The sequence below is a fragment of the Mytilus trossulus genome, chromosome 1 (assembly GCF_036588685.1).
Source record: "Mytilus trossulus isolate FHL-02 chromosome 1, PNRI_Mtr1.1.1.hap1, whole genome shotgun sequence".
NCBI classification, from domain to species: domain Eukaryota; kingdom Metazoa; phylum Mollusca; class Bivalvia; order Mytilida; family Mytilidae; genus Mytilus; species Mytilus trossulus.
In genome coordinates this window covers 89,398,556-89,466,842 of record NC_086373.1, presented here as the reverse complement: position 1 = coordinate 89,466,842, position 68,287 = coordinate 89,398,556, and the positions used below count along the sequence as shown (strand labels likewise).

Genomic DNA, 68,287 nt, shown 5'->3' with positions numbered 1-68,287 from the left:
GTCTATTTCTGTAATTTGTTCTTACATACTTTTGATTTTTTTTAACTCTGTATGCTTACATTGCCTATGTAAATTTTAAAACTGTTTGTATGAACATTGAACGACAAATTTATGTGACGTATAATTAGACAATATACGTATAGTGTCTTGAAATATGAAATTTATTTGTATGAGGCTTAGAAACGGGAAAATGCGAGGTTCTACCGACCATTTTCCCGTTTCGTGCCGAATACAAATAAATTTCATATTTCAAGACACTATACGTATATTGTTTTTATACTGAAATCGAAAAAAAAAAATGAAAAATGAAAAAAACATGTAACATAAATTGTTAAAAAATGTGTTTGGAATTTCCCTCTTGAGGTACCATTTTGGGGTATTTCCCTATGAGCGTAGTCCAGGTGGTAAGACATTGGCGTATTAAGGAATTAGAAAGGGAAAATGAACTTAATTAATAACATTTGATAAACATGATATATAAATAACCAATTTGAAGACATAAAAGTTTAAATTGAAAAAAGTTTGACCATTGTTACTTTACGTTGTCATGGTCGTGACGTGATGTTGTTGATGAAATACAATAAGGAGGCGGGGCTTATATGTCAGTTGGGGTCATTGACGTATAAAGCTAACGTTTATACGTATAGCTTTATCTGTACAGTAAACTAGCTGATTGCAGTATAAAAATTTTATGACGTCAGACACTCAAGTCAATCCATGTGTTCGTAGATAGATGTTTTTGTGTTCTTTTAAATTGTCCCTTTTAAAATTGTTATGCGATAATGACTGATGTACCCATATTTTGACTATTTTATTAATTGTGACTGTTTATTAAACGCATCATGTAAATATAACGGAATTTGATGAGACTGTTATTAAAGAGAGAGGGTTAGCGCTATAGAACCAGGTTTAATCCACCATTTTCTACATTTGAAAATGCCTGTACCAAGTCAGGAATATGACAGTTCTTGTCTATTCGTTTTTTATGCGTTTTGTTATTTGATTTTGCCATGTGATTATGGACTTTCCGTATTGATTTTCCTCTGAGTTCAGTATTTTTGTGATTTTACATTTTACTAAAAAAGTTCTAAAAGATAATTTAAAATCAGAGTAAACATATTAACTTGCTTATATACAGTCTAATTTGTCTATAGGTTACACAGAGCTGGTTCTTAAAACGTTTGTATCAGAAAACATTTTTATTTGACTTTTAAAATATGTAGGGGAAACGGATTTCCTAACCATTCACATATAATATTCCGTATTTCTGATTTTTTGTTCGATAACGTAAATTATACGACTTTTTTTATGACTACGTGAACTTGTGCCATTTATTTTTGCTGGTCTTTAATAAGACAATTTACAATTTTGCAGTGAACAGAGGCACTTATACATAACTTTATAATTCGGTTTGGAAACAACAATAAATCCCCAATATATAAATATACATGTATTATATGTCGTGTACATGATTGGAGGCAGCAGATTTTTTTTAAATCAAACCAGGGTCAGAATATTGTTAAAACTTTTCTAAAAACTACCAGGCCCTTCCTCCATGAAAATTAAATGGTCCGTGGCAAAAATCAAAAATTCCCACATGTTCAACTTCAAAATTTGACCAGTTTCTATTCTTAACTGTCGGATAATATACTAGGATAACATAGAAAATGTCCTGTATGGGACGATTCTGTACTCATACTTCACGCGTAGTTGGGTACAAGTGTCCTCGTAGTGAACGCACCCTACTACGCGTGCAGTAAATAGTATACTCTTACGTCGGATACCGGGCAGTTTCTTTGTTATATCTGTACTTTATCAAATACATGTACATGTTAATATTTACTTAATATTAAAAAGGTAAAATTATTGCTGAAAGCCTGTTCAGGGTTTCTTTCTTTAGTATGATTATATAATTTTTCACATGCCTGAACTCATTGACGATAATGTAAGGTGCTCTATTAGAAAAAAATAGATTTCTAGTTTGGGTTTGAAAAACAAATTTCGCCTTTTCTTGAGCCTGTTTTGTACATTTAGTATAACAGATATGATCCAATGGAAATTTTCACATGGAACCTTCGGTAAATAGGAAAATGAAAAGATATGGGGTAATTTACAGAGAGACCACACTCCATCCATGAGAAAAACGGAGGGAATTTAAAAATCTAGAGGTCTCCACAATGCTTCCAACAAGGGTGGAATCTCACTCCTTCTGAAAAGCTCTAAATCGCCCCAACGAGTACATACGTTTGGTCATCAAGAGATTCTGGTTTCTCTTTTTGTGTGTCATAAACTTTCAATTCGGATTTAAATTTAATTTACCGAAACATTTCCGATCATTAAATCTTAGGACGGTCCGAACATTTTAAGGCCGCAACAGAACGAAGTACAATTTTAAATAGTACATAGATGTACAATAATCCAGCTTCCTGTACATGTTCATGAAGTTCTAAATTTTGAATGTTGATTTCTTTAAAAAAAAAAAAAAACACAATTTTTTTACAATAAAAAATCTCAAAATGTCCGTTAACAATGAAAAGGTTTGACCATGAAAAATCACATATCTAAGAAAAGCAGTCGTTAATTGATTATAAGAAAGTTTCAGTATAACATGTCAAATTTCTTTAATTTGAGAGTTTTCCGTTAGTTACAAATGTAGCTCCATGTCTGATAATGAAATAAAAATGAATGTCTCAGAAAGTGGTGAATTAGTTTCCATAAATGACAGATGAATCGGTCCAAGCTTAGTAACTTACAGTAAACAGACTACTGTAACATTGACGCACTCGTCGACCTGTTTAAATTGATTGATTGATTATTGGTTGCTTAACGTCCAGTGGCAAATATTTCATGCATATTCAGGACGAGAACAAGTTCACAATAAATACAATAGGTAGGTTGATACAATAGAGGCCATCTGGGATGATGGTCGGGCAAATTTTGACTGCCACTGGAAAATGAGGGTATATTGGATAGGGACAAAAATTTTGCCTTGCATCAGGCCATCGAACTTAAAAGATTTGTGTTTATGACCAAACATTTATAGACAACTTCATTTATAAATTAATCTGAATTTCATAGCGCGTCGTCACAATAATAAAAAATCTATAACCAGCAGATCTATACTTCTATAAAGAAAGTATTCTTGTACAAAAGGGTATTTATTATAAAAATGGTCCTAACTATAGAATAGATAGTTTACCACAGAAATCTTAAACGGAAGTTTCGACAATTTTAAAAGAAGAGATTTGAAAATAAATTTAACTTTAAATAAACACTGAAATAATTCAATACCTCGAAGGTGTAAAGAATAAACCAACAATCTCTATCTTTAAAAGTGTCTTCATTGCACTAACCGACGAGTTCATGTTTACAGTACACAACAGTGGATGTGACTCCAATAAATTCATTATCATTGTAGTCATGGATATTTGTCGCTTATATTAAATTGATAAAGATTTTATCGAGGTCGCACCAACTGTTTCTACAGCTAAGATCAGTTACATGTAACATGATTTCGTCGATTCGCACGACGAAGCCATTGTTTAAGACAGAACACACATTCTAGATTATGTATTTTTGTTTCCGTCAGTTCGAAAGTATTTGACCATTTCAACTCCTTTGTATTTCATAATATGTGTCATGAACAAAGACATATGTTGGATTGAATAATGATTTCCTCGTAACAAACAAAACGACAGAAATTTCGGAGATCCCGTATTTGATCCTTTACCGTTAAAATGAAAATGCCAATGACAGAGGTTGATTCTAAAAAATGTTTTACTGTGTTAAAAAAAACTTCGACTTAAACAATGAAAACTTACACGTTGGACATGAAATATTTTGTCGATGAAGAAAATTAAATTATGTCACTTCTGAAATAAGTTTGTCGATAACGGCACTTATTCTGACGGTAAAGAAATGCGAATTCGATCACTTCTCTGTTACGGGCTGTATATCATTGAAATTATTAAAACAAAATGAGGCAACATTTATTTTGAAGACACATACAACATGAAATATAACCATATGCAACTATTCCAGTCATAGTTAGGTTCGATAACTCTGTATGTGACTGGTTTAATTAGGGTTATGTAAAATGTACTGGTTACCCGTCTAATGATTTTAAAAAATATATATAAAGATATTTCATCTTTGTTACCATCTATCCGGGGTTTTCTTTTTTTTTATATAAAATAATAATTACATTAGATGTAAGTTTCATTATAATACGTAATTCTGATTGGCTAACATGTTATTCCGTAAACAATTGCATCAGACAATAACATTTATCATGCATGATGACACGAGGTCCAACAAAAAAGTGCACAGGTGAATTAAATAAAACTGGATAAAAATCGTTTTTTCATGATTTTAGCTAAACAAAATGTAATTATAAGTATTGAATACTTCTTTTTGAAACTTTATAGGGTTGTAAAAGCGTTGACCGTGCGTACATTTTTTGAATGAAGCGCTTCCGCGCTTCATACAAAATGTACTTCGGTCAACGCTTTTACCACCCAATAAATTTACAAAAAGAAGCATTCAATTCTTAATTATAATAAAATGATTTCATAAACAATCGTGTAATACTAATATATATATTAGGTCTTGTCAAAACTTATATCGTGATTAGGCCCCGTTGCCATGTTTGTTTTCTTTGTGTTCACGTTGATGACTTAATCAATATCTCCACAATCTAGCTTTATCCTTGATTATCATACGAGTTACAATAACATGTCATATTTAATTGCAATGCAAACAGTAACAAATCTTATTGAATTATTCACATGTGCAAAATAAGTGTCGAACACCGTCTACCTCAATTTTCAAACTTATTTCGAAGCACGAAATCATATTTCTGATCTGAAACTTAAAACATATTTAATTGTAAAAATTTATTAACTGTAAAACGCGGGGTTGGTAGGGAAAATATACATTATAACAAAAAAGTTATGACCGTTTTATCCATGTACCCCGTTCACTTTCATTGATAATCAATCGGCCATTACTGATATACAACTTAAGAGTAAAAGTCACGTGATGACGGAGATAGTTGGATATGACTTGTGTAAAAACCTTGTGTTACGAAATAAATCGTAACGGCCTCCTTGTTGTTTTCATTTTTTTTCAGGTTTGCCTGTATCTATAAAATAATTAGAAACGGTATTACACAACACATCCTTATTTTACGGTGATGTTGTTTACCAATCCAGTCACCGTAATTTAGCAACGATCCGGGTAAACTTATCAATCCTCTGAACAGACTTATTGTGAAGGTAACCTATTCAACATTGTTATTACATTCTTTAATATTGTAACTATCGGTACAATAATTGAATTTGTTATCAAGTTACCAATTCCAAAAATTAAAATTATTGTTATACCAACATGTGTAGTTCAATTTCGAAAATAAACTGATTTGGTCGGATTGTTGTCTCTTTGACACATTCCCCGTTTCCATTCTCAATTTTATGAGAAAAGACGAAAAGACAAACAACAGTATACAAAACACATTACAGAAAACGAAATTAACCTGACACTTCGTTGATCTCATGTGCTCAAGAAATATAAGCAGAACTCTCATATCCCGACTTTTTGTGTGAATTTGTTAGTTGTACTTTTGCTTTGCATCTATCAGACGAGTTTATGCCTTTTCAACGGATCTTATAGTTTGTTCTTTTAAAACTTTTGAATTTTATTTATTGTGTCTGTTTATTTAACGCATCAATGTAAATATAACGGAATTTGATGAGACTGCCATTAAAGTGAGAGGGTTAGCGCTATAGAACCAGGTTAAATCAACCATCTTCTACATTTGAAAATGCCTGTACCAAGTCAGGAATATGACAGTTCAGTATTTTTGTGATTTTACTTTTTAGTTATTCAGTGCTACATCTTAGACATTATACGCATCAATATTTTTAATTGAATTTTTCTTCGAACGTTCATATAAAAAATAAATGTCAAGAATATATACTTATTCATGCGTGACGTGGAGTAAACAGAGGCAGCACACAGATAGTGTGACACATTTAGAATATCTGTTTTTATGACGTCTTCTAATTTATTTGAAAGCCAGAAAAAGGTTATTTTTTCAGCTGCAATATAAGGGGCTATATGGTAAGTTAACTATATCAATTGTTTTAAATTAGTCAAATACAATGTTGTTAACATACCACACCTATTTTTAGTTGATTTTGTGTTGCTCAATCTCCAGTTTTCTATGTTTGTATGCTGCCATTGAGCTTTTGGTTGTTTATCAAAATATTTTACCATAATGTTTTTAGTCTATTTTCGACTTAGGGCTTTGGATGTCCATTGATCCAGTGATAAGCCTTCTACAGATGTCTAGTCAAGTTTGATGTGTGATTATAAACATCATTTAGTTCTACGATATTTATTCCCAATGTATTTTAGAAGGAAGGACTGAATGACGAAAGGATTCGAGCGGATACTAGTAGGCAAATAAGGAGGTATGATTGCCAATGAGACAACTATCACCGGAAGATCAAATAAAGTTGATGTAAGCAATGAATGTTTTCGCTGTTTGAGATTTAAGTAAAAACTACAGAACATGATTTCAATCTATCCCACTTTCGACAAAAAACCCTTGGACATGTTCTGTGGACACATGTAATCTTTGAATGACAGTTAAGAATATTCTACACACAAGTTACTTTAAACCATGATAAATGAACTTTTAACCTTATTAAGACCTAATTTCTTGTAAAAGAAAAGCGCAAATATATTGTAGAAAAGCAGCTCAAATGTGGTCTCTTTGGCACATTCCCCATTTCCATTCTCAATTTTATTTTAAAAAACCAAAATGTCCATTGAAAAGTGCAAATGTCCCAGGCTATCAATTTTTTTTTAGAACAAGTATGCATATGCATAATCAAGAAAAAGTTAATCGGATACACTTAAGATGCAGCAATGAAAAGAGAAACGACAGAAAAGATAAGTTACTGGTTTATTTCAAATGAAAAATACTACTACTAAGGCCTTTCTATCTCAATATTTGATAAGCTTATCTGTATTTGGCAAAACTTTAAGGATTTTTTGGGTCCTCAATGCTTTTCAACTTCTTAACTATTTTTTCGAATGTCACTGATGAGTTTTTTGTAGACGAAACGCGCGTCTGGCGCAAATACAAATCCTGCTATCTATATAAGTTTATTTAACAAACAAATATGACAGACATTCACTGAACTGTAAGCTATTTGTTGCTTTATATTTTCTTTTTTTAAAGGTGTGAGTTTTTTTTTCAAAATTTAAATTCAATTAAAGGTATGTTATTGAATAACTTTATCAAACCTATAATGAATTTGAGAAAAACTTGAACAGATGCTTTTTTATTATCTAAAAATAAAATCTGGAACAAAATGTTTGAACTATCTGTTTCTTCATTTTTGTTTGGATCAACGAAATTTAAACTATATATTTGGTTTACAGATTCAGAAGAACACCGACATAGCTAAATAATACAATTCATTTTCTATTGAGCATTTACTACTACAATTTGATATTAATTAGTACTATAGTTTTCACTGTTTATAATAAACGTTAGAGAGTCATACCAATCTAATCTCGAACTTCATCTAAATTCATTCCCGATTTTGGGAACTCGTTTTAGAAATTCAAATGTGACGTCATTTTGAGCGTAACACTTATTATGGCTAACAAGGCTGTGAATTTTTGTATTTATCCGTGTTTGTGCTGTAGCTAGTCACTACTTTAGTTTAACCATGTATTATAGAATATAGTCATTTTGTAAAATTTACTGTTTACCAAAGTATGTATTAAATAAATAAAGGATGTTCTTGTCCCAGGTGGATAAACCTGGCAGTATTGGTCTATTTTTTTGAACTTTTGGTCCTCAGTACTTTTCACCTTGTACCTGTTTTGGTTTTTTAACTTTTTTCATCTGAGCGCCCCTGGTTAGTCTTGTGTGGACGAGGCGCACGTCTGACGTATTAAATTATTAACCAGGTACCTGTTGTTGGCTATTAATCATTTGTTTCTCTGTCTTATATTTTCTCAAATTTATTTGTAATGTAGTCTTGTCATTTAATACTGTCATTTAATTTTATAATTAACATTGTCATTAAAGCGGGAGGTTTGGCATGCCACAAAACCAGGTTCAACCCACCATTTTTTTTTATTATCTCAAAATGTCCTGTACCAAGTCAGAGAAATGGACATTATATATAGTTCGGTTCTGTGTGTGTTACATTTTAATTTTGTGTTTCTGTTGTGTCGTAGTTCACTTATATTTGATGCGTTTCTCTCAGATTTAGTTTGTATAAACTCGGATTATTTTTTCTATAGATTTATGAATTTCGAACAGCGGTATACTACTGTTGCCTTTATTTGTACTTGACTGATTAAAACTTTAGTAGTTGGCAACTATCAATTGGATATGATTTTAGGTTGAATTGTTTAAGACATTAATAAATTTACCAAACAATTATATAATTTTATGCAAAAGGGTTATTTATGATTAAAAGAAACTTTTGTCTTTTGATATTATATTTTTCCGTTTTCTTATTTGACTTGATTACTTTTATGTCACGTATATACATATAGTTTTGGATTAAATTATCTACACATCAAAAGCTTCTCTTTTTTTTTTAGACCAGACATAATATTTGAAGACAAAAGAGTCGATTGAAGAAACAATTTCCCGTATTTTGATTTTGCGACCAGTATCACACTTTTTGTTCACCGACAGAATCAATCGCAGATGACAAGCAGTGTTCTTACGCAGTTAAAAAGTCAGACTTATTAGTGTTTCCGACGTCGACGTCGTCAACAATGTATAAGTTTGCGTTGAGTTCAGTGTAAGGGAAAGTCCTTGTGGTAGGGCAATGATATTTGGTGTCATGTGAAAAAGAATTGTCATTATTCCATAGACATTATTTTGCTACACTTGTTCGGTGGTGAACTATTGATCTTGAATATTGCGTACTTCACATGTAAACGTTTGTGGAATTAAATCACTTTAGGAGGAACTACTTAATATATGTTAAACCAAAGTTAGTATTAGCATTTCAAAGTCTTCTTTTCCATGGAGATATTTTGAACCAATACCAATCAGACTTCATTGACTTTGTATTATGCCAGAGTTAAAGTGTGTGCATATATTAGTGTTTAGGTAACCACTAATGATAAGTTAATGACATTTTGTATTAATTTGATAGACATAAACAATTTAAATATTGGAGGTTATTTGGTTTTGCACCTTAAAAGGTAGCACAATACAAAGATTTTTTTACTTCCAATCACTAACATTTGAAATGCTGTAACTTTCTTATGAATGCATAGAAAATAATAAATTGAACTACAATACATAAACCATAGAATTTACGTATATTACATATTTTTCTTGATGAGAAATTTCGTACGTTAATACTACTTTTTGCCGAATCACTGTCTGGAGTTTTCATGTAGTTGAACAATAATTTGTGTTCCTTTTCACAACTAGATTTGATAAACATAATGAAATCGACCCATTTTGACAAAACTTTTATAGAATATTCATGTCACTGATAACAGGGATTCAGTAAATTTAAAGCAAAGTCTTTTGCACTAGATAAGGGTTCTAATAGGGTTTTCAGACAATGAGTTAAACCGAAAATACACATTACTAGTGAAGAAAACTAGTACAAATCTTACATATCTTGGTTAAAAGGCCAAAACATTTAGTCAAACATTTAGTAATAATAATACAAGACATCATTTTTGTTATCAAATATCTAAACATGGATAGTCCGTCACAATTTTAAAAGAACATTGTTAGTAAAACAGATAATTGTACTTTTTGCCAAATATTTGTCATTTTCTTCTGTTCACTTTTGAGACAATCGTTTTTAGCCAAAGGATACTAAAACAATGTCTCAACAAACATTACTGTTATAAAATTATAATTCTTGATTTTTACTTCGCTAAAATTCACTGTTATTAAAGCATAAAGGTCAAATCAGGGAAACACGAGAGTTACGTTTTTAGTGCCTGAAAGGAAGCTAATACAAAGTCTTTACTAAACTATATCATTAAAAACTTTCAATAAGTCACATAATTACCAATAAGTAAACTTTGTAATAACCAAGTTTGTAAATTTAGACTATAGTGTTAGTCAGTGGATACGGAAGCGTATTAGGGACTATTATAGAAAAAATAAAATTAGCAGTGAACTTTTTTTTCAAAGTCGAAATGTTGACATTTCAAATCTCGAAATTTTGACTATTATAACTTGAAATTTTGACTTTTCAAATCCCGAAATTTTGCCTTAAACTTGAAATTTTGACCTCTTAAATCTTGAAATTTCGACTTTTTGAAAAATCGAAATTTTGACTTTTTTAAGACTCGAAATTTCAACTTATTTTCAACTTAAAATTTCAACTTTCAACTTAAAATTTCATCTTTTAAAATCGTGAAATTTTAATATTATTAAAATTTTGACTTTTGAAATCTCGAAATTTTGACTTTTTCTAAGTACTTTTAAAACTTTGATGTTATTATAGTATTCAAACACAGTTATTACAATTTTAGAGGGTCTAGATATCTACGCAAATTATTAACGCGTCATCTACACATTTTGGCAATTTATATTCAGAAATTGGTTTTGTTCTTAAATTAAGATATAGATTAGCATTTAATAATGAAAAGTTTCATTCGGAAATAACATGTATGTTAACAGACGCCCCCCAAAATTCCATGCATATTCAGAACGACCAATGAGCTGTTCAGTTTTCTAGTTTTGTAGTTTTGGAATTTCGAAATGTTAGTTCTTTTTTTCTGGAATATTGATTAAACTCTATACATGTTGGCATTCTTATTACAACTATTAACCCTTGTCATAATATATTAGACTTTTGAATAAAAGTATTTCGTAATATAGGTGTGCCGGAACGGGGGTTGTCTTGATACACATATCTGAAGACCAGATTTGAAATAAGTTTTTGAACGTGAAACATAATTTTTTTATTCTTCGGCAAAAACAAGATTTTCTAGCTAAAATAACCTCTTTAAAATGGTTTAGTTTATTAAAATATGCTTATCAAGTTTATGATTTATATGGCTCTCCATTTGCTGATGTAAATGACTGTGAATGTGATAATCGCAAACGTATAAATACTGAGGAAAAGTCGAAATTTTGAGTTTTAAAAAGTCGAAATTTTGAGTTTAAAAGAAGTCGAAATTTCGAGTTATGAAAATGACGAAATTTTGAGTTTAAAAAAATTCGACATTTTGAGTTTAAAATAAGTCGAAATTTCAAGTTTTAAAAAAGTCAAAATTTTGACTTATCAAAAAGTCGAATTTCAAGATTTTAGAAAGTCAAAATTTTGGGGTTTGAATAGCCAAAATTTTGAGATTTAAAATGTCAAAATTTTGACTTTGAAAAAAATTTCACTGCCAATTTTATGTTTTCTATGTCCCTAATACGCTTCGGCAAGTGGAAGCTATTATACTGTTTAAGCAAAATTACACTTCTAGTTCTTAAAGTCATAAAACATATTTTCTTGAAATACGTCCAACTATAAATAGCGTGAGGTCAGATATACTTTTAATACATAGATACCCATTATTTTGTTCTGTGAGGTCATATGTACTTTGGTACATGAGTACATATAATATTTTTGTCTATATCTGCTCATATTCTCAACAAACAATAGAACATTATGTCAGTTAGTGTTACAGTAGTTATAGTATTTTTGATCAACCTTTTAAGAGATACCATAGGCAATAGTCGTATGGAAATTCACTTAAAGGTGTACTTATTATTGATAAATTTGCAAGTTGTTTTTCTTATTGGTCTTAAGCTTGACTAAATTGAGATCTCAGATACTTTCTGGGCCACTGTTATGTTATTGTTATGCTGTATACTAGTATATATATATATACTTTTGTCAGAAATAAAGTATTAGCAACTATAAATATGAATTGTTTGCTGTCAGTGTAAAGAACCCCTTCTTTTAGTTCGTTATAAGACATGTAAGAGTTTTTGGTTCAATACGTCGGGATTTTATATCCAAAGTTTTCGGTGTATGTGTTTCTGTCCTTTTCGCCATTGACACGCTACAAGAAGTTAGCTAACGCCACCGCCACCGCCGGTGTCCTATAGCCATTCTTCCCCCATGCCAAAATTTCCGGGGGGAAATACTGGATCGATCCAGAATTTCCCCCCGGAAAAATTGGCATGATCCCACTTTTCCCCCTCAGCGTTATAAGGGGAAAACTAGGATCAGGCCAATTTTTCCCCCGTAAGTAGCACGATAAGCTAAATTTTCCGCCTTGTAATATAACGTCGGCGACGTCACGATCAGAGTTTTTAAATGATAGTTGATTTTTTTTCAGCCTATAGTTACCAAAGCTTCATCGTGTGAATATACATTTGATATATATTTATATGTGTTTTTCTATGTTGTGATGTTATACTATTGTTTCAGATAAAGGGAGAAGGTTTTGTTCCATTAAAACGTTTAACCCCGCTGCAAATCTTTGCACCTGTCCTAAGTCGGAAATCTTATGAACAGTAGTTGTCGTTTGTTTATGTAATTTTTACGTGTTTCTCGTTTTTTTATATAACTTATACAGTTGGTTTTCCCGTTTGAATGGTTTTACACTAGTAATTTTGGGGCCCTTTATAGCTTGTTGTTCGGTATGAGCCAAGACTCCGTGTTGAAGGCCTATTATGGTTTACTTTTATAAATTGTTATTTGGATGGAGAGTTGTCTCATTGTCACTCATATCACATCTATATCTATATACATGTTATATATTTATTCACACGAAGCACATTCTGATCACATCCATTCTTTTTCGTGGACACTTGGTATCATTCAAATAAATACAATTACTCTAACCACTTCTGGTCAGTCAGTAGTTTTTTTCTTGCATGCGGACATATAGACAGTCATTTAAAAATGTAAAAAGACTAGGGGACACATAGAAAGACTGTTGAACAGAAAGACAGACTTGTTGACTCATAGACAGACTGATAAACCTGTAGACAGATTTATGTAAATGTAAATGAACAACAAATTTGTATATTTATAAATAAATCTAATTCTAACACTGTTCGGTTTAATTTCCAGACTCTATATAAACATAGTGAAATCTATGATGGGGGAAAAGTTACTAGTATACGTATTGTCAACTTTCCGCAGGGGAAGAATCACAATGATCCAAAATTTCCACGGGGGAAAGATTGGCTCATGCCAGTCTTTCCCCCGGGGGAAAAACTGGCATGGGGGAAGAATGACTATATAACACCGGATCACTATCCCTATAGCACACATATTTTTTCATTTCAGTAATTATATTTTTACATGGTAATATTCCTTTTTCATCTTTTAAATACGTTTTCAAATTTTTAACTTATATTTGATAATTTTAAATAGCAATCTTATTTTAGACTTTTTTGGCTATTTTATTTTACCAACTTTATTCAGTATAATTTTATTTGATTCATTGATATATACATTCCACTTTTTTGTAAAAATTTCCACATTATTAATCCTTTTATTTAGAAAAGTTTTAACACTTAAATATTTATTTTGTGTGTTCATGTTTTTTATTTTCAACACTGTCTGTGTGTATATTTCGTTTAACATGTGATGTAAAGCGCTTTGAGTAATATTGTTTTAGATTTAGCGCTATAGAAAAATTGTAATAATAATAATAATAATAATGTCGAGCTTTCTGTGTCAGACAGAAGTCGCAGGTTCGACAAAAACAGTTATTGGCATGATACGGGTTATGTTCTTCTTATATATTTTATGATGGTATGATACTGAACCCCTAACGGGAGGGATTGTGCTTGATTTTTATGTGATGAAGATATAATCTTTAAATCTGTTTAATTTAGGTCAGGAGCTGGCATGCCAGTAACTGCTTGTAATCCTTTGTTAATTTATTGATCTTTGTCATTTTGTTTTCTTTTGTTCCCTTTTCCGACATCGAACTTGGACTTTTCTTGAACTGAGTTTAACTGTGCGTTTTGTTGTGCGTTCTACATTGGATAGAGTTATAAGGGGGTTCAAATCTCACAAAGCATGTTAAACCTCGCCGTATTTTTGCGCGTGTCCAAAGTCAGGAGCCTCTTGACTTTGTTAGTCTTGTGTGTTTTTTTAATTTTAGTTTATATATTTTTGAGTTTAGTGTGATGTCATTTTCACTGAACTTGTAAACATTGTTGTTAAGGAGACAACTGAAAGACGCCTCCGGGGCGGGATTTTCTAAATAAAGACCTGTTGGTGGCCTTTTGCTGTTTTCTGCTCTTTGGTCGGGTTGCTGTCTCTTTGACACGTTTACCATTTCCATTCTCAATTTTACAGTAACTTAAATGTCAGCTGTGGTCTATATATGAATACTAAATCAAATAAAGCAAATGTAAATAAATTTAAATATTATCAAACAAATACATAAACAGCTTGAAATAGTTAAGGGATGAAAAGGAAAATAATCGATACTTATTACAAAATAAATGATATTCAAATCACACGATGACATGTGTTGATGTGGAGAATAGTACAGCACAGAAAAGGAGAATAAAATGTAACAAATGACAATATGGATGTATATAACAATGAGGAATAAAGGCAAGAACATAGTCAACTTTAGAACTCCTTTGTAAGCGTATGTAACAATGAGGAATAAAGGCAAGAACATAGTCAACTTGAGAACTCCTTGGTTAACGTGTGTAACTATCAATTTTACAAACAAATTGCTATTTCAAATAATTTTGATTGATTAAAGTCCTATCCAATGTGGATAGAAATGATCTTCATGATTTAGTATCCTTTCAAATCGTGAACCTTTTTTGGCAGCATCCTTTAAATACACAACATCTCCATTAGTAAGGTATCCAATCCACCAGCCAAATGTTCCTATTGTCATTATTGTATGATCGCAAGCTACTACAGTTGCCATATCCAAGTCTCTTTTCCCTAAAGATACATATTCCACCGGTACATGTGAAGGCATGTTGTCCTTAGACCATTTCATACCGTCGGATATGACAATAAATAAAACAAATTTATATTTTGTAACGTAGTAATTAACTGACCGCTTTAAATATTCTGGTGTTGCTATATTAAAGCCGTCGTCATTTCCGACTTTATCCCCTCTCCTTATATGGACGCCGACTAAAGTAATATTCTGACGAGATTTTATATTTCTTTTCTGTAATATCTTGTTAATTTCCTGTTCTGCCGCGTCTTTTATAGGCTTCCGAAAGGTCAATTGTTTTCGAAGTTGTTTGTCATATTTGTAGAAGTATTTCCATGATTGGAGTCCATATCCCAATTGAACTTTACTTGATGGACTAAATTCCAAGAGTGTGCTATTGAATGTTGGGGATGCTTTGTCTAATATTTTTGGAAATCCTTTACAGAAGTCCTTAATATTTGTGAATTTCACATCTATTTCGAATACTTGTCTAATCTGGGCTTTTGACGGAATAAGGACATCCATGTCTTTAGACATTGCAGCAGCGAAAGCTGTAGAAAACTGAAATAATCTATTTCCTAGTCCTCCTTGTAAAATTGGACAAATTAACCCTTTGTTTGTCTCAATATTTTTATAAGATTTAATTGTTACTATTGTATCTCTGTCTGACGGCACAGCTATGACTGTATTTGTCGATTTTAAAACGAGTTGTCCAAATAACAAATAAACTATAAGTCCTATAACTATGCCTGAAATAGAAATATTGATAATTAAACAAAATTGCATATTGTGTACTTATCATTGGGACTTTTTTTCACCAAACGATACATTGCACAATGTTTCATTGTTACTAATTTTTGTTAGGGCATCCCTTTAACTTAACAGAGAAAGTAAAACGTCGTAGAAAGGTGTAAAGCAGTTAACCTTAAAGAGACATGGAAACAAAAGTCTGTAAAAAATTTAAAAAAACGATACATTCTATTTCGTACGTTATCATATTAACATCAAGTGCACAAAATTAACATTTCGTTACAAATACATTGTATTATCAATTACTCAATTTGTTATGTTCTTTATCGCTGTTTTAAAGGTGTATTCTAGTTTTTGTAAACTATTGATTAAAAGAGAGTAAAAGAATACCATAGGAACATTCAAAATCATAAGTCGTAAATAAACCGACAACGCCATGACAAAAGAACAGAAAGACCAAAAGTATATATAGTATACAAAACACAACATAGAGGATAGAAACCTGAAGACTAAGCAACAGGAACCCCACCAAAACCGGGTTGATCTCAGGTACTCCGGAGGGCAAGTAAATCCTGCTCCACGTGTGGCACATGTCGTGCATGTTACTCATCTAAGTACAAACCCAGTGATAAGAAAAAATTGTGTAAGTCCAATTCGGGGACATGTTTGTGGTTACGACGATTACAAGTCACATTCGGGGAAAAGGGGACATGTTTGTGGTTACGACGATTACAAGTCACATTCGGGGAAAAGGGGACATGTTTGTGGTTACGACGATTTCAAGTCACATTCGGGGAAAAGGGGACATGTTTGTGGTTACGACGATTACAAGTCACATTCGGGGAAAAGGGGACATGTTTGAGGTTACGACGATTACAAGTCACATTCGGGGAAAAGGGGACATGTTTGTGGTTACGACGATTACAAGTCACATTCGGGGAAAAGGGGACATGTTTGTGGTTACGACGATTACAAGTCACATTCGGGGAAAAGGGGACATGTTTGTGGTTACGACGATTTCAAGTCACATTCGGGGAAAAGGGGACATGTTTGTGGTTACGACGATTACAAGTCACATTCGGGGAAAAGGGGACATGTTTGAGGTTACGACGATTACAAGTCACATTCGGGGAAAAGGGGACATGTTTGTGGTTACGACGATTACAAGTCACATTCGGGGAAAAGGGGACATGTTTGTGGTTACGACGATTACAAGTCACATTCGGGGAAAAGGGGACATGTTTGTGGTTACGACGATTACAAGTCACATTCGGGGAAAAGGGGACATGTTTGTGGTTACGACGATTTCAAGTCACATTCGGGGAAAAGGGGACATGTTTGTGGTTACGACGATTACAAGTCACATTCGGGGAAAAGGGGACATGTTTGTGCCCGTGGTTACGACGATTACAAGTCACATTCGGGGAAAAGGGGACATGTTTTTGATTACGACGATTACAAGTCACATTCGGGGAAAAGGGGACATTTTTGTGGTTACGACGATTACAAGTCACATTAGGGAAAAGGGGACATGTTTGTGGTTACGACGATTGGAACATATCCGTTGTCATCTGTGAAACAGATTTCCATAATGGTCAACCAACTGGTGATGGCGTCCGTAAAAATAACGAAGGGATGATTTCAACTTTACCACTTGCAACTCTCGGTTTAAAAGGAAACCATGACAGAAAACGAATGCCTTAATATATCGTATCAACTTGAAGGTATGTACTCCAATATATGCAGGCATAAAATATGCAAATTATAACTTTCTCAATAGCCTTACTTGTTATTTTCTTAATCAATTTTCTTTATTGGCAAGGTTTTTATTCGTGTATACTTGATCCGTTTCGTTGACATCATATCATATGCAAGGTGTTATGTTTATGAATATTTTATCAAGCTTAATAAAAGTCGATGAATATATATCTTTATAATATGCTACTGAATATTAATAAATCTGAAAGTGATCGTCTTTGCATTACTAAAAAAGGACTAAAATATTAATAATACTAATAATAATCTTTATTTCGAGAGGGTTGCAGAGTTAGCTTCAAATCTTCCCCGAAACAATAGAATAGGGAAAGAAAAGGGGGAATATGTCAAAGAGACAACAATCAGACCAAAGAGTAGAAACAGCCCAATACAACCAATGTGTCTTCAATGCAGCGTGAAAATCCAGCACCCCGAGTCAGGCTGCAGCTGGTCCCTTTACAATAATCATAAATGAATACTAGATCGGATAATTGGACGCCACACTGAACTCCGAAACATACATAGGTATCAAGATTATTATGTGAGTCTACTATAATGAGTTACATATCGAGTTTACGTTTGGTTTCACTCCGTTGATTTGTGCCGAAATTACGAGTTCTGGACTTTTGGTGAAAATAGCAGTTATAGGGACTCATGCAAAGACTATGAGTGAATCAATCTTAATTCCAAACTAGATGTATCGGAACGACACAAATGGTCCCGCTCGCAATAAAAAGCTTAAAGTAATTTTTAGTGTGGAAATTTGAGAATAAAAATTTATATAACTGATATTTTCACCGCAGGGCTCAGCTTTATACGACCGCAGATGTCAAACCTTGAACAGTTGGGGCAAGTATGGACACAGTAACATTCAACCGCAAAAGTTCAGACAGATTTATACACTTAAACACAAGTTATTGAATGGAAACTACAAAAATGCTAATAAGGCCCCCCCTTTTTTTTTTAGCCCCCACCTGATTGAAACACCCTTTGGGAGAACCCCAAAACTCAATTCCAGCCTTTCCTTTGTAGCAAGAAACTTGTAGTTTCAGAAAAATCCATATACTTAAATACAAGTTATTGTCTGTAAACTAGAAAACTGCTTCTTGTTGGCCTTTTTTTTTGCCCCTTATTCCTACTTGTTCGGGAAAATTAATCCAAAACTGAATCCAGCCTTCCCTTTGTTTTATGGTACCTCGTTTTTTGGCCCATTTTGGCCCTTAATTCCTAGACTGTTTTCCCTATTACCCTTAACATAAATCCCAACTTTCTAATTATGGTATTAAACTTTGTGGTACATTTTCAAAGCAATTGAAATACTTATGTTACAATTTGTTGTCATGAAACTAGATAAATGCTTGTTTTTGGGCCCCTTTGGAGTCCTAATTAATAAACCTTAGGGACCATAACCCATAAAATCGATCCCAACCTTTCTTTTGTGGTATTGAACCTACTTATAAAACATCAAAGAGATCCATTTACGTTTACTTCAGTTATTGTCCGGAAACCAAATCTGTCTTCAGACGACGACGCAGACGACATCATACCATTATACGATCCCACAAACATTTTTGCGGACGTATAATCAGCTCAATAGGTGAAGGCATTTAGAAATAAAGTACATATAACTGTTATTTTTGTGATATTTAAGTCCAAATCCTGTAATTTTAGCTCAAGCCAGCGGAGCGGACCCAAACTTTAACTCGATCTGTAACTCATCATAGAAGACTCGTATACTAAAAATTAGCTCAAAATATAAATAAGATTGAGAATGGAAATGGGGAATATGTCAAAGAGACAACAACCCTATTGAATAGCAGAAAACAGCCGAAGTCATAACCAATTGGTCTTCAACACAGCGAGAAAATCCCGCACCCGAAGGCGGGCTTCAGCTGTCCCCTTGATAAAAATATGTACCAGTTTAGTGAAAATGGACGTTATATTAAACTCCAAAACATATAAATGAACTAAGATAAAACAAAATCTAAGAAAAAAACACAAAGCAATAAGTAAACTATGTTATAGAGCATGTCGAATCCGATGTCAGAAAAGGTAACAGCGGAAGAGAACCAAACGTAACCTCGATCTGAAACTCACCATAGAACTAGACTCGCATACTAAAAATCAACTCAATATGTGAATTCGTTTAAAGAAAAGAAAAACCCATGGCACTGTTCGTTGGGGAATGATGGAATGACAGAATGGCAGAATGACGGATAAGAGTATTAAACTATAAGGCCCCGACCAATTTGATGCAGAGATGATAAAAAAGTTATCTTTAATGACAATAGTATCGAAACTATTCAAATATCCCTTGTGAATAATATAAAAACTATAAGGCGAAACTATTAAAATATCCCTTGTGAATAATATAAAAATAAGGAGATATTACGGGGCGCCGAATGGGACTCTTGTGGTTTTGTACAAAATTCAATTCTGTCATAATAAAATCATTTTTGTCTTACAAAACTATGTGCTACAGACTTGTTTTGTGAGAACTTCAATTTTGTGATGACAAAATTCATTTGTGTAGACAAAATTCATTTTGGTCATGACAAAATTCATTTTTGTCTAAAAGGTATGCAAATATTTGCATACAAAATTGACTTTTGTTACCTGATATGGAAATTAAATCATAAAAGTCAATTGTGTGAGGTAAGATTCAATTTTGTGAGACAAAATTGACTTTTGTGAGACAAAATTGACTTTTGTGAGACAAAATAGATATAGGAAGATGTGGTGTGAGTGCCAATGAGACAACTCTCTATCCAAATAACAATTTAAAAATTAAACCATTATAGGTTAAAGTACGGCCTTCAACACGGAGCCTTGGCTCACACCGAACAACAAGCTATAAAGGGCCCCAAAATTACTAGTGTAAAACCATTCAAACGGGAAAACCAAAAGTCAATTTTGTTAATTTTGATGAGACAAAAGTCAATTTTGTCAATTTTGTTGAGACAAAAATCAATAGACCACTTTCGAGTTCATCCGTCACCGGCAAAAACTCGTCAATTATGCACGCCTTTATGACGTCATTTACCAGATAGAGGGGTCGCCTGTATCCCTGCACTATTTACGTTCATCAAGCGTCTTAGTGATCGTCTTTGTGCAAAATAAACAAGAAATAATGGTTGCTCTGTAGGTACTTACTGACAATTCCCTAATGACAGCAGTGTTGATTGTCAATTTTGAGAATTCAATTTGCCGAATAATTCGTACAATATAGAATTATAGTTTTCCAACAACTCGCTCAACATTGGAAGGGAAGTGACGACGCCCCTAAACGCACAAATGACGGTGATAAAGGCGCGCATAGTTGACGAGTTTTTTTCCGGTGACGGACGAACTCGAAAGTGGTCTCTTTTGTCAATTTTGTTGAGACAAAAATCAATTTTGTCAATTTTGTTGAGACAAAAATCAATTTTGTCAATTTAGTTGAGACAAAAATCAATTTTATCAATTTTGTAGAGACAAAAGTCAATTTTTTAAAATTTTGTTGAGACAAAAATCAATTTAATCAATTTTGTTGAGACAAAAGTCAATTTTGCCAATTTTGTTGAGACAAAAGTCAATTTTGCCAATTTTGTTGAGACATAAGTCAATTTTGTGACGACAAAATTCATTTTTGTGACGACAAAATTCAATTTTTGTGACTTTTGTTACCTGATATGGAAATTAAATCACAAAAGTCAATTGTGTGAGGTAAGATTCAATTTTGTGAGACAAAATTGACTTTCGCGAGACAAAATTGACTTTCGTGAGACAAAAATCAATTTTGTTGAGACAATTCAATTTTGTCAATTTTGTTGAGACAAAAGTAAATTTTGTCTCACATTGGTCAATTTTGTCTCACAAAAGTCAATTTTGTTGGTCACATTGGTCAATTTTGTTGATCACATTGGTCAATTTTGTCTCACAAAAGTCAATTTTGTCTCACAAAAGTCAATTTTGTCTCACAAAAGTCAATTTTGTGTAACAAAAGTCGACTTTGTATGCAAATTATTTCACAGAATCCTAACTAAACTAATTTGAATACAAAATTGGGTTTTGTCGCCCAATTTTCAAATTAGGTAACAAAAGTCAAGTCTGTGTAACAAAAATGAATTTTGTCATGACAAAAGTGACTTTTGTCCGCTGATATATAATTTTGTATGACAAATTTTAAATTTGTAGTATGATACAAATTTTGTTAAACTGAACTCATTTTTGTTGAACAAAAGTCACTTTTGTCCGTACAAAATTGAATTTTGAGTACAAAACCACAAGAGTCCCATTCGGCGCCTCATAGATATGGTATGATTGTGAATGGGACAACTATCCTTCGAAGTTTAAATGAAGTGGCTGTATAAGCAATTATAGGCAACCGTACGGATTTAAACAATGAAAAAAACCCATACCGTATAACATTCACGAAGAGTGTTAAAAGGAAGCATTGCCAATGAAGACATATTGCATTCAATTCATTTGTTGCTAGCAAACGAACCCAATTGACAGAAGTAATCGAATCCTTTCATTTATATCATGAGTTTTATAAGCTGTCTGTTTTATTGTGTAGGTTGTTGATCATTCCTTGATCTCATTCCCCCCCCCCCCCCCCCCCCCCCCCAATTTACCTTAATAAGGTGTCATTATACAGACTTTATAGTTTTCTTGTGACAGTGTTTGTTACGTTTTTGTTATAATGACGTTACATCTTTGTTTTGTTGTTTTATTTTCATTTTCCAATGTGTAACTGTTTTCTTTTTCTTTTTGATATGTTTATATATGGTACTTTTTCATGTATCCGTGAATCAGTGTATTTTTGTGATTTTCTTTAGGTAGCACTCCACAGTTAGTTGTGTAGTTTCGCAGTTTGGCCCCTTGGATTTTTCAAATATTAGAGCTAGTGTGCAACAAAATTCATTTTTGGATAGCTGAGTATCAAAATAGCCTTCGAATTGGGTTTAAATGAACTTCAAGATTATGTTATGTATGTAAAATAGGTTGTTTTCTGCATGACAGTCCGTATTTTCATGTCCGTACCATACATTGGTCCGGCAATTATTGTAATGTTTTTTTTCAACTTTTTATCCCACAAACTTCGTGATTAGATTTTATGAAAAAATGAGGCGAAAGACGCCTATTTTTTATTTGATCATTAGGAAGATGTATGTCAACAGTTTCTAAAAAGGTATCACTCAAAGGCATTGAAATTCTAGTTTGATCCAAATTTTGGGGGGATATGTGAAATGTTCACCCCCTTTTTGCAATATTTTATGGTAAATAAATGCAGAATGTTGCCATTAATACACATAAAAGGAATTATTTTTCACCCTTTTAACTTTTGAAAATCAAATTCATGGAAGATACTGATTACAAGCATATGCACATGTACAAAACAAACAGTTAGGTTTATGTATTCGAAATCCAGGAATGGGATATGAACATTTTGTGGCTCATTTTTAAATTTCATTTTCTAACTGTGGCGTGCTACCTTAAGCCTTAAATGTTATCTTACATTTTCCTACATTCTTCAATATATCCGTAAATGAATTTGTCTGAAATATAAAAGCATATAGATGTATAACTTAAAAGTGGTTTTACAATATGGTTCAAAATGTATAATTTCCACCTTTACACCATAAACTATACTTAACAAAAATAAAGTTTTGGGTTCTGAGAAATTGAAAAATATGTTAATTTATTTGAGTATTAATCCTGCTATGCACTAGACCGACACGCTGAGCAGGAGTGTTAACGGCTAGATCACAAAGTAACAGTCCGCAGGAAGACATGCTACCTTACCCGGACACATTATTCTGAGTCCAAGCCGACTAGTCTTTGCTCTTACTACTAAATACCGTGTTCGTAGCGGAGAAGCAGCCAATATCAGTTTTTAAGTTTTTGGTTTGACCTGGCCGTTGTTCAAACAAACGACCTACCGCACTCGAGGTGAACACACTACCACAAGATCACTGCTTCTTAAAATTGATTTTAAGACAAAAACTAAGATTTTACCATTTATTTTGATTTGTCAATAACGTTGAAATAACTTGATAAGATCGGATTACATGAACCTTTTCATATCGCATGTATCATCAGCCCTAGGTTCAATATCAGCCCAAGTATGCATGGCTTCAACCATGAGAAAAATAACAGATTCATATATTGATCCTTTTACGTGATTCCCAAATAGAAGTTCAAAGAGTGAAAAAGTTCACAACGTCGGACCCGAAATTTAGTACACTCGATTCAAAATCTTTCTATCATATGCCTAATAGAGAAGAAAAACATTTTAATATGGTCGAATCGACAAAAAAAATTCAACAAATATACAAACACTGTTTGGTCAACTTTTTTTAAACTAACTTTCGAAAGTTTGTTTGAACTTAAAAAAAAATGCATTTATTTGATAATTACTAGTTGTTGTTTTTTTAGTATTTTTTTGTTTTGTTTTTGTATTATTAATTTAAACAATATACTTTCCAGTATCCAAATAATTGTTTTGTACACTACTTTGTAATGGTTTTCACTGAAAACATAGCATTGAGGGGAATTTTCCGTAATTTGCCGAGTATCACCGGAATGCAATGCGATGCTTTGGTTGTAATATTTATTTTACAATTTTTGATAAGATTTTTTCCTGATTCCTAATATTATCAGATTATTACATGGCATTTTTCATATCGCATGTATTATCAGCCCTAGGTTCAATATCAGCGGCCCAAGAGCCGCATGGCTCGAGGGCTGACATTAACCGAGGGCTGATAATACATGTGATATGAAAAATGACATGTTAATATGATCTTTTTATCATATTCTTCAACAGTAGAGAAAAATAACAGATTCATATATTGATACTTTTACGTGGTTCCCGAAAAGAAGTTGAAAGAGTAAAATGTTCACGGACGTCGGACCCCATCTTCGCTAGCCAAGGGTTACGATCCACTCCCGCTCTCTTCACCCTTGGCAGATTGAGCCAACATTTGTGATATCAATGTTGCGCCATCTATCGGAAGTTTAAAGTCACGCCCATTCCGAATAAATTATTCTTGACCAATGGTAGCACTTGAACTCTTCAATTCGGAGATGAAAACACGGTAGCGTCTAGATTCTAACCACTTGGTAAAGCCGGAAACGAAAATATATGTCAATATGCATGCATTTGTGCATGAAACATACACAGAAACTTCTATAAGTTGATTAAAAACATTCAAGTTGTCACTAAATATAGTCCTATGTTTAGTGATGTAAAGACTTGTTGCACAATAAACACGTGGCAATTGTTTACAAACACTTTCAACATTTACACGTGATCATGTTATAGGCGCTTTTTGATTGGATGCAGCGAGTATCTACTGCAACCAATAAAAATCCTTTCCTTGTGTCTCCGAAATATTATCTCAATCCGCCAAGGGTGAAGAGAGCGGGAGTGGATCGTAACCCTTGGCTAGCGAAGATGGTCGGACCCCAAATTTGATACATTCAATATGAAATCTTTCTATGATCTTCTATCATATGCCTCAACAGAGAGAGAAAAAAAACATTTTTATATGGACGAATCGACAAAAAAATAATATATATAATGAACAGAATCAGGCAGTGGTGGAAACATGACAAATAAAACCCCACCCAGTTTGACATTGATTTCAGTTCATAAAATTTAGTTATGTACAAAAATAACACTCATTTCCCTTTTCTGTTCTGGTAATAGAAGATACAATTTGGTTGAAATGCACTAGAAATGAACGAATAAGGGGAGATAACTCTGTAATTTGCTATCATTCTAACCAATTTTCTGACCAAGCCCAAACACACACAAACAAAAGACCAATTATTTTTAACTCAGGATGATGGTTAGTATTAAATAGCATGATTAGCTCTGTTGGTTTTTTCTGACCATGTTTTGATTTTTACCTAAATTGCCTGATTCTTACAAAGACTGGCACTTAAACAAGAAACAAAACAGAGATTAGTTGACCAATTCGGACAGAGTCTATCTGCTGATATGACAAACTCATCAAGAGGTGTGTTTTATGCTTCATACAAAACAATATTTTGTTTAGAGCCATATTTACTCAATCTTAAAGTGGCAGATAGATATATCTACAGTAAATTTAGATGTTCAAATATCAAAATCGCTATCGAAGTTGGTCGGTGAGAATTACACCAAGAGAAAATCGTATATGCTGTCACTGCGATTCAAATACCATTGGTGACGAATATCATTATTTTTTTGTATGTTCCAATAAACAAATTATGTCTTTAAAGGTATATACCTACATATTACATAAAAAATCCTTCCCAATTAAAAGTTATCGGTCTATTATCACACTGTAACGTGCCAGTGCTAACAAAAATGTGCATGTTTCTAAGACATATTAAAAAATATTTTCCTTATTCATAGCATGTTACAATACAGTCGGGATCCTACCTCGTCAAAATATTACATAAAAAATCCTTCCCAATTGAAATTTATCGGTCTATTATCACACTGTAACGTGCCAGTGCTAACAAAAGTGTGCATGTTTCTAAGACATATTAAAAAATATTTTCCTAATTCATAGCATGTTACAATCCAGTCAGGATCCTACCTCGTCAAAATTATCTCCCCATTACGCCAGTTCATTTTCACAATCGTAGAAACGGGAGCCATTGTAGGGATGACGCGCTACCAATTTTGCTCTTGGAAATCAACATTGCACCATTACGATCCTTATATGTCAGTTGTATTTTTAAAGACAAATGTATCAACTAGCTAATGAGCATCAGTTAATAATCTTGTCTGCATTGATTCAACTTAAAACTATTGTCTGATTGGTTGTCAGGTGGAATTTTCGAAAATTCATAAACATTTAAAAAAAATTCTAATTAAATATTTCGTGGAAGGGCAGACTAGATCTTTTTAGTGTATGAAGACTATAAACTCTAGTTATCACAGACACAAAAAAGTAGAATTTTTCGAAGATATGCATTTTCATCATCCAATTTGAAAGACTGTCGTCAAGTACTTTCAGTAAAAAAAATAGCTATTCGAACACACCTTCTCTGTTTTTGTGACTCATTAGATAGGTATTTCACTTGACCCATATATTTCATCCTTTAGTACTGTGACTTTTTTGTGCTATAAAGTCAACCTGTAGCTTTAATATATAAAAATGACAGAATCTGAAGCGAGACGATGGATGAAATATTCTTACTTTGTACGATATCAAGACAAAATACTCAACTCAAACACGCCCTTACATAAAAAGGTGCACTCGATTTTCTCTTTTCGATACAGTTGTTACTATTGTTTTTTGATTTTTTTCTTCAGTCACATAATGGAAGGGCAGACACGAAAATTACTGAACTAATAGATTGATTTATTTTTCGTCCGTGGTATTTTTTTCAAAAAAATCGGAGGTTATGCATTTTTTTCATCTAACTTGAAAGATCCCCATGTCGTCGACTTGATATCTAATTGTTCTGCTTAACTATGAACTAGATAAATTGAAAACTTATGCAAATGGTGTTTTTAAAATAAAACACCTCGTAATTGAGAAGAAAATTGCAATTTTGTTTGTTTCTATTAACTTTAAAAAAAATTGTCACTATAGTGAACAATACAGTAAACATTTATCGCCTTCTCTAACAAAGAGCTTCGATTCTTTTGTTCTATTTCAACCTGGTTTCCGACTGTGAAAGCGTTGACCGAAGTACATTTTGTATGAAGTCTAAAAATGTGCGCACGTTCAACGCTTTTACACACCCTATGAAGTTTAAAAAAGAAGCATTCAATACTTATAATTATATTTTTTTTATCTAGGATCATGAAAACACGATTTTAATTAAGTTTTAGAATCATACACAAAACAGTGTGGCTGTTGCTATTGATTGACGTCCTAAATTATCCCATTGACTGAGACAGATTATCTGAACGTTTGTCTGTAACGACCACTGCTCACTATGTACTTGTTAAAGACACTTAAACTGTGGGATTACCAAAGGTTTTCAATACCTAAATAAAGTAATTCGAAAAATTAATCACGAATAACACGATGTTATGATTTATATCAATAATACAAATCAAAACATCGTATTATTCCTGATTATTTTTTCGGATTATTTAATTATAAAAGGCGTTAAGAACCTTTGGTTACCCTACAGTTTAAATTCTATAATAAGTACGTAGTGAGCAGTGTCGTTACAGACAAACGTTCACATAATCTGCCCAAGTCATTGAATGAATTAAGTACGTCAAACAATGGCCACAGCCACACTGTTTTGTATATGATTCTAATTCACATGCGCACTTTATTGTGGGACCTTGTGTCATCATGAATGATACATTTTATTGTGTAAAGCAATTGCTAAAATAACGCGAGATGTGCAGTTAGCCAATCAGAATAACGTATAATATTATAATGAAACATACATCTAATGTAATTATATGACTTTAAATGTCATATAATATTTATCAAATTCAAAAGAAAATCATTGGAAAAGTACATGACCATTATGTGAACCCCGTCCTCCCCGAAAAACAACCACAACAAAAACAAAAACCACAAACAACAATAGTATATATACAACAGCAACAACAACAAAAAACGATTCGCAGGGGGATTTAGTTTGATAATACTAATATAATATTACTAGTATATCTATTTGTCCTAGTTAAAGAGCGAAATTATCGTTTCAATTATTATCATTTATCTATGAGATGAAATTCTCCCAAAAATATACGGTTCCAAAAAATATAAGGTTCACAATAAATCAATGACTAACCAACTAACCGTTCTTATATTTTGCATAATTTGTTCCAAAAAGCAACACAGAAAATCCAAGTAATATAATTCATTCCATTTATTTTCTTAATATATCAGTTGAGGTTTGATCGCTAATTACAAGGCTTGATATAAGGTTTTGTTTTAATATAATTTTACTGGATAAAACATAATTTTCGCGTTTCATAAATTATTTATCAGGCCAATTAGAATCAATATAAATATATATGATACTGAGGGAAACTAAACGTGATTTTAAAATGAAGATATATGTATATTTGTTTATTTACCTGGTAAATTTTCTTTTGTCTCGACGTATTGAAGTACACAGCAAAGCTTTAATGTCTTTTATCATATACTTAGCATTGATATGATAGCTTTTGCATATGTGTAATGAGCTGAAGTACACAGGCCATAATTTCCCACCCATGCTGATAACCCATATCAGCCCGGGCTGATAACCCATATCAGGGGCATCTCGTGCAAAAACCCATAACAGTGCTTCTCGTGCAAGTTACTTCCGGTGTTTTTGGTTATCGATTGTTTACTTTTCCATTGTGACGTCAGATATATTTTATGACGACGTCAAAATTTACAGGAACTTTTTTTGTGGGGATAGTTTAGTACTTGCTAAAAAATGCCATTTACAATTAAGAATCATTTTATAGTACAACAAACATGGAGAAATAATGATCTTAAAACTCTTCCAAATTTTCAATGTTTCAAATTGCCTCTATAGGAAATGTTACCATACATATATATCATGTTTATGGAGGTAGTGATGCTGCTGTTGGACAATTATAGTATATTTGATTCATAATTTAACTTCTTTATAAAGTTTTTGACTGTTTTATTTATTGCATTTGTTTATTTGCCTTACATAAAACTATTGTCGGAAGTATATGATAAAGCGATTAATACGTGGCCTTTTCCATACCAGCCTGGGTATCATCCCTCGACCCATATCAGCACCTCGACTCCGTCTCGGGCTGATATGTGGGTCTCGGGATGATACCAGGCTGATCATATAGAAAAGGCCATGTATTAATCTCTATATAACAAATACAGAGAGGAATATTTCTGGAAAACAGATGTTTGAGCTCTATTACTGGTTTATATCATGGTTCGGGTGATAACGATATCTGAGCTCTATTACTGGTTTATATCATGGTTCGGGTGATAACGATATCTGAGTTCTTTTACTGGTTTATATCATGGTTGGGGTGATAACGATATCTGAGCTCTATTACTGGTTAACATGGTTGGGGTGATAACGATATCTGAGCTCTATTGCTGGTTTTTATCATATGTTTAGTAGTAAATACAGTAGTTTTGCATATGTGATAAATAGCCTGCTGTTTAATCCATATCGCGCAACTTTGATGCGCACCCTTTATCGCTTACCCTTTATCACACCCCTACCCTTTATCGCATACCCTTTATCGCACCCCTACCCTTTATCACACCCCTACTTTTTTTTTTTTTTTTTTTTTTTACATAAAGTCAGTTTTATTTTTTTTTTGCTCAAGAAAAATTTTCCTCAAAATAGGTCAATTTTTTTAATGATGTCATTGTTTGGTATGTGACGTCACGAACGTCAAGTTCTCTATATTGTATGTGACGTCACGAACGTCAAGTTTTAATATTCTAAGCACACTAAATGCAACTATAAAATGTACAAAACACACAAATAAGTACAATAATAAACAAAATATTTTTTTTAAAACAACAGCACACAAATTGTAAGATACTTCAGATAAGTATTTGAGCAGTTCTTTTAATGCCTTTGAAACAAGACAAAAGTAGAACTGAACGTAACCTAGTACTATGGGTCAGAAAACAGTTCATATAATATAATACTCTTCTGTTGAAATATATGATAAAGCGTATAATACATGGCAAAATCCGTATCACATGCCGTATCACCCTCGACCAATATCATCCCTCGGGCCTAAAGGCCCTTGGGCTGATATTGATGTCTCGGGATGATACGACATATGATACGGATTTTGCCATGTATTATTCTCTATACATCATGGTTCGGGTGATAACGATATCTGAGTTCTATTACTGGTTTATATCATGGTTGGGGTGATAACGATATCTGAGCTCTATTACTGGTTAACACGGTTGGGGTGATAACGATATCTGAGCTCTATTACTGGTTAACATCATGGTTGGGGTGATAACAATGTCTGAGCTCTATTACTGGTTATCATGGTTGGGGTGATAACGATATCTCATGATATAGTCAGTATCAAAAACGAAACTACCTATTATTCTGTTTATCGGTAATTAGGGCCTATGACGTCACACAATGTATTATACAAATATAGCCTTTGTATGAGGTCGATACAAGGATATATTGACCTGAAAAAAGTATATTGACTGAGGACGAAGTCCGAGGTCGATATACTTCTTTGGGTCGATATATCCTTATTGACCTCATACAAAGGCTATATTTGTTATATTATTAATTTCCGACCATATTTGTATCAAAATCGTCATTTAGGTTTGTTGTAATTTTATAGCTATTACATTGTCTCCTTGACAATAACAACATATTTGTTATTGTTTCATTTTTTTTTTTATTTTTTACATTTTATGTATTTGAAGATTTTTTTCGGCAAATAATCGATCACAGATATCATGTGTTTCGGTTTTTAGATATTCTAAAAATAACCGTGCGATATGCATTTTGCCGGTCAATATGCTTTTTGCTATACGCCGTTTTCTCTCTACCTTCGAAAATATAGTTTAACATGTGACTATGCCTAAACGAATCAAATTTGTTAAATAATACGAATTAATAATAGTGCCTAATATTTTCAGTGATACAGCCAGTAGGTTGATACCCGAAAATATTAGACAGTAAGATCAAAGATAATACGAATTACCGATAAAATGATGTATCAGCTCTATTATACAAATATAGCCTTTGTATGAGGTCGATACAAGGATATACTTCTTTGGGTCGATATATCCTGTATTGACCTCATACAAAGGCTATATTTGTTATATTATTAATTTCCGACCATATTTGTATCAAAATCGTCATTTAGGTTTGTTGGAATTTTAAAGATATAACAATGTCTCCTTTTTTAACAACAAATAAGTTGTTATTTCATTGACTTTTTTTTTGACATCTTACGTATTTGAAGATTTTTTTCGTCAAATTATCGATTACAGATATCATGTGTTTAAAAACGTTAAACAATATCCTGAAATTCATTACATGACGTCACAAAGTATATCGGTTTTTAGATATTCTAAAAATAACCGTGCGATATGCTTTTTGCCGGTCAATATGCATTTTGCTATCCGCCGTTTTCTCTCTACCTTCGAAAATATAGTTTAACATGTGACTATCCCTAAACGAATCAAATTTGTTGAAATATACGAATATATAATATTACTGGTTATCATGGTTGGGTGATAACGATGTCTGAGCTCTATTACTTGTTATCATGGTTGGGGTGATAACGATGTCTGAGCTCTATTACTGGTTTTCATGGTTGGGTTGATAACGATATCTGAGCTCTATTACTGGTTATCATGGTTGGGGTGATAACGATGTATCAGCTCTATTACTGATTATCATGGTTGGGGTCATAACGATGTCTAAACTCTATTTAGAATGAAATTCAAAACAGTGTGGCTGTGGCCATTGATTGACATATTAAATTCATCCATTGACTAGGACAATTTAGGTGAACTTTTGTATGTAACGACAACTGCTCAACATGCACTTTTAAAAGACTCTTAAACTATGGGGTCACCAAAGGTTCTCAACACCTAAATAAAGTAATTCGAAAAATTAATCAGAAATAACACGATGTTTCGATTTATATCAATTATATAAAATCAAAACAAAGTTTATTCCTGATTAATTTTTCGAATTATTTTATAATTAAAGGCATTTAGAAACCTTTGGTGACCCCACAGTTTAAATGTCTATCGTAGGTACGTCGAGAACAGTGGTCGTTACAGACAAACGTGCACGTAAATTGTCCCAGTCAATGGATGAATTTAATCTGTCAATCAATAGCCACAGCCACACTGTTTTGAATTTCATTCTAATAAATACTAGTAATTTTATACCTCTATAGAACAGGTTGGGAACAAATCCTCTTTATGGTAATTATACCTGTATAAAGTTCTTAGTCAGATTCTTACATATGGAAAAACCGGTTTGTTTTTCATTTGCGGAGACCTGAACAGCACAGCAGATGTGCAGATATGGAAGACTTTATTCCTGGGGTTGATGATATTATAACCCGACCATTCTCTTCTAGCGTGGAATATGTGTTCGGATAAATTGGCAAAGTTTCATGATGAAAACAAAAGTAAAGAAACAGAAGTGAAAAAGTTCGATTTTTCTAACATCCCAAGCTCTTTTTTGGATAATCGGTTACGAGACATTGAAGATTTAATTCTACAGTTGGATAAGAACACTGTGAATCAGGATGGCATCAATAAATTGTATGCAAATTTTGTAGATATACTAAAAAACGAAATGACAATTGCCTAGACTATAAAACTGTCAAACTACAAGATGGACAAAGTAATAAGAACAGGCGCACAAAGAAACCTTGGTGGTATGAACGTCTTACTGTGCTTTGGAACAAAGTCTGTGAAGCAGAGAAAGACATGCTTAAATGTAAGATTACGTCGAGAAAACGCGAGTTTAGAAGTGTGTTTATTATGAAAAGGAAAAACTTTGACAGAGAAACGCAACGTGCAAAACGACACTATTGGAGAAAGAAAGTATTGAGAATTGATGAAATCGAAAGTGGTAACCAACGCGAATTCTGGAAAGAAATTGGACGAATCGGTATTGGACAAGAACGTCGTAAACTATCCCAATGGAAGTACAACTACAGAATGGAGAAATCACGAATGATAAAGACAGTGTTCTATCAGGATGGAAAAATGCGTTTTATGATTTATTAAATGCAAACGATGACAGTAATACACCGGAAACTTCAATAGACTCGCAACGTATTCATTAGCCTGGTATCAAATGTAGAGGATTTGATTGTATTGATCGTACCATTTTATTTCGGAAAGTTCAAAGTATTGGTATTCACGGGAATATATATAACGCTATTCAGTCCTTGTATAAAAATGTGGAATGCTGTGTGAGGATAAATGGCTGCAAAACAGACTGGTTTAATGTGATTTGTGGCCTAAAACAAGACTGTTTATTATCGCCATTACTCTTCAATTTTTTACATTAATGACCTTGCGACACATTTAACATCTTTAAATTTAGGAGTTGATAATGGAGGTGAAAAAGTTTCGGGTTCATTATATGCTGAAGACCTAGTGTTATTTGCCAACTCAAAAAATGAACTGCAAACGTAATTGGATTCAATGAATATATGGTGCGTCAACAATAAAATGTCAGTGAATGGAAACAAATCAAGTGTCTTACATTTCCGTCCGAATTCTTCACCAAGATCTACATCAAATTTTAAATGTGGAAATATAACTTTGAAACAGTCGATTAGTATACATATCTTGGACTCGTATTAACAGAACATTTGGACTACCAGATCATGGCTAAACATGTTGCAGATGCCGCCAACAGAGCTTTGAGACTTTTAATTTCGAAACATAAATCGTTTGGAGGCTTTCCGTTTCGAACATTTTCTAAACTATACGATTCAACAGTTTGGAGCACTATCAGCTATGGAGAAGCAGTATGGGGAGATAAAAACTTGTCCTGTGTAAACGCAGTTCAAAATAAAGCGATTAGATTTTTTATGGGTGTTGGACGATATACACCAATCACGGCGATTATCGGTGACTCGGGATGGATACCAGCTAATATAAAACAATGGAACAGTGTCAGTAACCAGTGGTGGAGGCTAAAACACATGGACCGTAATAGACTTAACTACAGAACTTTTAAGTGGTCAGTAGTTTGTAGCTTGAACGGACGTAAATGTAAAAACTGGAACTATAGAATCCGTCAACATTTTTTATCAGCAGACATGATGATTCTGTATAACGCCGAAAATGTGGATAAAGCCTTGGTTAAGAATGTACTGTATGACAAACTTTTATCTCAATTGTACGGTGAATGGTCAAACAATCTCAATAAAACTGTATCTCAAAGGAATGGTAACGGTGGAAATAAGTTGAGGACATATAGAACTTTTAAAACGTCATTACACACCGAGGAATACATGCACAAAGTTATAGTTCCATCACATAGAAGAGCATACGCGCAGTTTCGGTGTGGTGTTGCACCGATTCGCCTAGAGACTGGAAGATTTGAGAGGCTACCCGTGCAACAACGGACTTGCGAAACTTGTAAAAACATTGTTGAAACTGAGGAACATGTCTTGTTAGAGTGTCCGTTGTACGATGATCTGCGAAATGAGCTTTTAAAATTGTTGTGTCAGAACACTCAAACTTTTAAAATTTTTCCAATCTGGATAAATTGTCTATTGTTCTAGCCAGTAACTGTGATAGTATTATAATTTATAGTGCTAAAATCTGCAAATTTATTATAGATAGAAGACGTCGATTTTTATATCGTTAAACATTTTTTTTTCTTTTATTTATTTAACTGTAAATATAAATATTTAAAGGATTTTTTTTAATCTAGCTTTACAGTGATATTTATTAGTATTACCCGTCTCTCATAATTCTTTTAAGAATGGCATTATTTTTTTATATCATTGTATGTGTTCGTGTAATATGTTATGTATTGTAATATTAATAGTGAGACGTAAATAAACTATTTGTATTGTATTGTATTGTATAGAGGGATAATTCTTCTATAATATTATCCCTCTATAGAAGGGTAATTTTGTTAACACTGGATTTAAATCAAAATAGGGCAGAAGAATTTTATTTCGTTGTAACACTTCCGGGACCAAATGAGATTGTGCTGCGCATGTGTGAACTTCAGTGTGCTGATAGCTCTTGGGCAGTTCGGACGTAATTTGAATTGTCCTACTGACCTTAGATTAAATTAAACCAACGTAGTTGGTTTTCATTTTATTATTAATAAAATTTGATATAAAATATAAATAAAAGTTAGTAATCACCGGATGTAATTCGGAAAAAATTTACGACTTTCACCTGTTTTCGGCACTTTTCCGTAAACCGATTTTAAAGAAAACACATGGCGGAGAAAATGATTGAAAAGGGGTCCGCCTCTAAAAGAAAGTCTTCGCATGAAGACATCAGTAATACGGACGAAGATGAGCTTCTGTCCGAGAAGATTAATTCCGTTTCCAGCGCGGCTGGTAAAAGGAAACATATGAGTCGACAAAGTCGAAAGCTTCCGCGAGTGGCGGAGCAAACACTTCAAATTCAAGTGTAAAGGGTAAGAAACCAGCGAAGGTTAATAGTAATACTGAAACTCAAAACCCTGGCCCTTCTACCTCTTCAAAATTAGACAATCATGATGCATAAAGTTCTTAGTCAGATTCTTACATATGGAAAAACCGGTTTGTTTTTCATTTGCGGAGACCTGAACAGCACAGCAGATGTGCAGATATGGAAGACTTTATTCCTGGGGTTGATGATATTATAACCCGACCATTCTCTTCTAGCGTGGAATATGTGTTCGGATAAATTGGCAAAGTTTCATGATGAAAACAAAAGTAAAGAAACAGAAGTGAAAAAGTTCGATTTTTCTAACATCCCAAGCTCTTTTTTGGATAATCGGTTACGAGACATTGAAGATTTAATTCTACAGTTGGATAAGAACACTGTGAATCAGGATGGCATCAATAAATTGTATGCAAATTTTGTAGATATACTAAAAAACGAAATGACAATTGCCTAGACTATAAAACTGTCAAAACTACAAGATGGACAAAGTAATAAGAACAGGCGCACAAAGAAACCTTGGTGGTATGAACGTCTTACTGTGCTTTGGAACAAAGTCTGTGAAGCAGAGAAAGACATGCTTAAATGTAAGATTACGTCGAGAAAACGCGAGTTTAGAAGTGTGTTTATTATGAAAAGGAAAAACTTTGACAGAGAAACGCAACGTGCAAAACGACACTATTGGAGAAAGAAAGTATTGAGAATTGATGAAATCGAAAGTGGTAACCAACGCGAATTCTGGAAAGAAATTGGACGAATCGGTATTGGACAAGAACGTCGTAAACTATCCCAATGGAAGTACAACTACAGAATGGAGAAATCACGAATGTAGCAATCATGTCAATGTTGGTCTCAATCCAAGAAGGTCAGAAAAGACAATCTGACGATATAAAGTCTTTAAAAGATCGGGTACAAGACATTGAAGAATATGACGAGGTTAATAATTATGATGATAATTATGATGAAGGTGAAGAAAACCCCCATGATGATGGGGAAAATGTAGACAATGACAGTGAACCACCTGCTAAGAAGCAGAACAAAGATGATAATAGGTTTTCATCTATGTCTAAGAGATGTAAGGTTCAAGAACTTTGTGATGTCAAAATTGATGAGGTCTTGGCAAATAATGTCAATGAGTTGTTCAGGAATGGTATGAATGAGGAACAATACTCTGAGTTAACTAAAGATGAAAACAATGCAAGACCTGAAAATTGTGAAGGTTTATCCATAGTAAGAAGCACAATCTGCTGATAAAAAATTACAATTTCTTGAAAGAACTATTGTAAAAGCAGCAACAATTCTAACAAAAACTGTCAACAAAATGGCTATTGACGAAAACAACAATGCCAATGGTAACTCTGGTAGTGGAGAATACATTGACAAATGTAATGATGTATTGGCTTTGTTGGGCCATGCAAACCGCCAATTGAATATGACTAGAAGGGATTTTTTAAAGACCGAAATGATGTCAGAATATGTGCCTCTCTGCTCACACTTTGTTCTTTACACAAACAACCTTTTTGGAGATGATGTCTCTAAAGTTGCAAAGGACATTAAAGATTGTTCCAAAGTGGGAAACAAGTTGAAGATTGGTAATGGCAGAGGTAGAGGCGGAGGCTTCTTCAGAGGTGGTAGAGGAGGCCACAGAGGTACATTTAGGTAGCAATACACAGTTAGGAGTTTAGTTTCGCATTATGGCCCCTGTGGATTTTTCAAATAGGAAAGTTATTGTGTAATAAAATTCATTTTTAGACAGCTGAGTACTAATTTAGCCTTCAAAGATGGTTTATAAGGGCATCAAGATTGTTTTTAACATGTTTTATGGGCTATTTTCTGTTTGACAATCCGTATTTGCATAGCTTGACCGGCCATTGGTCCAGAAATTAATGTAATGTTTACAAACACTTTTTTTCTACACGAAGTTTTTGACGCAATTTTACAAAAAAATGAGATGAAAGACATATGATTTTCATTGGATCTACTGAATGATATATGTACACAGTTTCAGAAAAGGTATTACTTCAAGCGATTGAAATTCTACTTTTAGCCATATTTTGGGGAAATATGTGACATCTTTCCCCCCCTTTTTGCAATATTTTATAGCAAATAAGTGCAGATTGTTGCCATGGATACACCCAAAAGAAATTATATTTTACCATTTTATATACTGGATATAAAATCTATGGAAGATTCTGATTACATACATATGCACATATATGACACAAACAGTAAGATTAGTATTGCAAGAAAGCAATGAAAAGGGGATGGTAAAATTTATGGGAGCAAATTTTAATATTTTTTCCTAACTGTTTATTGCTACCTTATGGCATACTTACCAAGCTCAGAATTGTATAATTTAAGACTTTTCATACCACAAATCTATTGATATTTAGATTCTAAATCAACTTCTGAGGGAATTAAGTCTTTAAGAATGACAATACATGTCAATTTTATTGTTTACAGTCCTTAGCAACCAAAATTAGACATTTTGACACACGGCTTATATTTGTACTCTATCTGCTTAACCGTTGCTTCTGAAGGATTGGGGTGCATGTAGTAGCCTAAGAATTGAACGCGTTTGTTTTTTTCTTGCGAATATATCAAATTATTATTTTTATCAAGATTTCATGTTAAATTTTTGCATATATTAAATATATAGTTGAATCAGATGTAGGAAATTAAATCCCTACTACCAAGTTTTTTAATCAAGTCTTTGGTATGCAATAAACATAAAGATTAATATTTTCATGCTTGAAATTGCTAAATTATGTACAATTTTGCATCATCAAATATCTTATGAAGATGTTCAACTAAAAAAACTGACAAAAAAAGGAATAGTTTTAAAGATTTAGCCAACAATTGAGGTAAAAACAAGATTTTACACTTTGACTTGGCATTTTTCTTTAAATCAAGTTTTGTCACGTTTCAGTGTCAACTGCTAATCTTCATAAAATATTCATTACTCAACCAATTTTCAAAAATAAAAGGCCATTTTACTCGTTTAAGCTAGCAGAACACAGAAAATTAGTAAAAAGGGAGAATTGGAAAAAAATATTTACTATTAAGGTAGCAATACACAGTTAGGAGTTTAGTTTCGCATTATGGCCCCTGTGGATTTTTCAAATAGGAAAGTTATTGTGTAATAAAATTCATTTTTAGACAGCTGAGTACTAATTTAGCCTTCAAAGATGGTTTATAAGGGCATCAAGATTGTTTTTAACATGTTTTATGGGCTATTTTCTGTTTGACAATCCGTATTTGCATAGCTTGACCGGCCATTGGTCCAGAAATTAATGTAATGTTTACAAACACTTTTTTTCTACACGAAGTTTTTGACGCAATTTTACAAAAAAATGAGATGAAAGACATATGATTTTCATTGGATCTACTGAATGATATATGTACACAGTTTCAGAAAAGGTATTACTTCAAGCGATTGAAATTCTACTTTTAGCCATATTTTGGGGAAATATGTGACATCTTTCCCCCCCTTTTTGCAATATTTTATAGCAAATAAGTGCAGATTGTTGCCATGGATACACCCAAAAGAAATTATATTTTACCATTTTATATACTGGATATAAAATCTATGGAAGATTCTGATTACATACATATGCACATATATGACACAAACAGTAAGATTAGTATTGCAAGAAAGCAATGAAAAGGGGATGGTAAAATTTATGGGAGCAAATTTTAATATTTTTTCCTAACTGTTTATTGCTACCTTAGCCGAGGTGGCTACCGTGGAGGAAGAGGTGGCTTCCGAGGAGGAAGAGGTCGAGGTTCCGGCCCTATTCCAAAAAAACTCACAGAGAGGAGGAAATCCATAGAAGTATTAGATACATCAAATGAAGTAAGTCATTGTTTTAAAGCTGGTGTATTGAAAAAGTTTTCCAATGAATGGGAAAAAATTACCTCTGACAAATTTATTTTAGATATTGTAAGCCATTGTCATATAGAGTTCATAGATAATGTTGAACCTAAGCAAGACATTTTTAATGTTAAATCTGTCTTTAACTCAAAAGAAAGTGATATTGTTTCAAATGAAATTGAAAAGTTACTGGCAATTGATGTTATCAAAGAAGTTCAGTCAATGAAAGACCAGTTTTATCGCCTATATTTTTAAGACCAAAAAAGAATGGAGAATATAGAATGATTTTGAATCTTAAGAAGTTAAATGAATACATTGAGTATCATCATTTTAAAATGGACACTTTTGAAAGTGCCATTAAACTTGTAACTAGCAAATCATTTATGGCTTCTATTGATTTGAGACATGCTTATTATAGTGTTCCAATTGCAAAGGAACATCAAAAGTTTTTACGGTTTTATTGGAACGGAAAACTTTTTCAATACACATGCTTACCTAATGGGATTTCCTCAGCACCTATAATATTTACTAAATTATTAAAACCTGTTTACTCTAGTCTTAGAGTTTTAGGTCATTTGAATGTTGGTTACATAGACGATAGTCTTTTATTAGGAGAGACTATAGAAGGATGTAATAAAAATGTAAATGACACAATTGAATTAATGTCAAAATTAGGATTTGTCATACATGAAGACAAATCTGTTTTTCAACCATCAAAACAAATTATATTCTTGGGTAATATTATTGATTCAGAAAATATGATTATAACCCTTACGGCAGACAAAAAACAAAACCTAGTAAAAGAATGTAAATGGTTACTGCAGAGAAACTTAGCTAAGATTAGAGATGTAGCAAAAGTCATTGGACTTATAGTCTCCTCCTTTTCTGCCGTTAAATTCGGTAAATTGTTTTATCGTAACCTTGAAAAGGAAAAAAAAAAAAGCTTTAAAAAACTCAAAAGGAGACTTTGAACAAAGCATGCTTATTTCTAATCAGATGAAAGGAGATTTAGAATGGTGGGTTGCTATCGTGTCTACTGAATTAAGACATATATGTCATGGCAGTCCACAAATTCTGATTCAGAGAGATGCCTCATTATTAGGATGGGGTGGCATATTAAGTGATAATGAAATTGGAGGTAGATGGACAGAAAAAGAATAAAAATATCACATAAATTATTTAGAAATATTAGCTATATATTTTACATTAAAATCCTTTCTGCATCTGATCATAAATAAGCATGTGAAGGTTCTTACAGACAATACTACGGCAGTGGCCTACATATCAAATATGGGCGGCACAAAGTCCATAGATTGCAATACAATTTCAAGACAGATTTGGTTGTTTTGTAAAGATAATGACATCTGGTTGACATGCACTCATATAGCAGGCAAAGAAAATCTAGCAGACAAAAAATCTAGAGAATTTGATGACAAATTAGAATGGAAATTGGAAAGGTCTGTTTTTGACCATTTATGTACTTTGTGGCAAAGGCCAAACATTGATTTGTTTGCATCTAGATTAAACTTCCGATTAGAAAATTACTGCTCTTTGAAGCCAGATCCATTATCTGCATTTATTGATGCATTGATGAATTGGTCATATTTTCAGTTTGTCTATTTGTTTCCTCCTTTCAGTTTATTGAGCCGGTGCATTTTCAAAATCAGAGAGGACGGTGCAAGAGGAGTAGTTATAACTCCATTTTGGCAGACACAAACTTGGTTTCCGAGACTAATGCAGTTGTTAACAGACAATCCAATCGTTCTTTCAAAGAACAAGAAGATTTTGAATCTTCCTCACGATCCACAATCTGTTCATCCTTTACACAAGAAAATGAAACTAATTGCATATCTAGTGTCAGGAGTAGCTTAAGAGAACGAGGATTTTCTAAAGAAACAACCCACATACTCATGTCGTCTTGGAAATCAAGTACAAAGAAACAGTACGAAGTGTATATCAGGAAATGGTTCAAATATTGTAACAAAAAACAAATTAATTGCTTTCAAATTTCTGTAGGAACAGTGCTTGAATTTTTTACAACTTTCTTTAAGGAAGGTAATTTAGGTTATAGTAGTTTAAATCTAGCTCGAGGAGCTCTTTCGTCTTTAGGACTTACTATTGACAGTATTCCAGTTGGACGTCATGCAATGGTGATAATTAAAACACATGAAAGGAATTTTTAATCTTCGTCAACCCAGACCTAGATATGAATCTACATGGGACGATAGTAAAGTACTTCATTTTTGGCATAGCCTATCACCAGTGAAATATTTAAAATTGAAAGATTTAACATTAAAACTTACAATGTTAATAGCTTTGACAAATGCAGCTCGAGCTCAATCAATTCATTTAATGAATGTTAATCATGTACATTAAGTGAGGGGAGAATTTATTTTCGTTTTGAATGAACTTGTTAAACAAAGCCGACCTGGTTATAAGGAGCCAACTGTAAATATAAAGGCTTACCCTCCAGATAGGAGACTTTGTGTATATGTATAAAGAATATGTATTTCGTACCAAATTGTTAAGAGGAAAACATGAACCGTTACTTTTAAGTTATGTGAAACCACATCAGCCTGTTTCATACAATTTCTAGATGGATAAAAGTAGTAATGGCAAAAGCTAATATGGACATGTAACAATTTTCAAATCTCATTAAATCCCTTCAGTATTTACACAACTCATAAAATTACAATTAAACTTCGCCTTTTACCAAGGCAAGACTCGTTTAATTGTCAAATTATCCTTCTATAAAGGTATAAACACCTTATAAAGGGTTTGTTCTCAAGCTGAAAAGTGCTTCAATCAAATTCCAGGTAAGTTTTCAATGTTCTGTTCATGTACTTTTATATATCTATAGGTTCTGTCATGCCTTAAAATGTTCGTAGATGCATCAATTTGTCAGTACTTTTTATAATGAACCTTAAGGGAAGCTTATCAAACCTGCTTCCCAACTTAGTAAACTAAATATTTTTGCAACTTCTGTAAGAACGAAAAGATGAACAGCAAAATCCAGTTAGTTTTTAATATTCTGAATTGCAAATAAAATGTATGTTAAATTTTATTTATCTAGGTTCAGCCATGCTCTAAAACTTTTCCAGATGCACAGGTTTGTCGGTACACGGACATAGTAAAATTTGTAGAGAAAATACGTCCATATCTTTACGAAAAGGTTATGATGAACGGCCCCTGATGAACCTTAAGGTTCATGTGGACCCTATGGCTAAAATAGCCGTATTTTCATCTCAAAATTTACTCTGAGTACAGACAAACCTGGGCATCTGTAAAAAAATTCAGGCATAGCATGCCCTAGATAAATGAATTTTAAGTATGTTTTATGTTTTAGAAAAATAAAAACTTACCAGGATTTTACCGTGCACTTTTTTTCATTCCTCCAGAAGGTACCAAAATAAACTAAGTTGGGAAACAGGTCTGAGAACTTCCCCACAGGTAAAAATTAAAGTGAGCATTTTTAATTGACATGGACATTAGATGGACAATATATACCTGACAATAATTTGTTATTTAAACTGTGTACCTGAGTGGACCATATCAAGGTAAACTCAACTGTTTGTTAATTTTATCATCTTCTGCAGAGACGAAAAAAAGTGTACGGCAAAATCCAGTTAAGGTTTATGTACCCTTCTGTAGCCATTTTTGTACGAACTTTTCAAGCTTCAATTGTATTAAAACTACAGATAAAAAGAATAATAGAGATATACCGTTTTGTACATATTCTAAGGGGAAACTTGATGGAAAACATTATTTTTTACTGTTCCATTGCATTTAATAGAAAAAGAGGACTTTGTGGCAAATAAATCAAGATTTTTATAGAAAATCCACAGCCTTTATCCTTGTACTTTCATATTTGGCAGTTTGGTGACTGATAGATATAGGATTATTGCATGCAGTGCTACCATTGATTTCCTTAATACAAGTTTATAAATGTAGTTATTGGTTAAAACAAATATAAATATGGCCAAAATCAAGTACACCTTTTAGGGTGCGCTCGACTTTAGTGACTCAGCACGAGGTGTTATGGAGTTTACAGGTTGCTTAGAACTTTTTGTAAAAAATAAACACTAGCACATCATAGAAAATCAAGTAAGTAAGTTGTGTTTCAAATTTTAAAACAAAAATTTCTGTATTAAAGGCTGTGGATTTTCTACAAAAATCTTGATTTATTTGCCACAAAGTCATCTTTTTCTATCATATACAATGAAACAGTAAAAAATAATGCTTTGCATCAAGTTTCCCCTTTGAATATGTACGAAATGGCCTATCTCTATTATTCATTATATCTGTAGTTTTGTTACAATTGAGGTTTGAAAAATTCGTACAAAAATGGCTACAGAAGGGTACATAAACCTTAAGTTATGAATTTTCTAAATCATACAATGCATTTGAATTCTATTTATCTAGGGCATGCTATGCCTTAAAACTTTTCCAGATGCACAGGTTTGCCTGTACTCAGAGAAAAATTTGAGGTGAAAATACGGCCATTTTAGCCATAGGGTCCACATGAACCTTAAAAAAACTGGTAGTTCCATTTCTTTTGATTCATTTGAACTGGATATCAGCCTGTCTTATAGATAAGAAACTTACCCTTTCTGTCGTTATTTTTTTCATTGCTGTATTCTAAGTGTTCATCCGATTCGCCTTTAATTGTTTATACATACATACATGCATTTGTTTCTACAGTGAATAAAAAATCTTTCAACCGTGAACATGGTGAAATGGTCATTACTATTGATTTGTTGGGAACAAACCACCCTTGGACATGTCACGTGGACACATGATCTTGGGGATTAATAATTAAGAATATATGTAGAATGTATTCATACTGAAGCCGGTTAGTGTCAAGTTGGAGTTTAATATTTAAGTAGATATAACGACTTAGTAGGTCCAGTGTATATAAAGTGCGAATCCAGCTAGTTCATTTTTACTGTTATATGCGGGCATGTCTATTGTAGAATAAAGGATCATGGGAAAACTGTATTTGTTTATGTTTTGAAAAAATCAAGTTAAGTGATTTGAAGATAAGTTTGAACATATTTTCATTGTGATACGTCTTTATAATATACAAACATAGCATTAACGTTCAAATAAGTCTCGGTTATTGTATAGAAAGGTATATACTATGAAAATTAGAGCGCGGGGCTTTGCCCCAAGCTCTTATTTTCATAGTATATACCTTTCTATACAATATCCAATTTAGCACATATTTACAACTTGAGTAATCCTGTAATTAGTCTATTGGCATTTTTTGGCTGACTGGATGTAGCTCATTTACATATACTGAGTGCCAATGAAAACGCAACACTTCGTTTTTCAAAAATAAAATTTATATTAGAAATGATAATCTTTCAAAATAAATTGTTCTTGAAAATTAGCCATTCTAACAATAGATCGATATCCAACAAAAATGTCTCATCGTCATCTTTCAGGCGCTATAGGTAAACGAAACATCCAATGTCGAATCATCAACTCGCAGTCCTAACAAAACATGTTACAACCCCGTTGTCCAGCGCAGTCTCGACAGCGCCGTGGAACTAATCATCCCGGACGTTTAATGTGATCTCAACGAATGTTGTTCCACTTGTCCCGCATATCAAACTCAAGCAGACTTTACGATATTGGTGGTTGTTTTCATCGTCTAAACCATGTCCAATCTGATGCAAAATTTTCTCGATCGGACCAAAATCGGGCAAAACACATGACTTTTGGCCAAGATGGGTGCCAAATGTCTATGCAACCACCACTGACGTTTTTTGGTACACAATGAATGATTTTTGGTCTACAGAATTCGATATTTACGCCTAACGGCCGTTTAGATCTCACTAAGGAAAGACTTTGGTGCTCTTTAACAATTTCTGCGCAAATGGCGCTTTCTTGAAATTGCTCCAAAGGATGTACCGTGACCACCATTGAACTCTCGTGACCTTTGAACACCCATCACAGTCAATATCGAATATGTTTTAGACCAAATGTATCGGTCTGGCTGAGCGTTTCTTGCTTTTTGTACCCCGGGATGTCGCTAATCATTAAATGATCCATTTTGGTTGAATTTGTCGATGCTTTGGGTTATTGTAGAGGCTACAACTTCAGTCTTCTTGTAATTGTATGCAGTGAAAGGCTTCATTGGATCATGCCCAAAACTGCTTGTCGCTGGTTGTCAGAAAGTCCTGGCATTTACTCAGATGTTTATTGCAGTTTCCTTACAATAAGGGCGGGAAAATTCATGACATTAGCCAAGCTTTAAATGACCAAATCGTGAAAATCGTGCGTAGGTTGAAAAGCGGTGAACTCGGTTTATGTTCGTTCAAAATAACCCTTACTTCGCATTTGTTCCGAAAATCACTCAACCGTAAAGTTGTCGTCACTTAGATTAAAAGTCATTTTACACCAACTATACAAAGTTCTAATATAAATAAAATAAATTTTTTTTTGAAAAACAAAGGTGTTGCGTTTTCATTGGCACTCAGTATAGTTTTGTAAATCTACTCACTATAATATCATTGTAAAAATAGGATTTCAAAAGGCCCTTGACTTTAGAATGTAAAGAAGGTAGCTGCTCGTGTAAGTATGTTTATTGATATTAAGCGTTGTTTTACTATACAGGAACTTATTTACTTGGAAAGATGACAAAATGAATTGACCAAGAGCAGACAATTCTTAAATTGCAGTTAAAGCTTTACATTCTTGAATTGTTTTTTTTAATTTCACATTAAACCGAAAACTATCTTGAACATGCTTTTGAATGAGTACAAACAGTTGGACCCCCCTCCCACATCTTTGGTTGAAACACCTTTTAAAAATGGCTGGATCTTGGTATGTTCCCAAAGGTAGTCTAGTGAATAGTTTATATGCATGAAATATTTGTCACTAGACATCAGGCAACCAATTATCGACCAATTTATGACTAAATATATCAAATTGCTTTATCAATAATTTCCCTTCAAAAGATTCATGGTTGACTCTTTTTGTGTACAATGTAATTGCATGGAAGATAAAGGATTACAAATTTTAGATTGAGTTGTAAAAGATTCAAAGATTCAAAGTTTTTATTATCCTCAGACACAACAGTGTACAAGAGGTCAAAATACATTCATACATAAATAGACGATATATCTATACAGGAATTACGATACAATTATGATAAGCATGTTTCTCTAACTCTATGGAAATTTATCCCTTTCCGAACCCATTGTTTAAAAAAATTTAATCAACGTGTGGTTAACTCTGATCTCAACAGATCATTGGATGATTTTAAGGGTCATGACCTTTTTAGCTAACTGGATGATTCAAAATATGCTATAACAGGTGTTAATGAAATTGACAACTTCGTGCAATGTGAAAGGCACCCGAAGGAGGTTTTCGATTAACAAAACAAGAAAATGTTTTTAATCATTAGAGAAACAGATTCTTACATATTTACTCGTGGATTATCGGAATTATGGAAATTTAAGTAAAATACCCCCCCCCCCCCCCCCATTCGTTACATAAATCATGGATCTGACCCTCATACCAGAGAGAGAAGATTGCCCCATTCAAACAACAAATTTTAAATTTATAATTAGCAAAAACATCAGAAATGTACAGATTTTGTTATATTGAAGGTCTATCTAAAATTTCATAATTAAAAAAAAAATGTCCTCAAAGTTGTTATTGACTGCCTTACACATTGCTATTGGATTTTTTAAAAGAAATTTAACTAGATAAACTAACGGAAATATAATTAGGAATACACTTTACATTCATAAACAAAAAAAAAGTTTCTATAGGCATAAGAATGTTTAAACTAAACTTTGTCAGATGAAAAGGTCCAATTTGGACGGCAAATTTCAGCTTTTTACTGCTCTGCTTGGCTATGAAAAATATAAAATAAACTATCGCACCAACCTTGCACCAAAAAGATTTTTTATCCGAGGTTTGATATGTATGAACTTGTCAAAATGTTAAAATTTCTAATTGGTGCAAGCATGGTGCGGTGGTCAAAATTTTGAAAAAACATCAAATTTTCGGTATTTTTGCTTATTTTCCCAATAATGACGTCATTTGCACGTACCATTGTGATGTCATTGAACCTTTTTTAGTTAAATAAAAACATTTTTTTTAAATCATTTACTCATATTCTAATAATTTATGGAGAAAAATCTGCTCTGTTCGAATTTTTATTATCTTGTAAATCTGGGGCCATTTTATGCCATTAAAGCCCCTACTCCGAGGCGGCTCGGACTTTAAAATTGATAATTTAACTATCTCGATTGGATAAATCCGATAATCCACTGGTACCAATGTAAGAATCTATATATATATAATATACGACAACAGGAGCTAACACACAATAAACAATCATGCACGTGATTCTCGTGACACATTCATGTGTATATACAGTCAGTCTCTATCATTTGGATTTAACACAATGTCATGATTATGTAAGTTTTTACATATGTATTCAAAAGTGAATAATTATAGATATTTGATAATGTTTTTTAAGAATCTACAAATATTACGATATAATTTTACATTGCAATATGACAGCATTCCAATCATTTTGATCTCTGATGGATTTGTATTGTAATAATGTGGGATAAATTTTTTGCGTAGGTCCACAATTTGTGGATATGTACAAGTAAACATATAATGATATTCGTTACCAATATTAAGGTTACATAAATGACAAATTCTATTTTGTTTAGGGATCTTTGCCCATCTTCCTGTCTCTATAGGAAATTTTAAATTTGAGCATCTTAGCTTACACATATATTATCTATCAGCTACAGTCAATCTAAGTAAATATGGTTCCAGTTTAAATTCATGTTTAAAAAGTCCATAAAATTCCCCCCGAGATGAGCTATTAATTTGCGAGAACCAATTTTGAATAAATTGGTCAGTCAAATTCTGTTTTAGTATAGACTTGAGAATATTGTTATCCATATACATTTGATCATTCCATATAAAACTAAGCCCTGTTTCATCAAAAATAGATTTAACATAAGAAATCCATTTAAAATGTCCTTGCTTACTCTCGTGAAGTTTAAACATAAGTCTATACAAAATACTAGATATTTTGTAACTACTGGATAAAAGGTTGTTCCAAAATAACGCCATTCTCAATTTAATGACAATTTCCATTGGAGAACGTCCAAGTTCTCCATATACCATATAGCTAGGAGTATTGTTTCTTAAATTGAGAATTCTCTTACAAAACTGCAAGTGTATTTTTTCTTTACCCTGTTTATTTTCAAATCCCCATACTTCACTTGAGTAAACAAGAATTGGAGTTATAAGTGAATCAAACAACTTTAATTGCAAATCTAATGGAATTGACAAATTTCTTATTTTCTGCAGTAAAGCATACAATGCTTTATTTGCCTGATCCAATAATTTCTTTTTAGCAGTACAAAAACTACCATTATAATTGAACATAACACCAAGATATGAATATGAATCTTGTACATCAATATTTTCACCATAAATATTAAATACAATTTTTGGTTTAAATTTTCTCTTGCTGAATATTACAATTTTTGTCTTGTTTGTATTAATACGAAGTTTCCATAAATTACAATATTGCCCAAACGCTAACAAGGCCTGTTGAAGACCTTCTTCTGTTTCAGACAGTAGTACAGTATCGTCTGCATACAAGATAATTAGGAGTTTAAGAAGACAAGACAATTCTTCTTCAAATTTTGCATAAAACTTTTCTAAACAATCGACATTGTTGTCCAACAAGAAACTTTCAAGGTCATTTAAAAATAATGAGAACAGGAAAGGAGACAAATTCTCTCCCTGTTTTACTCCTACATCACAACTGAAAAACGCTGAGACTTCGTCTCCTTTCCTTATGCATGTTTTAATATTTTGATACATATTATATATAACTTTAAAAATTTTACCCTGAATATTTGATTTTTGCATTTTTTGCCACAGTCCCATTCGCCAGACTGTTTCAAAGGCACTTTTAAAATCTACAAACGAACAAAACAGTTTTTTTCCTGCAGAAAAATATAGTGATATAAGGGCATGTAAAATGAATATATTGTCTACAGTTGAGAAGCCTTTTCTAAACCCTGCTTGGGCCTCAGAAATTAATTCAATTTCCTCTGATAATGTGTTAAGTCTACAATTCAATACGGCTGTAAATGTTTTACTAAGACAGGAGTTAAGAGTTATACCCCTGTATGCACTAGGATCTAATTTAGATCCTTTATTTTTGAAAATAGGAATCATTATTCCCATACCCCAGCTCTCAGGTACAAGACCCGTGTCTAAAATGATATTAAATAGCGAAATATATATAGGCATCATATCATCTAATGTGTTTTTAATATATTCATTTAGTATACCATCTTGACCGGCAGATTTGCCATTTTTTAACTTCTTTACAACATTTTTTATTTCATCAACAGTCATAGGATTATTCAATAATTCATTTAATTCTGGTGACATATCATTAAGGTTAACATCTATATCATTACTACAATCATCCATATCATTCATATTTAAGTCCTTAAAATAATTGTACAAAGAATCCATAGATATAATGTTTGGATCATCTTTACTCTTTTTATTAAAGTTATTCAAGATTTTCCAGAATTCCTTGCCATTTGTTTGTGCCGTATTTCTAATCTTGCTTTCAAGATTAAATTGATAGTCATTGTAAGCTTTATTTGTAATCTGCTTATATTGTTTGCTAAAGTCAAGTAATTTTTTATGATTTGTTTCATTTTTGTGTAAGTTGTATTGTTTTCTTGCTTTGTAAAATTTTTTTCTAGCATCGTAACACTGTTTTGTATACCATGGTTTCTGGTAAGTTCTTTGTGTTGTAGAACGTGGGTTTTTAACAAAAGTTTCGTTCGCAGATGATACGAGTATTTCGCCAATACTATCAACAACTTTGTCAATTTCGTGTTGAGTACAATGATCACTCGAGTGTAAAATGTGAAGGTCGTTTAGTATTGCCGATAACTGTTCTTTTTTGTTATGAACTGTATTGACAAACTGGTTTCGTTTGTTATCATGTCACCTTGTTTTTTGGTGTTTGGTCTGGCGTAACAGAGTTGTTATTATGTGACGTACTTTGTGATTTTAATGTAATGTGTATTGCGCTGTGCACATCAGATAACAGTGGATCAAACTGTTGTATTTCAAATTCTTTGACTAGTGTAAAAAGCTTTGACGATAACAATAAATAATCTACTACACTTGTATTTTTACATGTAGTTTTACCAACACCTTTATCTACACCAATACGGGAATTAGCAATATACATATTTAATTATTTACAGCAATTTAGTAATTTATACCCATAAGAATTAGGTTGACAACTACACTGTGTCACTCTTTGTAATGGAATATTATAAGACTTCAGATTTTCATAATCTAACATATATGAAATAATTTCGTTGTCAGTGTCTAGGTGAAAAAGATCTAATAGAGTTTCATCAGCTAATACAAAATCATTCAAAATGCCTGTCTTGGCATTAAAATCGCCAATAAGAGCCGTATGTACATCTGATACTTTCTTAAGAGACATCAATTCATTCTCAATTTTATCAAAAGCTTCTAAATTTGAATATTTCGAACCTTCAGGTGGTATATAAATACAGCCTACAATTACATCATTTTGCAAACCAAAAATGCTTTTTGCTACTTTCATCCACTGTACAAATTGACTTTCACTTGATAAAAATGTTAAACTTCTTTCTAAGCTTTTTTTGAAAATAACTGCTATACCACCCGATTTTTTACACTTTTTTTTCTATTTTTTGTTACACATGTATAACCTTTTGGGACATCTAGGACATCTAGATTATCAAGTTTGCTTTCTACAAATATTGAAATATCATAGTTTAGTATATTATCCGTAAATTCTTTAAATTTCAACTTAGATTTTAAACCACAAACATTCAAGTAAAATATATTAAGATCATTTTTCACACATTTATTGTTTTTATTAATATCTTTGTTGTCAATGTCACTACTCTGTCCTCTTGTACATCTGTATTATTACCATTTTGGTCCATTGCAGCAGAAGGTGGGGGATGTTGTCTGGTTGGCCTAGGATAGTAACGTTTGTTATCTATATATAGTCGATCTTCCTTTAGAACTGCCGTGTGTCCTTTAGCTCGGGCATCCTTCAGTATGGGAACTAGTTCTCGCCTCCGCTCAATTACTTCGATATGGTATTGTTCATGGACAACAAATTGCTTTTTGTTTTTTAGCTTTTGAATTGCAGCACTAAGCACTATATTTCTGTCTTTACGTCGCTCAAACTTAGCTACTATGCCCCTTGGACTCTTGTCCTGTTTTGGTTTAAGTCTATGGACAACATGAAAATTTATTTCCTCTTCTATTTGAATTTCACTCTTAATAAAATCTTTTAGAATTGCTTCAGTGTCCTCTTCTGGATTGTAATCATCGGGGACACCTTTAAAAATCAAGTTTTCCCTCATTGATCTTGACTGTTGTTCTATTACCTTCTCCTTTATTTGTCTATTTTCTTCAAATAGAAAGTAATTTTGTTCATCCATTTTCTGTACGCTGTTTGACATTACACTTAGCCCTTGATCAATGTTAATGATAGAGTTATTATGTGTCTTTATTTGTTCTTTCATATTAGAAACTTCACAGTCTATTTTCATGCAGTGTGCTTCCATGGAGACAACCCTTTTTAGTATGTCTTCTAGCATATCTAATTTTTGAAGTTTTTCTGTCACTTCACTCATAAATCTATTTAAGTCTGGATTTGTGTATGGTGATGGTGTTAATAGTGGCATGGTGGACGTAATAGCAGGCGGCAATTGTTGAGGATATTAACCCTGCATCATATTTGCTGGTGTAGTATGGGGTGCTGGTGGTTGAAAAGGTGTAAATGGATAGCCTGGGTAAGTCCCATACAATGTTTGGTGGGCAGCAGAATAAACATTACTGGTTAAAGGTGACTGGTTAGTTTCCTGGTTAGTTTGTGGTGTTGGAGCAAGCTGGGCTTTGTTCTTTACTCTTTGAGTTCTTTGACTTTTTTTGGTCAGCCATCTTTTTCTTTTTGTTTGAAAATGGCGAACCTTCTTCCTTTGTAGTACAGGCCTTCCAGGGGAGTATTATCGTACTGTTTTATGTACATGTTCGATGTGAGAACAACAAATGTGCGGGTAGGTGCGAAATATCTACAGTGAAACGGTGATTCTTTAAAATAAGGTTAAAAACATGGTTGGACATCTATCGAAGCTGGACCACTTGCACGCCCCTTTTGAATGAATCAAGGGTTGTGCAGCTTACTAGTTGTTGCGGCAGTCCATTCCAGATTCTGATGGTGTCTGGGAAAAACGAGTATCGATATACTTGAGTCCTGGCAAAAGGAACAAGGAATCGTTCTTTGTGCCCTCGTACTGTTGTTGTTACTGGCTGTAAGTTTATAGATGGTATAGCAATGAGTTTGTGCACTACCCTATAAAACATGATGACTTTACATTTAGCTCTTCTTTCCTGTAACGTATCCCAATTTAAAGTTTGTAGCATTGATGTTACACTGCTTGTTCTTCTATAATCATTCAGTACAAATCGTGCGCATCGTCGTTGTATGGCTTCTAATTTGTTTATATTGTCCTTAGTAGCTGGATCCCAGATGGTGCTAGAGTATTCCATGAGTGGTCTTACAAGCGTTTGATAGCATAAGGCTTTTGTTTCACTAGGACAGTTTTTGATGTTTCTTTGAAGAAAAGCTCTGGTCGAGTTAGCTTTCTTTGCGATGTTGTCTATATGTTTGTTCCAACTCAATGTTTTGTGTATAGAGAGGCCAAGATATTTCGCCGAGTCAACCTCTTCTAGGACATGGCCATGTATGGTGTAGTTCGCCTTAATCATGTTCCGTTTTGTTGTTACTCTTAGGAGTTGGCATTTTTGGGGGTGGAATATAATGGGATATAATGTTTGGATCATCTTTACTCTTTTTATTAAAGTTATTCAAGATTTTCCAGAATTCCTTGCCATTTGTTTGTGCCGTATTTCTAATCTTGCTTTCAAGATTAAATTGATAGTCATTGTAAGCTTTATTTGTAATCTGCTTATATTGTTTGCTAAAGTCAAGTAATTTTTTATGATTTGTTTCATTTTTGTGTAAGTTGTATTGTTTTCTTGCTTTGTAAAATTTTTTTCTAGCATCGTAACACTGTTTTGTATACCATGGTTTCTGGTAAGTTCTTTGTGTTGTAGAACGTGGGTTTTTAACAAAAGTTTCGTTCGCAGATGATACGAGTATTTCGCCAATACTATCAACAACTTTGTCAATTTCGTGTTGAGTACAATGATCACTCGAGTGTAAAATGTGAAGGTCGTTTAGTATTGCCGATAACTGTTCTTTTTTGTTATGAACTGTATTGACAAACTGGTTTCGTTTGTTATCATGTCACCTTGTTTTTTGGTGTTTGGTCTGGCGTAACAGAGTTGTTATTATGTGACGTACTTTGTGATTTTAATGTAATGTGTATTGCGCTGTGCACATCAGATAACAGTGGATCAAACTGTTGTATTTCAAATTCTTTGACTAGTGTAAAAAGCTTTGACGATAACAATAAATAATCTACTACACTTGTATTTTTACATGTAGTTTTACCAACACCTTTATCTACACCAATACGGGAATTAGCAATATACATATTTAATTATTTACAGCAATTTAGTAATTTATTCCCATAAGAATTAGGTTGACAACTACACTGTGTCACTCTTTGTAATGGAATATTATAAGACTTCAGATTTTCATAATCTAACATATATGAAATAATTTCGTTGTCAGTGTCTAGGTGAAAAAGATCTAATAGAGTTTCATCAGCTAATACAAAATCATTCAAAATGCCTGTCTTGGCATTAAAATCGCCAATAAGAGCCGTATGTACATCTGATACTTTCTTAAGAGACATCAATTCATTCTCAATTTTATCAAAAGCTTCTAAATTTGAATATTTCGAACCTTCAGGTGGTATATAAATACAGCCTACAATTACATCATTTTGCAAACCAAAAATGCTTTTTGCTACTTTCATCCACTGTACAAATTGACTTTCACTTGATAAAAATGTTAAACTTCTTTCTAAGCTTTTTTTGAAAATAACTGCTATACCACCCGATTTTTTACACTTTTTTTTCTATTTTTTGTTACACATGTATAACCTTTTGGGACATCTAGGACATCTAGATTATCAAGTTTGCTTTCTACAAATATTGAAATATCATAGTTTAGTATATTATCCGTAAATTCTTTAAATTTCAACTTAGATTTTAAACCACAAACATTCAAGTAAAATATATTAAGATCATTTTTCACACATTTATTGTTTTTATTAATATCTTTGTTGTCAATGTCACTACTCTGTCCTCTTGTACATCTGTATTATTACCATTTTGGTCCATTGCAGCAGAAGGTGGGGGATGTTGTCTGGTTGGCCTAGGATAGTAACGTTTGTTATCTATATATAGTCGATCTTCCTTTAGAACTGCCGTGTGTCCTTTAGCTCGGGCATCCTTCAGTATGGGAACTAGTTCTCGCCTCCGCTCAATTACTTCGATATGGTATTGTTCATGGACAACAAATTGCTTTTTGTTTTTTAGCTTTTGAATTGCAGCACTAAGCACTATATTTCTGTCTTTACGTCGCTCAAACTTAGCTACTATGCCCCTTGGACTCTTGTCCTGTTTTGGTTTAAGTCTATGGACAACATGAAAATTTATTTCCTCTTCTATTTGAATTTCACTCTTAATAAAATCTTTTAGAATTGCTTCAGTGTCCTCTTCTGGATTGTAATCATCGGGGACACCTTTAAAAATCAAGTTTTCCCTCATTGATCTTGACTGTTGTTCTATTACCTTCTCCTTTATTTGTCTATTTTCTTCAAATAGAAAGTAATTTTGTTCATCCATTTTCTGTACGCTGTTTGACATTACACTTAGCCCTTGATCAATGTTAATGATAGAGTTATTATGTGTCTTTATTTGTTCTTTCATATTAGAAACTTCACAGTCTATTTTCATGCAGTGTGCTTCCATGGAGACAACCCTTTTTAGTATGTCTTCTAGCATATCTAATTTTTGAAGTTTTTCTGTCACTTCACTCATAAATCTATTTAAGTCTGGATTTGTGTATGGTGATGGTGTTAATAGTGGCATGGTGGACGTAATAGCAGGCGGCAATTGTTGAGGATATTAACCCTGCATCATATTTGCTGGTGTAGTATGGGGTGCTGGTGGTTGAAAAGGTGTAAATGGATAGCCTGGGTAAGTCCCATACAATGTTTGGTGGGCAGCAGAATAAACATTACTGGTTAAAGGTGACTGGTTAGTTTCCTGGTTAGTTTGTGGTGTTGGAGCAAGCTGGGCTTTGTTCTTTACTCTTTGAGTTCTTTGACTTTTTTTGGTCAGCCATCTTTTTCTTTTTGTTTGAAAATGGCGAACCTTCTTCCTTTGTAGTACAGGCCTTCCAGGGGAGTATTATCGTACTGTTTTATGTACATGTTCGATGTGAGAACAACAAATGTGCGGGTAGGTGCGAAATATCTACAGTGAAACGGTGATTCTTTAAAATAAGGTTAAAAACATGGTTGGACATCTATCGAAGCTGGACCACTTGCACGCCCCTTTTGAATGAATCAAGGGTTGTGCAGCTTACTAGTTGTTGCGGCAGTCCATTCCAGATTCTGATGGTGTCTGGGAAAAACGAGTATCGATATACTTGAGTCCTGGCAAAAGGAACAAGGAATCGTTCTTTGTGCCCTCGTACTGTTGTTGTTACTGGCTGTAAGTTTATAGATGGTATAGCAATGAGTTTGTGCACTACCCTATAAAACATGATGACTTTACATTTAGCTCTTCTTTCCTGTAACGTATCCCAATTTAAAGTTTGTAGCATTGATGTTACACTGCTTGTTCTTCTATAATCATTCAGTACAAATCGTGCGCATCGTCGTTGTATGGCTTCTAATTTGTTTATATTGTCCTTAGTAGCTGGATCCCAGATGGTGCTAGAGTATTCCATGAGTGGTCTTACAAGCGTTTGATAGCATAAGGCTTTTGTTTCACTAGGACAGTTTTTGATGTTTCTTTGAAGAAAAGCTCTGGTCGAGTTAGCTTTCTTTGCGATGTTGTCTATATGTTTGTTCCAACTCAATGTTTTGTGTATAGAGAGGCCAAGATATTTCGCCGAGTCAACCTCTTCTAGGACATGGCCATGTATGGTGTAGTTCGCCTTAATCATGTTCCGTTTTGTTGTTACTCTTAGGAGTTGGCATTTTTGGGGGTGGAATATAATGGGATATAATGTTTGGATCATCTTTACTCTTTTTATTAAAGTTATTCAAGATTTTCCAGAATTCCTTGCCATTTGTTTGTGCCGTATTTCTAATCTTGCTTTCAAGATTAAATTGATAGTCATTGTAAGCTTTATTTGTAATCTGCTTATATTGTTTGCTAAAGTCAAGTAATTTTTTATGATTTGTTTCATTTTTGTGTAAGTTGTATTGTTTTCTTGCTTTGTAAAATTTTTTTCTAGCATCGTAACACTGTTTTGTATACCATGGTTTCTGGTAAGTTCTTTGTGTTGTAGAACGTGGGTTTTTAACAAAAGTTTCGTTCGCAGATGATACGAGTATTTCGCCAATACTATCAACAACTTTGTCAATTTCGTGTTGAGTACAATGATCACTCGAGTGTAAAATGTGAAGGTCGTTTAGTATTGCCGATAACTGTTCTTTTTTGTTATGAACTGTATTGACAAACTGGTTTCGTTTGTTATCATGTCACCTTGTTTTTTGGTGTTTGGTCTGGCGTAACAGAGTTGTTATTATGTGACGTACTTTGTGATTTTAATGTAATGTGTATTGCGCTGTGCACATCAGATAACAGTGGATCAAACTGTTGTATTTCAAATTCTTTGACTAGTGTAAAAAGCTTTGACGATAACAATAAATAATCTACTACACTTGTATTTTTACATGTAGTTTTACCAACACCTTTATCTACACCAATACGGGAATTAGCAATATACATATTTAATTATTTACAGCAATTTAGTAATTTATACCCATAAGAATTAGGTTGACAACTACACTGTGTCACTCTTTGTAATGGAATATTATAAGACTTCAGATTTTCATAATCTAACATATATGAAATAATTTCGTTGTCAGTGTCTAGGTGAAAAAGATCTAATAGAGTTTCATCAGCTAATACAAAATCATTCAAAATGCCTGTCTTGGCATTAAAATCGCCAATAAGAGCCGTATGTACATCTGATACTTTCTTAAGAGACATCAATTCATTCTCAATTTTATCAAAAGCTTCTAAATTTGAATATTTCGAACCTTCAGGTGGTATATAAATACAGCCTACAATTACATCATTTTGCAAACCAAAAATGCTTTTTGCTACTTTCATCCACTGTACAAATTGACTTTCACTTGATAAAAATGTTAAACTTCTTTCTAAGCTTTTTTTGAAAATAACTGCTATACCACCCGATTTTTTACACTTTTTTTTCTATTTTTTGTTACACATGTATAACCTTTTGGGACATCTAGGACATCTAGATTATCAAGTTTGCTTTCTACAAATATTGAAATATCATAGTTTAGTATATTATCCGTAAATTCTTTAAATTTCAACTTAGATTTTAAACCACAAACATTCAAGTAAAATATATTAAGATCATTTTTCACACATTTATTGTTTTTATTAATATCTTTGTTGTCAATGTCACTACTCTGTCCTCTTGTACATCTGTATTATTACCATTTTGGTCCATTGCAGCAGAAGGTGGGGGATGTTGTCTGGTTGGCCTAGGATAGTAACGTTTGTTATCTATATATAGTCGATCTTCCTTTAGAACTGCCGTGTGTCCTTTAGCTCGGGCATCCTTCAGTATGGGAACTAGTTCTCGCCTCCGCTCAATTACTTCGATATGGTATTGTTCATGGACAACAAATTGCTTTTTGTTTTTTAGCTTTTGAATTGCAGCACTAAGCACTATATTTCTGTCTTTACGTCGCTCAAACTTAGCTACTATGCCCCTTGGACTCTTGTCCTGTTTTGGTTTAAGTCTATGGACAACATGAAAATTTATTTCCTCTTCTATTTGAATTTCACTCTTAATAAAATCTTTTAGAATTGCTTCAGTGTCCTCTTCTGGATTGTAATCATCGGGGACACCTTTAAAAATCAAGTTTTCCCTCATTGATCTTGACTGTTGTTCTATTACCTTCTCCTTTATTTGTCTATTTTCTTCAAATAGAAAGTAATTTTGTTCATCCATTTTCTGTACGCTGTTTGACATTACACTTAGCCCTTGATCAATGTTAATGATAGAGTTATTATGTGTCTTTATTTGTTCTTTCATATTAGAAACTTCACAGTCTATTTTCATGCAGTGTGCTTCCATGGAGACAACCCTTTTTAGTATGTCTTCTAGCATATCTAATTTTTGAAGTTTTTCTGTCACTTCACTCATAAATCTATTTAAGTCTGGATTTGTGTATGGTGATGGTGTTAATAGTGGCATGGTGGACGTAATAGCAGGCGGCAATTGTTGAGGATATTAACCCTGCATCATATTTGCTGGTGTAGTATGGGGTGCTGGTGGTTGAAAAGGTGTAAATGGATAGCCTGGGTAAGTCCCATACAATGTTTGGTGGGCAGCAGAATAAACATTACTGGTTAAAGGTGACTGGTTAGTTTCCTGGTTAGTTTGTGGTGTTGGAGCAAGCTGGGCTTTGTTCTTTACTCTTTGAGTTCTTTGACTTTTTTTGGTCAGCCATCTTTTTCTTTTTGTTTGAAAATGGCGAACCTTCTTCCTTTGTAGTACAGGCCTTCCAGGGGAGTATTATCGTACTGTTTTATGTACATGTTCGATGTGAGAACAACAAATGTGCGGGTAGGTGCGAAATATCTACAGTGAAACGGTGATTCTTTAAAAATAAGGTTAAAAACATGGTTGGACATCTATCGAAGCTGGACCACTTGCACGCCCCTTTTGAATGAATCAAGGGTTGTGCAGCTTACTAGTTGTTGCGGCAGTCCATTCCAGATTCTGATGGTGTCTGGGAAAAACGAGTATCGATATACTTGAGTCCTGGCAAAAGGAACAAGGAATCGTTCTTTGTGCCCTCGTACTGTTGTTGTTACTGGCTGTAAGTTTATAGATGGTATAGCAATGAGTTTGTGCACTACCCTATAAAACATGATGACTTTACATTTAGCTCTTCTTTCCTGTAACGTATCCCAATTTAAAGTTTGTAGCATTGATGTTACACTGCTTGTTCTTCTATAATCATTCAGTACAAATCGTGCGCATCGTCGTTGTATGGCTTCTAATTTGTTTATATTGTCCTTAGTAGCTGGATCCCAGATGGTGCTAGAGTATTCCATGAGTGGTCTTACAAGCGTTTGATAGCATAAGGCTTTTGTTTCACTAGGACAGTTTTTGATGTTTCTTTGAAGAAAAGCTCTGGTCGAGTTAGCTTTCTTTGCGATGTTGTCTATATGTTTGTTCCAACTCAATGTTTTGTGTATAGAGAGGCCAAGATATTTCGCCGAGTCAACCTCTTCTAGGACATGGCCATGTATGGTGTAGTTCGCCTTAATCATGTTCCGTTTTGTTGTTACTCTTAGGAGTTGGCATTTTTGGGGGTGGAATTCCATCTGCCAGTCTGCCTCCCATTGTTGTAGTCCATTTAGGTCGTTCTGAAGGGTGTTCGCATCTTCTTGGTTTCTTATTTGGCGGTAGAGGACACAGTCGTCTGCGAAAAGTCTAACGCTTGATGCTGACACATACTCTGGAAGGTCATTTATGAAAATGAGAAACATCAGAGGGCCAAGCACACTACCTTGTGGAACTCCAGATTGCACTGGTGAGGTTTCTGAAGATTCTCCTTCCAGGAGTACACATTGCTGTCTGTCGTCCAGAAAATTTCTCAACCAGTCTATTGTTGTCCCTCTTATGCCATAGTGGTCGATCTTGTACAGTAGTCGCTCATGTGGGACTTTGTCAAAGGCCTTTGAAAAGTCTAAGAGGATGAGATCTATTTGCTCTTTAATGTCGATGTTCTTTGCTAGGTCTTGAATTGTGAGAATTAGTTGAGATTCACAAGACCGTTCTTTTCTAAAGCCGTGTTGAGCATCGGTCAAGATGGAGTGACATTCAAGGTGTTTTATGATATTGGTACAGATGATATGCTCCAATAATTTGCATAGAATTGCAGTTAATGATACAGGTCGGTAGTTTGATGCCTGGCTACGATCCCCTTTCTTGAATATTGGGACAACGTTTGCATTTTTCCAGTCAGATGGTAATGTGCCTTGATCAACAGAGGTTTGGAAAAAGGTGGTAAGTATTGATGATATATCAGGCGCTATTGATTTCAATAATCTTGTAGAAATTTCATCTGGCCCAGATGCTTTGTGTATGTTGAGGTTTGAAAGTAATTTGTGTATTCCGTTTTCCGAGATAGTGATGTTTTTCATCTCTGGGTACGGCTTTGTTTTCATTTTTTTTATGGTAGATTTGTCTTCATTGCTGTTGAATACTGAGGAAAACTGGTTGTTAAGTATGTTTGCCTTCATCTTGTTGTCTGAGTATGTGAGCCCATCTGTGTTTCTAAGTGGTGCTACTCCTCCATTTTCGCATCTTTTATTCTTTATGAAGCTCCAGAACTTCTTTGGGTTGGATTTCTGCTCTGGGCTTATAATGTCATGGATATATGTTGAATAGGCTTTCTTACATTCTTTCTGTGAGCTCTTTTTGATAGTTTTGTATCTCTTGATGTCTTTTGTTGTTTTTGTTGTTTGGGCTTTTTTAAAAGCTTTCTTTTTCCGTCGTGTAATACGTTTTATTGTGCCATTTATCCAAGGTTGTTGGAATCTTGTTGATGACATTTTTGATGGTACGTTTTTGTCTTGAATGTTCTTGAGTCCTGTTTTTATGAACTCCCACATCTCTGATATTGAGCTCTGAGCGTTATACAAGCCATGAAATTTTTCAGATAGTTCCTGTGCGTCTGATTTCATTTTTTCTATGTCTGCTCTCTTCCAGATGTAAATTTTTCTTTGTGTTGGTTTTGGATGCATTGCGATGGCATTACTATCAATGAAGACGATGTCGTGGTCATGAATTGGCTCGCATCTATTTACCAAGGATGGTCTGTTTGTGAGGAAAATATCGAGTGTTGCGGATCCTCTAGTGGGAAATGTTACCACTTGGTCTAGGCAGCAGTTATAAACCATATCTACGAACCTATTATTGAGTTGTGTAGAATATTGGTTGCCGCATACTGAATTGGATTTCCAGTCAATATCAGGAAGGTTTATGTCTCCTCCTAGCCATAATATAGACGATTTATTCTCTTTATATATTTCTTCTGTGGTGTTGCACATTTTTTCCATGTAGGTGATATCGCTACTGGGTGGTCTATAGAGACATCCTACTATGATGGATTTACTGTCAGGTGTTGTTACTCTAATATATAATGATTCTGTGTCTCTTTGTACGGGTAGTTTGTTTTCGTTTTCGTTTATTCTTCTTCTTACTACTTGCCATTAATAAATATTGTATTTGTTGATGAATTGATTTCAAATAACACCTGGGGACGTACTGTACTTGTTTGTTGTGACATCTTTCAGTTGAAATCCCCAAAAACACAAAAATTTCTACACTCGTAAAATGTTTCGACTAGCCCCTGCCGCCATCTTTATATTTATATATATATCTTTTTGTACTTAGTCAAGGTATAAAGCACCATAATTATTACTCTTTATTTTAATGTAAGAAACTTTTTTAATTGTCAAAACAAAATTTAGATCAAAAGATTGATTAGGATATCTGTTTGAGAACTAATTACAAACCATATAGTTAATTTGGAACACAGAATTTATTTCAAAATAGCCTGTAGCAATTTTTGTTCTAATTTCTTGATTACAATACAATGAAATCTTACCCTTGTGGTCATTCATGCGTAGTTACTTAGTACACGGAAAAAGTATGTACTATGAAAATTAGAAGGCAAATTCAAGCAATTTGATTGGACGAGAAGTTATAAGTATGTGCTAAGTGTTATAAAAGCATCATAATATAGCATATCGATTATTGAAAGCGATCCTTTTAACTATAGATGCGATGAATTATCACTGTTAGTGCAGTCATTATTAATACTGAATTTTCAAAGATGCGAGGAATTTTTATTGTAGAATTATGTGATAAATGCACTTGCAACAAACGAAAAAACTTAGTTGATGACTTTAGGATTTATGATACATGTATTTTCAAATTGAAATACAAACTCCTCAATCATTCTTCATCAAATATATAGCTTTTCAAACTTGTAACAAAAGAAATTCTCAAAATGAAAAATTCTAGATCCGCGAATGGATACTACCGCAGAGGTAAAACCATACACATTTGGGTTATTGTACACGAAATGCATGCTACAATTTATTTTTGTTGATTTTAGACCCTTTGGAACTATATGTGGGCTATTTCAGCAACTAGGCAAAAAATCCCCAGACTAGATACACGGTTAGATTCAGCATGTCAACAAATCCCAAATATCTATATTAAAGGACTTTTGTCTTTAAATTTGGACCCCACAAAATTGAAAAAGGGACCAAAAATATGAAAAAATGCATGAATCGAATAAATTTGTTTTTGAAGGCATGACTGTAACAATGGGATGAATATACAAAAATATCTTATTCTGGGGGTATCATGGGGGGTGGGTGGGGGGGGGGGGGGGGTTCAGATCCCGGATCCCGCTTACTGTTTTGGCAGATTCCCGTATTCCGCTTATTGTTTTGTCAAAACTAGATGGAATTGAATTAAATGTTATTTATATTGAATTTATTAGAGTGTTTTAAAACCAAACTTTCCTCCATAAGTTAAATTTTATCAAACCTTTCTCTTACTTATCTATTGTTTGAGCAAGTCGGCTAAATTAAGGCTTTACAGCTAATTTCCTAATGCATGTAAAGCAAAACTTTGGCTGGCTTGCTTGCTTTGTTTGTTTATTTGTTTATACAAACTTTGTAAATAAGATTGACATTTTTAAACAATATGAATAGGCAAAGTTTAACCTGTATTTTTAATATTTTAATTAAATTGTGTGTTTTCATAATGATTATCCAATAAAAGAAAAGCAAGCAAGTCAACTAAAGTCTTGCTCTACATGCTTAAAGAAATGAGCTGTAATAGATAAAAAAAATAATTATACAGTGAAAAAGCACCGCATATACAATACTAATGATTCGCTCCACAGTGAAAATGAAAGAATAGCATCATTATTCGACAGTAAACATGACTAGCATTCATCATAGTGGAATTTAGTTAAATATGAAGAAACTGAATGACAAAACATATTCTACGTTATACAACTTGATTAACTGTATTAAAATAAATATTTTTTACTGCAACCACATCTTACCTGTTAGTTATAAAGCACCTGCACGATCTGTTCGTGAAATGTCATAAATATTCACCTATTTTGGTATATATTTCACAGCTGGATGGCTTTAGGCGCGATAAAACCCCGCTCGCATCTCTTACTTTGTTTTATTAGTATTATGTATTTCTGAACATATACATTTTAACTAATTTTCTTCATTTTCTCCAAAAATTAAAAAAAGTTCGTCTGTTTATTTATCATTCTACATAAGACATTTATGGCATATACAGTAAAAATGATATTTTAGGATCCGCACTTTACATACACTGAGGTCAAAGACGCTAAAATTGTTTTATATTAACATTAAGGTTTATGTACCCTGTGGATTTTCTATAAAAATCTTGATTTATTTGCCACAAAGTCCTCTTTTTCTATTAAATGCAATGAAACAGAAAACAATAATCCAATAACTCCCTTGGAATATGTACACAATGGCCTATCTATATTATTCATTATATCTGTAGTTTTGATACAATTGAAGTTTAAAAAGTTCGTTCAAAAATGTCTACAGAAGGGTACATAAACCAGGATCGACGGTAAAATAAGTTGTGAGGTATTGTGACGAAAAAGTGTTAAGTATGGGGACTTAAACTAAAGTGTGTATTGCTTGTGTTTGTGCTTTATTGTTTGGTGTCTACGTTTCACACGTCCACGGACGACAAATGCCAAGTATACTCTTTTTAAACAGGGTAACCCTAAAAATCTCTGGTAGCGTGATTAAGGGATTCCTGGTCACATAAATAAATAAATGGATCATGGGTATGTGTAACACTTATCAATTCAAAGTTTGAAAAAGTTTTCATTTTAGATTTTTGGAATTTTGATCAAAGTTTTAAAATATCAAAATTCCAAATTGTGTAAAAGTTTTGAAATTTTGAAATTTTAACCAACTAATTAAAATATTAAAATTCTAAATATCGTTTTTAAATTTGAGAGTTTGAAATTTGAACCAACTTTAAAAATATTGAACCTAACGTCCAATTTTGATTATATCACTTTTTGAAAGTTTGATTTTTAAGTTTTTGATTAAGATATCAAAAAATAGAAAAGGGCTAAAAGAGGGGTACCTGAAAACATGGCTCTGATTATAAACATTCTCAGGAAGGAATAAATAACACGAAATATATGAAATTATTTTAATTTCAAAATGAATAATTAGAAGAATACATTTAGAATTTTGAGAGAAAACTGACCAACTCGCAGAAGGCCAAATAGTACTATTCGCCTTTTTGACGTTCCTGATGAAGGTGGACCCAAAAAAAGCGCTTCGGTCACATGCATCTTTAAACGTTTTGTTTTCTTTATTATTGATTGCATGACGATAATATATTGCCATGGTTCTTATACAGTTGCCATGGTTCTTATACAGTTGTCATGGAGTCATTTTGGACCTCATTTTATACTTTGGTGAAAATTTAGTTTTAAGCAAAAAGGCAAAAGTTTAAGATATTTTATTTATTTAAAGTTCCTTTCGAAGCTGCAGTATTTATTAAAAGTATTTTTGGGGAGTTGTCATGGAGTCATTTTGGAGCTCATTTTATATTTTGGTGAAAATTTAGTTTTCAGCAAAAAGGCAAAAGTTTAAGATATTTTATTTATTTAAAGTTCATTTCGAAGCTGCAGTATTTATTAAAAGTATTTTTGTTTTATATTCGTTCATTATTGTTGAAAGAAATCATTTTTATATTCTCGAAACATTTAAGATAAGAATTTCACATCTGATAGATATTTATTTTGGCATTTGTCACTTTAGATTTTCTCTTTGTTAGGCTTTATTTTTATCAATTTAAGATGTTTTAGCGACAAGCTAAGTGGACACAATCAGACATGTTTTTAGTTATTCTATTGTCCGGTAAACACAAACAAGTTGTTGTATAAACAACCTATGTCTAGATAACCTGATAAATTAGGGTTCTTTTTCCTGTCCAGCAAAGACCTTTCCACGCCCCTTTTTACCCCAAAATATCAGGGTAACTAAGATAGCTTGATTGTTTAACGAATCTGATTGGACGAACCTGAAACAGTAACGCAAAATCGAACAAGTGAATTTCGGTCCCAAAAGTGGCATTATCAAATGCGCTTTAGAATATATAACATCTAAAACCAACTTCACTGTGTTTGTTATAACTGTTTTCAGGTGAGTCAAGTATTTTTATTTATTATTTTATTTAATTGCATCATGAAACTTCGTTAAGTTTCATTTCCATTTCATTTTTAGTAAAGTTGATTTCTCGATCAGTGTAAATAGATGTATATATGTTAAAAAAAAAAAGCCCTTACCCATACTCGTTAGTCCTTAAGGTGTGCTGTTGGTTAAGTCCAACCATAACAGGCAAACAACAGTTCACACAACCCAGTATCCGACGAAACCTGATAACAGTCAGAAACTCAACGCTGATAACAGTCAGAAACTCAACGCTGATAACTGTAACAGACCAACTCTGTTTACCAGGCCAATCCTGATAATCAGGCCTATATTATTACAATTCTGATACATATAAGAAGAACTGGTGTGAGTCCCAATGAGACAACTCTCCATCCAAATAACAATTAGATAATAAAAGTAAAACATTATAGGTCAATGTACGATTTAACACGGCTCACACCTAACAAAAAGCTATAAAGAGTTCCAAAATTACAATAATTGTAAAACCATTCGAACGGGAAAACCAACGGTATAATCTATATAAAAAACTTACTTGACTTTCAAATATTCAGTTTTCAGCGTTCCTTCGGTGAATGCTTTACTTAAAATTCAGAGATTTACATTGTACTGGTTTTTCGAGAGCAACATTTGTGAATGGCCAAAAATGGAAAAATCCATCATGCAACTGTCAGCGTAGTACTCTCTTCACACGCCCCTTTCGACTGGACTTACAGATGTACTTGTGCTCTTTTAGTTTGCCCAAAGGTGTCGTACGGTAGCGTAAAAATGCCGTTAACAAATACACAAATAACAAATACAGAACAATGATATCCCTTAATTAAAAAAGAATCCCTTTTCCTTTTATTTTCAGTTTAAAAACAGTAATTGTTTGAAGGCCCCATAATGGAGCTACGTATATGTACTTTTACAAGCATCAGTCAAACGTTTTCTAAGGGGGCAATAATATTTAACTTCAAAAGTGGGAATATGGTTGTTTTGTCGAAGTGAAGAAAAAAAAATCGAGCTAAGCGCTAACAATTCTATTAGGTTTTTCATTGCTATTAATCAAATTATTTGGTTAAAAATTTAACACTTTAAGGCATTTGGAAAATCTGGATTCAGAATTTTTTATGTCCTCTGATTTCACAGATTTTTTTCTCATAAATTGGGGATAAGCATAATTTTTATGTACCTTTATTGAAGCCCCTCGTGGAAGTATCTAAGTAAAAAAAGTGTCACCTAAGTGACAATATTTATATACTATATATATATAGTATCAGGTTCCCAAAAGATAACCATTTATCGCTAATATAAACTTTTGAAAATAATTTTCAGTTTTCAAAATGCCGACACCTACAAATGGATCGATGAACGCTTAATGTTCATCGGCAACTATTACATAAATATGAAGGTTTAGAATAATGTTTATGGTATACGTTGATATAATATGAATGATAAAAAAAAATATATCAAAAACCTCCCTCATTCAAGAATAGCACTTGCACGTTCATTGTGACACCATGAATTCACTATTTCAACCGTACCAATACATAGAACTGAAATCAGTGATAAAAGGCAAAATATTTTCTTCAGGAATGCTCAAAGCTGAATATCTAAGACCAACAATTTATAAAGAACAGAGATAGTTGATTAAAACGTTAAATATGATCGTTCAAAATGTACAAGGAATGATATATCCATCTGACATGATTGCAGAAAGTAAGAAGTCTTAGAGCAAAACAGAAAAAAGTGAAATCAAATGAGATAATACAAATGAGTGCTGGAAAAACCAGCAAGTAAAATGGTCACCATCAGAGCCGTGCGGCTTGTTTTTAAATAAATTCTCATCTTTTAAGAAATATTTAATTTGTCATTCACTTTTTCACCGCCTACAATTGTGTGCCTGTGGTTTTATTTTATACAACTTTTAAGTATCAGTTTATTTTATTTCATTTTGTTTTGTTTCGTTCCTCTTTTTTTTCGTTTCGAAGTTTTCAGGTACCCCTCATTTGGCCCTCTTCTAATGTTGATATCTTAATCCAAAATTTTTAAAAAAAATCCAAACTTTCAAAAAGTGAAATAATCAAAATTGAACGTTAGGTTTAATATTTTTAAAGTTTGATCAAATTTCTAAACTATCAAATTTAAAAACGATATTTAGAATTTTAATATTTTAATTATTTGGTTAAAATTTCAAAATTTCAAAACTTTTACACAATTTGGAATT

General features: G+C 33.1%; 1 protein-coding gene across 1 annotated transcript; it reads right to left on the bottom strand.

The window, feature by feature from the left end:
* Positions 1-14,389: 14,389 nt before the first annotated feature.
* On the bottom strand, positions 14,390-44,248 carry LOC134689609 (galactoside alpha-(1,2)-fucosyltransferase 2-like). Its single transcript, XM_063549582.1, has 3 exons — positions 44,041-44,248; positions 22,958-22,997; positions 14,390-15,701 (listed from the first exon to the last, which is right to left on the bottom strand). The coding sequence occupies exons 1-3, from the start codon at positions 44,062-44,064 to the stop codon at positions 14,755-14,757; spliced, it is 1,011 nt and encodes a 336-aa protein (XP_063405652.1). The 5' UTR covers positions 44,065-44,248; the 3' UTR covers positions 14,390-14,754.
* Positions 44,249-68,287: the final 24,039 nt, after the last annotated feature.

Excerpts from the sequence above, each read along its gene's own strand:
- LOC134689609 (XM_063549582.1), bottom strand. The coding sequence starts at position 44,064 with ATGAAAAAAATAACGACAGAAAGG. Across the intron at positions 22,998-44,040 it reads AAAAAATAACGACAGAAAGG|ACAAATTCATTTACGGATAT; the intron begins GTAAGTTTCTTA and ends TTTATATTTCAG. Across the intron at positions 15,702-22,957 it reads ATTGAAGAATGTAGGAAAAT|GCATAGTTATAGGACTTATA; the intron begins GTAAGATAACAT and ends TTTCTATTTCAG.